Consider the following 72,089-nt stretch of genomic DNA (forward strand, 5'->3'; position numbering starts at 1 on the left):
CTGAAGAGTTCCCTCATTAGAGCAAAGCCTTCTTAGCCGTATGTCTGTTCTATCCAGTATGCCAATTACTTATTGTAAAATATCCCCATTCTATAATTGTACAACGCTGCAGAGTAGGTGGCACTAAACAAGTGCCAATAAGCAAAATGTTTAAGTTTCTAAATCAGAGCGGTCCAAAGAAAGATTGTAGTCAATTGCAGTCAGAAACACATTTCATTAAATTGTTTTATTTAAGAATATCCTACATTGACAAGTCTTGTAAAAAGCATCCAAACACAGAACACATGACTGCAGCAAACAGCATTCTTGTAGTTACTTACAGACCAAAACATCCCCAACACTCTTGGGAAACAGGAGAGTTTCAAAATCACTCTAAAGCGTGCTCACCACCCACCCCCATCAAATGCGGTTTCACATTGACTCACATTTCAATAACAGAAAAAAATGCACACATCATACAGCATTCACAGCAGTATACATTTCAAGGAGAGGGAAAAGATGTTTCAAAAACTAGTTTCAAACAATTCAATTGCTTTAGGCAGAAAAGCCTCAGTCTTCCAAATGAACCAAAGTCTTTTGAATGCAAGAAACATTCGTACGTTACTTGCTCCCACTGCTCTCTTAACACTCTCACCATTGCCACTGGATTGAGAGACACATCTCGCCAAATTTTTAAAAAATATCCATAATGCACCACCAGGTCTCTGCACGCGCTCGTTTTCTCGCTCATTCGCAAGCCTCTCATTCCTTGGAAACACCAATCCCACAGTTCAAACAGCTTTCTGGTTCCACCTCACAGCCGTGCGTTCAAAGCGCTGGTACGACTTCCATCAAATAAAGTAGCGGATAAAAATGGATCACCCACCGTCTTAAGACTCATCGTGTGCAGCTTGAAGACGTCTTGATGGAAAAGCATGTAGGTAAAAGTGATCCAGGGCAGGACACTAACAGCACCACTTAAGTGCATTTTCCAGAGAGACATGGTGAGGAGCAGAGATATCAGTTGAAGCAATGAACACATTGAGGAAAGGAAGACTGTCCTAAACAAAACCTGGGATGCCATTTACATTGATTAAAGAGATGTAAAAAAAAACAAAAACGAGGGCTTATGTAAAACATTGGGTAATGTCAGCTTATGGTTAGTGGTTTCCTTCAACATGCAGAGTTCAGTCAATGAGAGGTTTCAAACACTAAATACAAAACTTATAATCAGGATTCCAAATAATTACAAAAAGAAACATCTTCCAGGACACCCAGCTGAACACTGCATGCTAAAAAAAAACCCTTTCAAATAGAAAACCAAAAGGAAAGGTTCTGTAAATGCATTTTACAATATACTTACCATGACATTGGGAAATGTTTACCAGTCATACAATACATTTTAGCACCTCTTAATCTCTACATGCCCCAACCAGAAGATTTGGATTCCATACTCGAACTAAACCCACCATTAAACCCACTGCCGGACCCAGCATTAGGAGAACCCCAACCAATTGCACCTGAATTTGATCCGTATGAATTGTTTGCAGACCCACCAAAGCTCTGTGGTTGTTCTCTTTGCTGATTGCCTTGGCCCTGCCCACTACCTGGAGGACCAGATTGGTTCTGCTGACTGGCCAACATCCCCATCATCCCCCAGCTACTCTGCAGAGCTGCTTGGGCAGCTGCCATCATTGCTGGGTTAATGCTAAATGCCCCAAAATTCATCCCACCACCCCCACCCATGTTTCCACCTTGGTTATTTCCAAGGGGTCCACCACTGGGCCTTGCACTGGGGTAGCCCTGATTGCCAAATCCTGGCCCAGGAAATCTTCCTCCGCCTCTCTCTAGCTGCCTATTACTGTTGTGCTTGGGTTCTGCGGTAGATACATGTACGCTGACTCCTTTAATTATCAAGTCTTCTCCACAAAGTGATTGAGCAACCTAAAGGAAGAAAACAAAAATGTTTAATACATGGGGCTTTAATATCCCTTAGAATAGAATTTGTTTTCTTAAAGTGCTGGGGAAGAACAGTGGTACATAGACAGGAGGAGGATCGTATTGACACATTTGACCAATTACAGTCCAATACAGCTTCTATTGCCTGCACAGCAAGGGGGCACAGAAAGATGAGAACAAGTCTTATAAAGTACTAAAAGCTCATTAATTACTGCCCCCTACTAAAATGAAAAATGTGTTTGCAGAAGTCAATTATAGCATTAACAAAACAAAAAGGTGCCAAGTAAAAATATACCACACACCCCGAGGTGGGGACAACACACAACACTGAAGCTACAATTTACTTCATATACTACTGCCTGCATCCAATCAATCTCTTACCTGATCATCAGCAAATGTAACAAACGCAAATGCTCTGAAGGGCTTGGGAATAAAGACATCCACCACTTCACCATACTGGGTAAAGAACTGACGCAGCTCATCGGCACTCATATCCTCTGTGCAACGTCCAACGAACACCTTCCGGCTCCGCATGGGTTCATCAGGACTCTGCTATTGTGAAACAAAGGGGAAAAAATTCCTTAGATTTTTTTGAATGATAGCGGAGTAAAAATAGAAGCTGGATTACCTATTGTACTTTGTAACATTAATACAAGTTTAGATCTTGGTAAAATGTACACTGGACTAAATCAGTGAGAAGTGTTCTGTTCAATAATATGCATAAACTGTAAACTGCAGAAAAACCGCCAGTTTTTGTGCTTTTAAGGGTCACAAGAGTCAGCAAAAGAAATCCAGTTTAACTGCAGGAAGAAGCCATGGATTTTCAGCAAAGATTTTAGGCAACATGGAAAACATTTTAAAGGGATTCTTTCCATGACCCGTTATTAGCACTGATTGACATTGGTAACATATTCTGGGTGCAGTTTGTGTAGTTATACAAGCCTCTTTATTAGCCAAAATAGTCCTACTCTTCATCAAGCAGCAGGAGAGACTTATTAACAAGCAAAGGACAAAGTCATAAGCATATCGCCAGTGCCGATGAGGGAGACAATTTAACAGCGCTCATAGGACACTCCACATTTGGCAAGTACAGCTATGAAACAGACAGGTTAGTAGTACCTTTGAGTTTGGCAATTTGCAGTCACACCATCGACCATCAATCATATGACGCTGAGACATTACTTTCACTTGTGTTTCATATTCTGTAAATCTGACGAAGCCAAAACCTTTTGAATGTCCAGTCTTGGTATCTTTTTTTACCTTCAAAAACATAATGATAGAGTAAGTCTAGAGATCCAAGTATTGAGAATCTGTGTAGAATCATAAAATGTATTGTAATAAGATATAACCTGGACCATGATGACTTCACCGAATGTGCTGAAATAGTCTTTCAGATCCTGTTCTGTAGTTTTCCATGGCAATCCCAAAACAATTAAATCTGATGTTTTTGTAACCGCACGTTTGATCTTCACAGCAGAAGATGCATCTGCTTCGTCCATTTTTCTCTTGTTATCTGAAGACAAAGGGGGTTTAATAGCAAGCAGCTTAAATATGCAAAACAAGCAACTATAACGTTGTTTATGGGGCATTAAATTGATTATAAAGAATAACTATTATACTATATGCACCAAAACCAACTTAATGAAGCAGAGTTTTGGTGTATTGATCATGTCCATGCAGTCTCACTTCTATGCCATTTAGGTTTTAACTCACTATTTATGCAGCCCTATCCACACCCACCTGCTAGTGACTTAAAAAATGCTAACATGTAAGCTTCCTTTATTGCACCACCTGTTTAATTCAGAATTTCTTATTACCGGATTTCTAAATAGCCGTGTGTGATTAAAGTTTAATTTACAGAGCAGGAGATAGAAACATTTAAAGTAAGTTAACATCTGATTAAAAATAACATTTTATGAAGGCTGTGGTGTGAATCACAGCCAGGGGAGATGTGGCTATGGCTACATGGACAGAAACAAGAGTGATTTAACTCAATGGAAGAGAATTGAGCAGCGAGACTGTACACCCAAACTGCTCCAGTTGTTTTGATGCCTATAATATCTTTAAGTGACAGATTGCAGGGTTTAGAAAACAAAAAAAGGAATATATATTTGTTCTGCTGCCCCAAAGAAGTGACATTAGGTTTCTTCTAAATGCCACAGGATAGCTGGGAAAGCACACTATGAACTTAGTGCCACTGTAGACACTATTAATTTCACATTTAATGTATTATAGTACCTGGAGTCATTGGACCATCCCTCCAGTGTTAAACCATTTTCAGGCAGTTGAATAGTGAATGAGGTTCCCTAGCTACCTGTACCCCACCTCCACTGGAGGCATGACAAACTTAGATATTATACAGTTCTAGTCATAAAGATTCACACTTGCAATGGCACCGGTAGGGTAAATGTGATCAGCCACTCAGCAAATTACTTTGCTCACTGCTGCTCAGACTAATACCTCCTCAATAACACAAGTAGCACAGAGGAGATAGGTAGCTGGGAACTCTTGTTTAGCATTAAAAAGTAAATGTTTAACGCTGGATTGAAAGACAGCACAATAATCTAGACAATATATCCACTTCATCAATATGAAGCAGTTGTGGTGCATACAGTGCCCCAGTAAAGGAGCACTACAAATATTTCAGCCTAGTGCTTCACAACTAAAACCTAGCCTCTACGTGAAGAGAATATCCTATATACCGACAAATGCCAGTTATCCTTCCAAATTAAAATGGAATTTGAGTTACACACAAAAGAATGTTTAACAAATGGTCCGAACACCCTGAGGCAAAAGCACTCACCTTTAGGATAATTGACAACATATATTAGGTTGCCCCAGCCACTCTCAGGGGCATGAAGGATGCCTTCCACTAGCCGAACACCACGCATACACTGATTCACTGGGTTTCTGTACCTCAGACCACAGGCCCCAGGAAACTGGGCAGTAACTGTGGAAAGGAGGACAGTTCCATCATCTTCCGATGGTATTTCCATTGGCTCTTCATTCTCATCCTCCGCAACCCTGATATATTCCATCTCCATGGCTGCACACTGAAATTAGAAGCCAGGTTAGAGCAGGAGCAAACATCACACAAATTTCAATTCTATGTTGCTTACACAAAACAGAACTGTAGCATTTTACACCACTTCAACTTCCTGATACCAGGAGAGCTCACCATAAAAAAAATAAAGTAAAACCTTAAATTTCAGCTGTAAATGTACTTACTGCAATTAACAATGGATCAGTAATGTCAAAGTAGATTATTTTTTATTATTCCTTGCCCCCAAAACCTCTTGCCAAAAAGAAAAAAAAAAAAATTGTAATTCGACTTAAAGCTTAAATTTACAATTCCAAGGCAATTCAGGCTTGGACCCAGCACTGGATAATTTAAGATACCGGGCTAAATCTCAGAATTATTCACACTTGCCTGAGTGATGGAACAGAAGCTTGTAAATGAAGAGTACTACAGAACTGGATCCAGGTGTGAAATGAGGTTCCCAGTGATGGGCTATATTGGGTATTTCGGGTACGGCCCAGTAATAGGCAATATTGGGTAGTTCAGGCCTGGTGCAGTGATGGACGAGGGCCCAGTAATAGGCAATATTGGGTATTTCTGGCCTGGTGCAGTGATGGACAATGAGGGCCCAGTAATAGGCAATATCGGGTATTTCAGGCCTGGTGCAGTGATGGACAATGAGGGCCCAGTAATAGGCAATATTCGGTAGTTCAGGCCTGGTGCAGTGATGGACAATGAGGGTCCAGTAATAGGCAATATTGGGTATCTCAGGCCTGGTGCAGTGATGGACAATGAGGGCCCAGTAATAGGCAATATTGGGTATTTCAGGCCTGGTGCAGTGATGGACAATGAGGGCCCAGTAATAGGCAATATTGGGTATTTCTGGCCTGGTGCAGTGATGGACAATGAGGGCCCAGTAATAGGCAATATTGGGTATTTCAGGCCTGGTGCAGTGATGGACAATGAGGGCCCAGTAATAGGCAATATTGGGTATTTCTGGCCTGGTGCAGTGATTGGTAATATTGGACAATTCAGGCCCAGTGACATACAACGAGGGCGCAGTAGTGGGTAATTCAGGTACCCGGTAACGGGTAATTCATACAGTGAGGCCCGGTATTTATTAATCGAGGCCGGTATTAGACAGTGCGGCCTACTAGGCCCGGTATCAGTAATTGAGGCCCGATGTTAATGGCGGCCCGGTAAGTGATAGTGAGGCCTACTAAGCCAGGTATTAATTCAGGCCCGGTTTTAATGGCGGCCCGGTATCAGTAATGCGAGGGCCCGGTATCAGTAATGGCGGCCCGGTATTAATGTGAGGCCTACTAGGCCCGGACACGCGGTCTGGCAGTGATCTCCCGCCGCAGTCACTCACCTCTTGTTCGGGTAGGTTATCGATGAAATCCACGGTGGAGCAGTTCGGTGACCGAAGCGGGGGGAGCTGGGAGAATTCTGGTTCCGTTTGGGCCGCTGGTTCTGTCCGCGCTGAGACCTGCCGCTCCCGCTCTCTGCACTTCACAAAATGGCGGCCGCTTCTTCCTCTCAGCGACTCATCAAGGCCTGGGCGATACCACTACAGCCGGGGGAGGGGGGAGAACGCGATAATGGCCGCCAGAACCCGGGGTTCTGCTCACTGGGAATCACCGAGATGGTCTAATAATAAACCTGCCTCACATTCACACAGAACGTGTGGAACCCACAGCACTGCGAGCGCAATACTGAGTAATGGGACAGGCGAAACCATAAACCGCCCCCCTCGGCGCGGAGATGGTAGCGGCCGGGTCTGAGCATGCGCAGAGAGCTGAGCACGTGGTTCGCTCACACAAAGGCCGCGCAGGCCTCATTCACAGTCACCAAGTCGGCCCCCGGGGGCCTAAATCACCCACAATGCTCAGTGCTACACAATCCCTGCTCTATGGGCCCCTGCCATTCTAAACCAGAGTCCAAATAAATATTTATTACCACAATAAATAAAATATCCTGCTTTATATATAAATATCCTGCTTTATATTATTACCACAATAAATAAAATATCCTGCTTTATATTATTACCACAATAAATAAAATATCCTGCTTTATATATAAATATCCTGCTTTATATTATTACCACAATATATAAATATCCTGCTTTATATTATTACCACAATATGCAGCTTCCTGGTTTATGTTATTTCCTAATATACAGCTTCCTGGTTTATGTTATTTCCTAATATACAGCTTCCTGGTTTATGTTATTTCCTAATATACAGCTTCCTGGTTAATGTTATTTCCTAATATACAGCATCCTGGTTTATGTTATTTCCTAATATGCAGCTTCCTGGTTAATGTTATTTCCTAATATACAGCTTCCTGGTTTATGTTATTTCCTAATATACAGCTTCCTGGTTAATGTTATTTCCTAATATACAGCTTCCTGGTTTATGTTATTTCCTATTATACAGCTTCCTGGTTTATGTTATTTCCCCCAATATGCAGCTTCCTGGTTTATGTTATTTCCTAATATACAGCTTCCTGGTTTATGTTATTTCCTAATATGCAGCTTCCTGGTTAATGTTATTTCCTAATATACAGCATCCTGGTTTATGTTATTTCCTAATATGCAGCTTCCTGGTTAATGTTATTTCCTAATATACAGCTTCCTGGTTTATGTTATTTCCTAATATACAGCTTCCTGGTTAATGTTATTTCCTAATATACAGCTTCCTGGTTTATGTTATTTCCTAATATGCAGCTTCCTGGTTAATGTTATTTCCTAATATACAGCATCCTGGTTTATGTTATTTCCTAATATGCAGCTTCCTGGTTTATGTTATTTCCTAATATGCAGCTTCCTGGTTAATGTTATTGCCTAATATGCAGCTTCCTGGTTTATGTTATTACCACAATATGCAGCTTCCTGGTTAATGTTATTTCCTAATATACAGCATCCTGGTTTATGTTATTTCCTAATATACAGCTTCCTGGTTAATGTTATTTCCTAATATACAGCTTCCTGGTTTATGTTATTTCCTAATATGCAGCTTCCTGGTTAATGTTATTTCCTAATATACAGCTTCCTGGTTTATGTTATTTCCTAATATACAGCTTCCTGGTTAATGTTATTTCCTAATATACAGCTTCCTGGTTTATGTTATTTCCTAATATACAGCTTCCTGGTTAATGTTATTTCCTAATATGCAGCTTCCTGGTTAATGTTATTTCCTAATATACAGCATCCTGGTTAATGTTATTTCCTAATATGCAGCTTCCTGGTTAATGTTATTTCCTAATATACAGCATCCTGGTTTATGTTATTTCCTAATATGCAGCTTCCTGGTTTATGTTATTTCCTAATATGCAGCTTCCTGGTTAATGTTATTTCCTAATATACAGCTTCCTGGTTAATGTTATTTCCTAATATACAGCTTCCTGGTTTATGTTATTTCCTAATATACAGCTTCCTGGTTAATGTTATTTCCTAATATACAGCTTCCTGGTTAATGTTATTTCCTAATATGCAGCTTCCTGGTTAATGTTATTTCCTAATATACAGCTTCCTGGTTTATGTTATTTCCTAATATACAGCTTCCTGGTTTATGTTATTTCCTAATATACAGCTTCCTGGTTAATGTTATTTCCTAATATACAGCTTCCTGGTTTATGTTATTTCCCCCAATATGCAGCTTCCTGGTTTATGTTATTACCACAATATGCAGCTTCCTGGTTAATGTTATTTCCTAATATACAGCATCCTGGTTTATGTTATTTCCTAATATACAGCTTCCTGGTTTATGTTATTTCCTAATATACAGCTTCCTGGTTAATGTTATTGCCTAATATGCAGCTTCCTGGTTTATGTTATTACCACAATATGCAGCTTCCTGGTTTATGTTATTTCCCCAATATACAGCTTCCTGGTTTATGTTATTTCCCCCAATATGCAGCTTCCTGGTTTATGTTATTTTCCCCAATATACAGCTTCCTGGTTAATGTTATTTCCTAATATACAGCTTCCTGGTTTATGTTATTACCACAATATGCAGCTTCCTGGTTTATGTTATTTCCCCCAATATGCAGCTTCCTGGTTTATGTTATTACCACAATATGCAGCTTCCTGGTTTATGTTATTTTCCCCAATATACAGCTTCCTGGTTTATGTTATTTTCCCCAATATACAGCTTCCTGGTTTATGTTATTTCCCCCAATATGCAGCTTCCTGGTTTATGTTATTACCACAATATGCAGCTTCCTGGTTTATGTTATTTTCCCCAATATACAGCTTCCTGGTTTATGTTATTTCCCCCAATATGCAGCTTCCTGGTTTATGTTATTACCACAATATGCAGCTTCCTGGTTTATGTTATTTTCCCCAATATACAGCTTCCTGGTTTATGTTATTTCCCCCAATATGCAGCTTCCTGGTTTATGTTATTTTCCCCAATATACAGCTTCCTGGTTTATGTTATTTTCCCCAATATGCAGCTTCCTGGTTTATGTTATTTTCCCCAATATACAGCTTCCTGGTTTATGTTATTTCCCCCAATATGCAGCTTCCTGGTTTATGTTATTTCCCCCAATATACAGCTTCCTGGTTAATGTTATTTCCTAATATACAGCTTCCTGGTTTATGTTATTACCACAATATGCAGCTTCCTGGTTTATGTTATTTCCCCCAATATGCAGCTTCCTGGTTTATGTTATTACCACAATATGCAGCTTCCTGGTTTATGTTATTTTCCCCAATATACAGCTTCCTGGTTTATGTTATTTCCCCCAATATGCAGCTTCCTGGTTTATGTTATTACCACAATATGCAGCTTCCTGGTTTATGTTATTTTCCCCAATATACAGCTTCCTGGTTTATGTTATTTCCCCCAATATGCAGCTTCCTGGTTTATGTTATTACCACAATATGCAGCTTCCTGGTTTATGTTATTTTCCCCAATATACAGCTTCCTGGTTTATGTTATTTCCCCCAATATGCAGCTTCCTGGTTTATGTTATTTTCCCCAATATACAGCTTCCTGGTTTATGTTATTTCCCCCAATATGCAGCTTCCTGGTTTATGTTATTTTCCCCAATATACAGCTTCCTGGTTTATGTTATTTCCCCCAATATGCAGCTTCCTGGTTTATGTTATTTCCCCCAATATACAGCTTCCTGGTTAATGTTATTTCCTAATATACAGCTTCCTGGTTTATGTTATTACCACAATATGCAGCTTCCTGGTTTATGTTATTTCCCCCAATATGCAGCTTCCTGGTTTATGTTATTACCACAATATGCAGCTTCCTGGTTTATGTTATTTTCCCCAATATACAGCTTCCTGGTTTATGTTATTTCCCCCAATATGCAGCTTCCTGGTTTATGTTATTACCACAATATGCAGCTTCCTGGTTTATGTTATTTTCCCCAATATACAGCTTCCTGGTTTATGTTATTTCCCCCAATATGCAGCTTCCTGGTTTATGTTATTACCACAATATGCAGCTTCCTGGTTTATGTTATTTTCCCCAATATACAGCTTCCTGGTTTATGTTATTTCCCCCAATATGCAGCTTCCTGGTTTATGTTATTTTCCCCAATATACAGCTTCCTGGTTTATGTTATTTCCCCCAATATGCAGCTTCCTGGTTTATGTTATTACCACAATATGCAGCTTCCTGGTTTATGTTATTTTCCCCAATATACAGCTTCCTGGTTTATGTTATTTCCCCCAATATGCAGCTTCCTGGTTTATGTTATTTTCCCCAATATACAGCTTCCTGGTTTATGTTATTTTCCCCAATATGCAGCTTCCTGGTTTATGTTATTTTCCCCAATATACAGCTTCCTGGTTTATGTTATTTCCCCCAATATGCAGCTTCCTGGTTTATGTTATTTCCCCCAATATACAGCTTCCTGGTTAATGTTATTTCCTAATATACAGCTTCCTGGTTTATGTTATTACCACAATATGCAGCTTCCTGGTTTATGTTATTTCCCCCAATATGCAGCTTCCTGGTTTATGTTATTACCACAATATGCAGCTTCCTGGTTTATGTTATTTTCCCCAATATACAGCTTCCTGGTTTATGTTATTTCCCCCAATATGCAGCTTCCTGGTTTATGTTATTACCACAATATGCAGCTTCCTGGTTTATGTTATTTTCCCCAATATACAGCTTCCTGGTTTATGTTATTTCCCCCAATATGCAGCTTCCTGGTTTATGTTATTACCACAATATGCAGCTTCCTGGTTTATGTTATTTTCCCCAATATACAGCTTCCTGGTTTATGTTATTTCCCCCAATATGCAGCTTCCTGGTTTATGTTATTTTCCCCAATATACAGCTTCCTGGTTTATGTTATTTCCCCCAATATGCAGCTTCCTGGTTTATGTTATTTTCCCCAATATACAGCTTCCTGGTTTATGTTATTTCCCCCAATATGCAGCTTCCTGGTTTATGTTATTTCCCCCAATATACAGCTTCCTGGTTAATGTTATTTCCTAATATACAGCTTCCTGGTTTATGTTATTACCACAATATGCAGCTTCCTGGTTTATGTTATTTCCCCCAATATGCAGCTTCCTGGTTTATGTTATTACCACAATATGCAGCTTCCTGGTTTATGTTATTTTCCCCAATATACAGCTTCCTGGTTTATGTTATTTCCCCCAATATGCAGCTTCCTGGTTTATGTTATTACCACAATATGCAGCTTCCTGGTTTATGTTATTTTCCCCAATATGCAGCTTCCTGGTTTATGTTATTACCACAATATGCAGCTTCCTGGTTTATGTTATTTTCCCCAATATGCAGCTTCCTGGTTTATGTTATTTTCCCCAATATACAGCTTCCTGGTTTATGTTATTTCCCCCAATATGCAGCTTCCTGGTTTATGTTATTACCACAATATGCAGCTTCCTGGTTTATGTTATTTTCCCCAATATACAGCTTCCTGGTTTATGTTATTTCCCCCAATATGCAGCTTCCTGGTTTATGTTATTACCACAATATGCAGCTTCCTGGTTTATGTTATTTTCCCTCTCCTGGGTAATACATGTCCCATTTTACTGAGATTAGTGGGAGTTACACTCCAGGAAGGCACTGTATTCATCTAATGTTTTTCTCAGCCTGACAAAGGCCCTGTCGTGGGCCGAAACGTTGTTTGTGATTCTGCTTCAATAAATCTGCCCAGTGGATTGAACTTGAGTACATGGACCATCATTACTTTTTTGCAAATTGTTTTATCTACGGCAGGGTTCTCCAAACGTTGCTCAACTATGACTACCTTGGGATGGGGTGGGAGGAATAAGAACTGAAGATGCAGTCAGAACACAAATAGCAGCATTATAAGGGCAAGGTGCAAACGTGACCACAAACTCTTCAATATGCAAAGTCGTGCACCGTGCAGTATAGCACTATATGTGCTGCTGACCTTAAACATGCCACTGTAGTACCTATACTAAAATAAACATCCCTCGACCCATCCACCCTCTCTAACTACCGTCCCATATCCTTGCTCCCTTTTTCCTCAAAGCTTCTGGAAAGACTTGTCTTTACCCATGTGTCTCATTTCCTCAATTCCAACTCTCTCCTTGACCCCCTTCAATCCGGCTTCCGCCCTTTCCACTCTACAGAGACTGCCCTTATCAAAGTTACTAACGACCTAATCGCAGCTAAATCCAAAGGCCACTACTCCATACTAATTCTTCTTGACCTCTCAGCGGCCTTTGACACCGTTGATCAGTGGCGTACACACAACCCATGGGGCCCCGGTGCGAAAACTGATCCGTGGGCCCCCCCCCCGCGCTTGCGCTTACTCTGCGCGGGCTGGGGCCGCAACACATGGCGGCGGGCACCTGGTCGCAGGGCTGCGACCACGTTATGTACGCCAGTGCATGCATAAACACATACACTTAAAGGACCACTACAGACACCCAGATCACATCAGCTCAATTAAGTGGTCTGGGTGCCAGGTCTCTCTAGTTTTAACCCTGCAGCTGAAAACATAGCAGTTTCAGAGAAACTGCTATGTTTCACTGAGGGTTAATCCATCTCTAGTGGCTGTCTCATTGACAGCCGCTAGAGGATTTTCTGCGTTTCTCACTGTGAAAATCACAGTGAGAAGACGCTGAACGTCCATAGGAAAGCATTGAGTAATGCTTTCCTATGGGCGGTTTGAATGCGCGCGTGGCTCTTGCCACGCATGCGCATTCGGAGCTGAGAAGCGGATCGGGGCGGAGAGATCCCCAGCGCCAAGGGAGTCCGGCGCTGGAGAAAGGTAAGTGCTTAAGACACACACGCACACATTAACTGACAGACACACACTCAGTGACAAACATACATACACACTCACTAACAGACGCACACAGACACACACTCTAACACTAACACGCACACTCCAACACACACACTAACACACACACACTCTAATACTAACACACACACACTCTAACACTAACACGCACACACACTAACACACACACACTCTAATACTAACACACACACACTCTAACACTAAGACAAACACTCTAACACACGCTCACACACACACTAACACAAACACACACACACACTCACTAACATACACTCACACACACACACTCACTAACATACACTCACACACACACTAACACACACTCACTAACACACACTCACTAACATACACTCACACACACACTAACACACACACACACACTCACTAACACACACTCACTAACATACACTCACACTAACATACACTCTCACACACACACACACACACACACACACTCTCACACACACACACACTAACATACACTCACACACACACACTCACACACTAACTAACATACACTAACACACTCACACACACACTAACACACACTCACACTAACACACACTCACACTAACATACACTCACACTAACATACACTCACACTAACACACACACACACTAACACACACACACTAACGAACATACACTAACACACTCACTAGCACACACTCACTAACATACACTCACACACACACTAACATACACTAACACTCGCACACACTCACACTAACATACACTCACACTAACATACACTCACACTAACACACACACACACTAACACACACTCACACACACACACTAACGAACATACACTAACACACTCGCGTACTGATGCCGGAGCCGGAAGATGACGTCATCTTCCGGCTCCGGTTTCAGTGCGTTGCGCGAGGGAGCTGAAGAGGGAGCACTCATGGGGAGAGTGCTCCCTCGCGCGCCCGCCAGCCTGACTGCCCGCCGGGTGTAAGCAGGGCCAGCCTCGGGGGGCCCGGAGGTGGCCGGCTACTGGGCCCCCCAGGAGAAGAGGCTGGCCCAGTGAGTACATACCTGGGTCGCAGGGCGGCCGGGCCCCCTGGTGGGCCGGGCCCGGTCGCAGCCGCGACCCCTGCGACCCCGGTATGTACGCCACTGCCGTTGATCATGCTCTCCTTCTTCAAACTCTTCAATCGCTTGGTCTCTGTGACTCTGTCCTCTCGTGGTTTTCCTCTTATCTCTCCCAACGCTCATTCAGTGTCTCATTTTTTAATGATACCTCCTCCCCTTGCCCTGTTTCGGTTGGAGTCCCCCAAGGCTCCGTCCTTGGTCCCCTTCTATTTTCTCTTTATACTGCCTCTCTTGGCAAACTTATTAACTCTTTTGGATTCCACTACCACCTGTACGCTGATGACACCCAGCTATATCTCTCATCCCTGGACCTCTCCCCTGCCGTCCTGCAACGTGTCACTGCTTGCCTTTCTTCCATCTCTGACTGGATGTCCTCCCGCTTTCTGAAACTCAATCTCTCAAAAACTGAGCTCCTTGTCTTTCCTCCTCCTAATACTGATCCTCCTCTTTCGCTCTCCCTTCAAGTTTGTGGTACCAACATCAGTCCATCCTTGCAAGCGCGCTGTTTTGGCGTCATACTTGACTCTGGTCTCACCTTTGAGCCTCACATCCATCATGTTGCCAAATCCTGTAGATTCCATCTTAAAAACATAGCCCGCATCCGCCACTTTCTTGCACCAGATACTACCAAGGAGTTTGTCCATGCTCTAGTAATTTCCCGCATGGATTATTGTAACCCTTTCCTGATTGGTCTTCCCAAAAGCCGTACTGAACCCCTACAGTCCGTAATGAACGCTGCTGCTAGACTGATTTTCCTCTCTAGTCGTTTCTCTCACACCTCACCCCTCTGCCAGTCCTTACATTGGCTTCCTGTATGCTAGAGGAGTCAATGCAAGGTACTAATTCACACCTATAAAGCACTGAACAACTCTAGCCCCTCTTATATCTCCTCACAGATCCATAGGTATGTCCCTTCTCGGTCTCTCCGCTCTGCCCGTGACCACCTCCTGTCCGTTGTCCGCACTCGTACGGCCAACTCGCGCTTGCAGGACTTCTCGCGGGCGGCTCCCTTCCTATGGAATAGCCTGCCTACCGCCATCAGACTCTCCCCTAGTCTTGCATCTTTTAAGAAGTGCCTTAAAACCCATCTCTTTAGGAAAGCTTATGGCCTCCAAGACTAACCCCTACCTCACATACCTGTCTCTTGCCCTCTCCTAAAGGGCAGCCCACCTTATTTGATTGCAAATTCCTGTCCTAATGTGTTTTACACCCCACCTCCTATAGAATGTAAGCACGTTTGAGCAGGGTCCTCTTCAACCTATTGTTCCTGTAAGTTTATTTGTAATTGTCCTATTTATAGTTAAATCCTCTCTCATAATATTGTAAAGCGCTACGGAATCTGTTGGCGCTATATAAATGGCAATAATAATAATGTCAAAAACATGTTTTCTGGGCTAACAGAATTCAGGCATCACTGGACTAACATATGTACGCAAATGTTTATTACGCCTCGTCTCAAGATTTATATTCTATGATTACCACCTGTTTAGAAAAGAAGAAGCCACCTAAATGGATAAAGGGACACTCCAACAATTATAGCAACTCCCTTGCAAGAAGGCCCCCCCCCCATCCATGGGCGTCCGCAGGAATTTGTCTGGGGGGGGGGGGGCATAATTGTAATGACATCTATGCTTGGTCCCTTTTTGACAGTGTCATGAAAGGGAAGGGACATAGTGATTATCACATAAAGCCAGGGTGAATAGCGTTTTCACAACTATGGTGTCAGGAATACATATTTGCATTCCTGACACTATAGTGTTCCTTTAAGCAAACTAAATGAACATTCTGGTCACCATAACAACTTCATCTAAATGAAAATGCTATGATGCCAGGAAGCCCCTGGGTGCTCCCTTTCCTTTAAGGGGTTAAACTGCTCTCAAATGGTTTAACCCCAAAGGCTTCCTCCAGCTCCAGATCTCCAGGTCGCTCAGTGGTATTCGGCTTCTGAAACGGAGCGTTAGGAAGTGCAGATTGACGTCAGGCATGGGTGCTGCAGATTGGCTAGAATGGTCAGCTGACGCTCTAAGCAAATCGCTAGTTCCCGATTCATAAAAATGTTTTCCTTTTTTATGAATGGGGAGCTACTGATTGGCTTAGAGTGCCAGCTGACCCTCTAGCCAATCAGCGGCACCCCTGCCCAGCGGCACTTTGTGCTTCCTGACACTCAGTAAATAAAAGTGAACACATTAACACTGATATGTTTTTTACCTGGGGAGATGAGAAGGTCCAAAGTTTCCCTGCCAGGCCCAGGTACCAAAACCTTATGATGTGGTGTCCAGAATGAAGTGCTCCAATCTCATTTTCTTCTCCTTCATTTGACACAGTCTTCTTTTTCTTCTGAGGCTCCTTCTGCTCCTTTACCTTTCTGCTTATTTTGCGCCCTTCTGATCCCTTCCTTCTCCTTGCAGACCTTTCCTTCTCCTTGCTGCCTCTTCCTACTCCTTGCTGACCCCTCTTGCAGACCCTTCCTGCTTTTTGCAGACAATTCCTGCTTCTTTCTGCCCCTTCCAGCCTCTTGCTGACCCTTTCTGTTCCATCTCCTACTTTACCTTTGTGCTGCTTCTGATTCTTTCTGCCTCTTCCTGCTCCTTTCTGCCCCTTCCTGCTTTTTGCTGCCCCATCTTGCTCCTTGCTGCCCCTTCCTGCTTCTTGCTGCCTCTCCCTACTCCTTGCTGACCCCTCTTGCTCCTTGCAGACCCTTCCTGCTCCTTGCTGCCTCTTCCTGCTTCTTGCTGCCTCTCCCTACTCCTTGCTGACCCCTCTTGCTCCTTGCAGACCCTTCCTGCTCCTTGCTGCCTCTTCCTACTCCTCGCTGACCCCTCTTGCTCCTTGCAGACCCTTCCTGCTCCTTGCTGCCTCTTCCTACTCCTTGCAGACCCTTCCTGCTCCTTGCAGACCCTTCCTGCTTCTTGCTGCCTCTTCCTACTCCTTGCTGACCCCTCTTGCTCCTTGCAGACCCTTCCTGCTCCTTGCTGCCTCTTCCTGCTTCTTGCTGCCTCTTCCTACTCCTTGCTGACCCCTCTTGCTCCTTGCAGACCCTTCCTCCTCCTTGCTGCCTCTTCCTACTCCTTGCTGACCCCTCTTGCTTCTTGCAGACCCCTCCTGCCCCTTGCTCAGGGGTCAAGTCCTGGGGAAAAAAGTGTGGGAACTCACCCAAGATTCCGCCTCCCCCCCCCCTAAAAAAAAAAAATTACACTCCTATGCATATAGTGCAGTGCAGGATGTGTATAATGAATGTAGTGTGTTTGTAGTGAGTGCAGTATGTATAATGAATGTAGTGTGTTTGTAGTGAGTGCAGTGTGTATAATAAATTTAGTGTGTTTGTAGTGAGTGCAGTGTGTATAATGAATGTAGTGTGTTTGTAGTGAGTGCAGAGTGTGTATAATGAATGTAGTGTGTTTGTTGTGAGTGCAGTGTGTGTATAATGAATGTAGTGTGTTTGTAGTAAGTGTAGAGTGTGTATAATGAATGTAGTGTGTTTGTAGTAAGTGTAGAGTGTGTATAATGAATGTAGTGTGTTTGTAGTGAGTGCGGATTGTGTATAATAAATGTAGTGTGTTTGTGGTGAGAGCAGAGTGTGTATAATGAAGTGTTTGTAGTGAGTGCAGTGTGTATAATAAATGTAGTGTGTTTGTAGTGAGTGCAGAATGTGTATAATGAATGTATTGTGTGTGTAGTGAGTGCAGTGTGTATAATGAATATAGTGTGTAGTGAGTGCAAAGTGTGTATAGTGAATGTAGTGTGTTTGTAGTGAGTGCAGAGTGTGTATAATGAATGTAGTGTGTTTGTAGTGAGTGCAGAGTGTGTATAATGAATGTAGTGTGTTTGTAGTGAGTGCAGAGTGTGTATAATGAATGCAGTGTGTTTGTAGTGAGTGCAGAGTGTGTATAATGAATGTAGTGTGTTTGTAGTGAGTGCAAAGTGTGTATAATGAATGTAGTGTGTGTAGTGAATGCAGTGTGTATAATGAATGTAGTGTGTAGTGAGTGCAAAGTGTGTATAGTGAATGTAGTGTGTTTGTAGTGAGTGCAAAGTGTGTATAGTGAATGTAGTGTGTTTGTAGTGAGTGCAGAGTATGTATAATGAATGTAGTGTGTTTGTAGTGAGTGCAGAGTGTGTATAATGAATGCAGTGTGTTTGTAGTGAGTGCAGAGTGTGTATAATGAATGTAGTGTGTTTGTAGTGAGTGCATAGTGTTTTTAATGAATGCAGTGTGTTTCTAGTGAGTACAGAGTGTGTATAATGAATGCAGTGTGTTTGTAGTGAGTGTAGAGTGTTTTTTTAGTGAGTGCAGTGTGAATAATAAATGTAGTGTGTTTGTAGTGAGTGCAGAGTGTGTATAATGAATGCAGTGTATTTGTAGTGAGTGCAAAGTGTGTATAATGAATGCAGTGTGTTTGTAGTGAGTGCAGAGTGTGTATAATGAATGTAGTGTGTGTAGTGAATGTAGTGTGTATAATGAATGTAGTGTGTAGTGAGTGCAAAGTGTGTATAGTGAATGTAGTGTGTTTGTAGTGAGTGCAGAGTGTGTATAATGAATGTAGTGTGTTTGTAGTGAGTGCAGAGTGTGTATAATGAATGTAGTGTGTTTGTAGTGAGTGCAGAGTGTGTATAATGAATGTAGTGTGTTTGTAGTGAGTGCATAGTGTGTTTAATGAATGCAGTGTGTTTCTAGTGAGTACAGAGTGTGTATAATGAATGCAGTGTGTTTGTAGTGAGTGTAGAGTGTTTTTTAGTGAGTGCAGTGTGAATAATAAATGTAGTGTGTTTGTAGTGAGTGCAGAGTGTGTATAATGAATGCAGTGTATTTGTAGTGAGTGCAAAGTGTGTATAATGAATGCAGTGTGTTTGTAGTGAGTGCAGAGTGTGTATAATGAATGCAGTGTATGTAGTGTGTTTGTAGTGAATGCAGAGTGTGTATAGTGAATGCAGAGTGTGTATAGTGAATGTAGTGTGTAGTGAATGCAGAGTGTGTATAATGAATGCAGTGTATGTAGTTTGTTTGTAGCGAATGCAGAGTGTGTATAGTGAATGTAGTGTGCAGTGAGTGCAGAGTGTGTATAATGAATGCAGAGTCTATATAATGAATGCAGAGTGTGTATAGTGAATGTAGTGTGTTTGTAGTGAGTGCAGAGTGTGTATAATGAATGCAGTGTGTATAATGAATGCAGTGTATGTAGTGTGTGTGTATAATGAATGCAGAGTGTGTATAGTGAATGTAGTGTGTGTAGTGAGTGCAGTGTGTACAGTGAATTTAGTGTGTTTGTAATGAGTGTATATAATGAATGTAGTGTGTTTGTAGTAAGTGCAGATTGTGTATAATGGATGCAGTGTGTGTGTGCTGGATTATGTGTGTGTGTGTGTGTGCTGGATGATTGTGTGTGTGTGCTGGATGAAGTGTGTGTTGGTGTGTGTGTGTGCTTAATGAAGTGTGTGTGTGTGTGAGCTGGATGAAGTGTGTGTGTGTGTGCACTGGATGATGTGTGTGTGTGTGTGCGCTGGATGATGTGTGTGTGTGCTGGATGAAGTGTGTGTGTGCTGGATGAAGTTTGTGTGTGCTGGATGAAGTGTGTGTGTGCTGGATGAAGTGTGTGTGTGTGCTGGATGAAGTGTGTGTGTGCTGGATGATGTATGTGTGTGTGTGTGTGTGTGTGTGTGTGGGCTATGATGTGTGTGTGTGCTGGATGATGTGTGTGTGTGTGTGTGTGCTGGATGATGTGTGTGTGTGTGTGTGTGTGCTGAATGATGTGTGTGTGTGCGCTGGATGATGTGTGTGTGTGTGTGTGTGCTGGATGATGTGTGTGTGTGCTGGATTATGTGTGTGTGTGTGCTGGATGATGTGTGTGTGTGCTGGATGATGTGTGTGTGCTGGATGATGTGTGTGTGTGTGCTGGATGATGTGTGTGTGTGCTGGATTATGTGTGTGTGCTGGATTATGTGTGTGTGTGTGCTGGATGATGTGTGTGTGTACTGGATTATGTGTGTGTGTGCTGGATGATGTGTGTGTGTGCTGGATTATGTGTGTGTGTGTGCTGGATTATGTGTGTGCTGGATTATGTGTGTGTGTGTGCTGGATGATGCGTGTGTGTGCTGGATTATGTGTGTGTGTGTGCTGGATTATGTGTGTGTGTGTGTGTGTGCTGGATTATTTGTGTGTGTGCTGGATTATGTGTGTGTGTGTGCTGGATTATGTGTGTGTGTGCTGGATTATGTGTGTGTGTGCTGGATTATGTGTGTGCTGGATTATGTGTGTGTGTGTGCTGGATTATGTGTGTGTGTGTGCTGGATTATGTGTGTGTGTGTGCTGGATTATGTGTGTGTGTGCTGGATTATGTGTGTGTGTGTGTGTGCTGGATTATGTGTGTGTGTGCTGGATTATGTGTGTGTGTGTGCTGGATTATGTGTGTGTGTGCTGGATTATGTGTGTGTGTGCTGGATTATGTGTGTGTGTGTGCTGGATTATGTGTGTGTGTGTGTGTACTGGATTATGTGTGTGTGTGTGCTGGATGATGGGGGGGGGGGGGATGCATTTGCTTTTTAACCTTTGTTTTTATGTTTTTTTTTACTTTACTCCCCCCTCCCTGCTTCTTACCTTGTCAGGGAGGGGGGAGATGGCCTGGTGGTCCGGTGGAGGGTAGCAGCCGCTGCACACAGGGGCCATCACACGCGGCGTTCTTCTCTAGCTCTCTCAGCTTCAACTCTCGCGAGACTCGCCTGTGCGGAGCGTTGCCATGGTAACCCGTGGCAACGCTCTCACAGCCGCGGGTCTCGCGAGAGTTAGAGCTGGAGAAGAACACCGCGTGTGATGGCCCCTGTGTGCAGTTAGCAGGGCAGGTCCTGCAGGACTGGGAACGGCGTTCCTGCTTTGGAAAAAGTGCAGGAACGCCGTTCCCATGCGTTCCTGCAGGACCCGAGCCCTGCCCTTGCTGCTCTTTGCTGCCCCTTCCTGCTCCTTGCTGCCCCCTCTTGCGCCTCACTGCCTCTTCCTGCTTCTTGCTGCCTCTTCCTGCTCCTTGCAGACCCTTCCTGCTCCTTGCTGCCTCTTCCTAATCCTTGCTGCCCTTTCCTGCCTCTTCCTACTCCTTGCTGACCCCTCTTGCTCCTTGAAGACCCTTCCTGCTCCTTGCTGCCCCTTTCTGCTAATTTCTGCTCCTTCTACTTTACCCTTCCTGCTCCTTGCTGCCTCTTCCTACTCCTTGCTGACCCCTCTTGCAGACCATTCCTGCTTCTTGCAGACCATTCCTGCTTCTTGCTGCCCCCTCCTGCCCTTTGCAGAACCTTTCTGCTCATTTCTGCTCCTTCTACTTTACCCTCCTCTATGCTGTCTCCCCCACTCCCCCCATCCCTCACTTACCTGATCTGTAGGCTGCCTCTGTGCTGCTCCCCTGTGGGCCCCACCCCCTCCTCCCTTCAAATAACTGCTGTGATCACCAGAAATTGCTGCAGCTATGAACCCTCACCATCAGCGACTAATGTCAGAACACAAAGCTGTAGCCTGTATGTCCTCCTCTGCTCATCCAAATAATGGAGCGATATAGACAAGGTATACAAGCCTTCACCTTACTGTGGAAGAGACTGAACCAAAATCATGCGCATGCACATTACTTTGACTGAATCAGATTATTATTATTTCTATAGTGCCAGCAAATTCCGTAGCGCTGTACAATGGGTCAGATAACTCCTTTCACAAAACAGGACACAAAGCAATCACAATTCATTTAATCCTATGCCAAATGTTTTCTGGTCTTGGCCGAAGCCCGGCATAAACTGAAAAGCATGGACATTTGCAGCAAGTGCAAGAACCTCAAAAGATGAATATGATTTAAAATATAAATTTAAAAAATGTATAGGGGTGGGGGGGGGGGGGGGGGGGGGGAGAGGGGGGTATCACACCACTGAGGTCCTGAGGTAAATTTAGCAGTTACAATAAGGCACAGGCGAATGGTTTACCTACATGGAATAACCTACCATGTGGGATTAATGTGATCGAAACGTTATAGGCTGTGATTTTAGAGTAGCCAGACTTGTTGAGCTAGCTATTTTTTTTATGTCTTAAATAGAACATAAAAAGCCATGTGTGCAATTCAGAAAATATAAATATATTATAAATATAGCATACACATCCGAAAATCAAGCTGATACTGGTTGCTATGGTACTGCTATAAAACACATCCCAAAACATAGTGTTTGTGTACAGAAAGTGTCACTGTGTACAAACCCCACAGGGCTCCAATACTGAGTTACAATGCTGCAGCTACTGGCCCTGTTTATTCCTGTGTGATAACAAATAGAATAGGGTTATTGGGGACTCATTAGCGTGATCAGTCCTTTGATACGTTAAACGTTTAACTCCTTGCAGTAACTTGGCTACACTGTGATTCTGTGAAAACCACATGGATTAAATCACAGTATCTTCCTTTTCAGAAGTTAACCCCCAGGGATTTCCACTGAACTTGCAAAATGTGTATAATACTGACACCTCTCCTTATAGTCCCGGGTTTAATTCACACCAAGATGGGGGAGGTAGGGGTATTTAAACCATGTGCAGTGAAAGCTTTAGACACATATACAGTAGAGCTGCACAATGACATCCTTCCATACTGGCTGGTAAGTTAATTATTGGGACCAACATGGCAAAAATGTGTATACTCCCAGGAATGAAATGTCCATCTGATGAATAGTATAGAATGGGATTTTGGAACAGAACACGTTTGAGGTGAACAGTAGACCGATGGGGCCAGTTCTATTTGTAGTATTTTCATTTCACCATGAATGGAGATATATTTCCATATAGTGCTCATGTTTCTAGATAGTCCCCAATGTAACGGAAACGTACTCATTGTAAATGATGTAACACGAATAATCAAAAACATCACTTTCCCCCATTATTAGTGCTTTCCCATTACAATTTCATTCACATTTAAACTTTAAATCCCAATTGACTGAAAGGCCGGAATAATTGCATCTCATTTTCCTCCAGCTGTGCGATTGTTTTGAGGGAGGATAAACACAATGTACACTTTGTTATTTAATAACAATAGGATTTATTCTTAAATCTAGTGGCGTGTCCTTCAATACACTGAAAAGCAGAAGGTTTCACTACTTTACATCAATACAAAACAATTTATGTTAAATATGGAAACTATATCTTGGGGAAGTGGACTTATCAGCAGACACGCCCCAGTTTTACTTTAAAGAAAATGAAATGGGATCTTTACATTGTGAAAAGCCACGTCACAATATTCACCCCAGATATTATTGCTATTTTTCTGGCATATCAATAAAGACAGCAAAGTCATGTGATGACATATTTCTGAATGTGGGCCTTATTGTTTCTAAACCTTCCCATTTTAGGACCATGTGCTTTCTGTGTATCCTGTATGGCACTTCATCACGTTCCTTCCCATTAAATGTTCACACACGCAGACTGGACGCAATCAGTGAGAACTCAGCAGGTACGTTTTTTTACTACATATATTATGGTTCCTGTATTAGTAATGGCTGGACACACAGTGGTTATGGTTCCTGTATTAGTAATGACTGGACACACAGTGGTTATGGTTCCTGTATTAGTAATGACTGGACACACAGTGGTTATGGTTCCTGTATTAGTAATGACTGGACACACAGTGGTTATGGTCCCTGTATTAGTAATGGCTGGACACACAGTGGTTATGGTTCCTGTATTAGTAATGACTGGACACACAGTGGTTATGGTTCCTGTATTAGTAATGACTGGACACACAGTGGTTATGGTTCCTGTATTAGTAATGACTGGACACACAGTGGTTATGGTTCCTGTATTAGTAATGACTGGACACACAGTGGTTATGGTCCCTGTATTAGTAATGACTGGACACACAGTGGTTATGGTCCCTGTATTAGTAATGACTGGACACACAGTGGTTATGGTTCCTGTATTAGTAATGACTGGACACACAGTGGTTATGGTCCTTGTATTAGTAATGACTGGACGCACAGTGGTTATGGTCCCTGTATTAGTAATGACGGGACACACAGTGGTTATGGTCCATGTGTTAGTAATGACTGGACACACAGTGGTTATGGTCCCTGTATTAGTAATGGCTGGACACACAGTGGTTATGGTCCCTGTATTAGTAATGACTGGACACACAGTGGTTATGGTTCCTGTATTAGTAATGACTGGACACACAGTGGTTATGGTCCTTGTATTAGTAATGAATGGACGCACAGTGGTTATGGTCCCTGTATTAGTAATGACGGGACACACAGTGGTTATGGTCCATGTGTTAGTAATGACTGGACACACAGTGGTTATGGTCCCTGTATTAGTAATGGCTGGACACACAGTGGTTATGGTCCCTGTATTAGTAATGACTGGACACACCGTGGTTATGGTTCCTGTATTAGTAATGACTGGACACACAGTGGTTATGGTCCCTGTGTTAGTAATGACTGGACCCACAGTGGTTATGGTCCCAGTAATGACTGGACACACAGTGGTTATGGTCCCAGTAATGACTGGACACACAGTGGTTATGGTCCCAGTAATGACTGGACACACAGTGGTTATGGTTCCTGTATTAGTAATTACTAGACACACAGTGGTTATGGTTCCTGTATTAGTAATGACTGGACACACAGTGGTTATGGTCCCTGTATTAGTAATGGCTGGACACACAGTGGTTATGGTTCCTGTATTAGTAATGGCTGGACACACAGTGGATATGGTTCCTGTATTAGTAATGACTGGACACACAGTGGTTATGGTCCCTGTGTTAGTAATGACTGGACACACAGTGGTTATGGTCCCTGTATTAGTAATGACTGGACACACAGTGGTTATGGTTCCTGTATTAGTAATGACTGGACACACAGTGGTTATGGTTCCTGTATTAGTAATGACTGGACACACAGTGGTTATGGTCCCTGTATTAGTAATGACTGGACACACAGTGGTTATGGTCCCTGTATTAGTAATGGCTGGACCCACAGTGGTTATGGTCCATGTGTTAGTAATGACTGGACACACAGTGGTTATGGTCCCTGTATTAGTAATGGCTGGACACACAGTGGTTATGGTCCCTGTATTAGTAATGACTGGACACACAGTGGTTATGGTTCCTGTATTAGTAATGACTGGACACACAGTGGTTATGGTTCCTGTATTAGTAATGACTGGACACACAGTTGTTATGGTCCCTGTATTAGTAATGACTGGACACACAGTGGTTATGGTCCCAGTAATGACTGGACACACAGTGGTTATGGTCCCAGTAATGACTGGACACACAGTGGTTATGGTCCCAGTAATGACTGTACACACAGTGGTTATGGTTCCTGTATTAGTAATGACTGGACACACAGTGGTTATGGTTCCTGTATTAGTAATGACTGGACACACAGTGGTTATGGTTCCTGTATTAGTAATGACTGGACACACAGTGGTTATGGTTCCTGTATTAGTAATGACTGGACACACAGTGGTTATGGTTCCTGTATTAGTAATGACTGGACACACAGTGGTTATGGTCCCTGTATTAGTAATGACTGGACACACAGTGGTTATGGTTCCTGTATTAGTAATGACTGGACACACAGTGGTTATGGTTCCTGTATTAGTAATGACTGGACACACAGTGGTTATGGTCCTTGTATTAGTAATGACTGGACGCACAGTGGTTATGGTCCCTGTATTAGTAATGACGGGACACACAGTGGTTATGGTCCATGTGTTAGTAATGACTGGACACACAGTGGTTATGGTCCCTGTATTAGTAATGGCTGGACACACAGTGGCTATGGTCCCTGTATTAGTAATGACTGGACACACAGTGGTTATGGTTCCTGTATTAGTAATGACTGGACACACAGTGGTTATGGTTCCTGTATTAGTAATGACTGGACACACAGTTGTTATGGTCCCTGTATTAGTAATGACTGGACACACAGTGGTTATGGTCCCTGTATTAGTAATGGCTGGACACACAGTGGTTATGGTTCCTGTATTAGTAATGACTGGACACACAGTGGTTATGGTCCCTGTATTAGTAATGACTGGACACACAGTGGTTATGGTCCCTGTATTAGTAATGACTGGACACACAGTGGTTATGGTCCCTGTATTAGTAATGACTAGACACACAGTGGTTATGGTTCCTGTATTAGTAATGACTGGACACACAGTGGTTATGGTTCCTGTATTAGTAATGACTGGACACACAGTGGTTATGGTTCCTGTATTAGTAATGGCTGGACGCACAGTGGTTATGGTTCCTGTATTAGTAATGACTGGACGCACAGTGGTTACGGTCCCTGTATTAGTAATGACTGGACACACAGTGGTTACGGTCCCTGTATTAGTAATGACTGGACACACAGTGGTTATGGTCCCTGTATTAGTAATGACTGGACACACAGTGGTTATGGTCCCAGTAATGACTGGACACACAGTGGTTATGGTTCCTGTATTAGTAATTACTAGACACACAGTGGTTATGGTCCCTGTATTAGTAATGACTGGACACACAGTGGTTATGGTTCCTGTATTAGTAATGACTGGACACACAGTGGTTATGGTTCCTGTATTAGTAATGACTGGACACACAATGGTTATGGTTCCTGTATTAGTAATGACTGGACACACAGTGGTTATGGTCTTAGTATTAGTAATGACTGGACACACAGTGGTTATGGTTCCTGTATTAGTAATGACTGGACACACAGTGGTTATGGTTCCTGTATTAGTAGTGACTGGACACACAGTGGTTATGGTCCCAGTGATGACTGGACACACAGTGGTTATGGTTCCTGTATTAATAATGACTGGACACACAGTGGTTATGGTTCCTGTATTAGTAATGACTGGACACACAGTGGTTATGGTTCCTGTATTAGTAATGACTGGACACACAGTGGTTATGGTCCCAGTAATGACTGGACACACAGTGGTTATGGTCCCAGTAATGACTGGACACACAATGGTTATGGTTCCTGTATTAGTAATGACTGGATACACAGTGGTTATGGTCCCTGTATTAGTAATGACTGGACACACAGTGGCTATGGTCCATGTATTAGTAATGACTGGACACACAGTGGTTATGGTCCCTGTATTAGTAATGACTGGACACACAATGGTTATGGTTCCTGTATTAGTAATGACTGGACACACAGTGGTTATGGTTCCTGTATTAGTAATGACTGGACACACAGTGATTATGGTCCCTGTATTAGTAATGACTGGACACACAGTGGTTATGGTTCCTGTATTAGTAATGACTGGACACACAGTAATGGGAGATGGAGATTTAAAGGGACAGGCACACAGTAACGGGAGATGGAGATTTAAAGGGACAGGCACACAGTAATGGGAGATGGAGATTTAAAGGGACAGGCACACAGTAACGGGAGATGGAGATTTAAAGGGACAGGCACACAGTAATGGGAGATGGAGATTTAAAGGGACAGGCACACTATAATGGGAGATGGAGATTTAAAAGAGACAGGCACACTATAATGGGATTCCCAGAAAATACAAAAGTGCTTTGTGCTCAATGCGCTTATGAATACAATAAAGTGCAACAAAGTGTATGTTTTATTTTAAGCAGCTAAACCACAATATAGGTACTCTGCACCCTATTTTAATAGAAAGAAAATGGTGACTATCTGTTCTAATAAGAACTAATAGTGCCAAGTGGTGAGCGCTAAACTAAGTATTAAAACTTACCCTGAAAGGTTTAGGCTATACAGTCAAGATGAAAATAACGGGAATTCCAATCACAGAGGCTTGGAAGTGTGATGGTAAAATCAGATGTTCCTTCTTAGATGGATGGGATATCCTCATATATAAAGAGACAAAAAATGGGGTAAGGGGAATACAGCCAATCCTGGTGCATTAACTCTTAAAACGCCTGAGTAAATAGAAACACACAGTGGCCTCTCACCTTGTTATGTGCCCTAGACCTGGAACCTAGTATAACAGCACATGTATCATTAAAGGAGAGACAGCCCTTCTTTAACAGCAGCAGTGTTTAATACTCCACAGGACAACGTTTCCAGATGAAATGCAATTTATTAAACAAACAAATTAAGATAAATGGCATAAGGATAAACTGAAAAACGCATCTACTTAATGTGGAGTCCGAGATGCGTTTCGCCGGTCCAGTTCAACTTTATCAATCGGTATACTGAGTGCTGCTGCTTCTGGGGTTAAATATCCCACCAAGTCTCTTGATTGGTTAACAACGGACGTGATATTACCACTCGCGAGCGTTGTTTAAGGGGTGTGTATAACGCTCCAGCTGGTAATCTGACCCGTCTTCGTGTAGTCTGATTTACGATATTCCGTGGTCAGACTGCACTTTTGGTTCATACGGCCGCTACCCTAAGTGATCCCAATGGCGGGATAGTGTATGATGAAAGTCCGTCGCCTCACTTCCTGTTCGCGATGTAATTGTAGTCTTCATGTCCATTTACCAGTTCTTTATCACAACGTCCATTATTAATATTGCCATTCAAGTCCCAATATATATGTACTAACGTACTCATCATAACCAAGAGAAGAAAAACAGAACAAGGAAAAAACATAAGGTTAATGAGCAATTAGTCAAACCAAAATTAAAAATGAAAGTCCAAGTAGCATGGAATATGAAATGGATAAGAAAAATGTAAAACTCCGAAAAATAGAAAAAATAGGATAATATAAAATATTACAAAATATTTAGAGGTTTTTATGGACTTAACATTATATGACTAAAAACTAATAAAAACACATAAAAGAAAATAAATGGCAAATAGTATAAAAATTGTAAAGAAATGTTTATCAATAAATATAATTATAAAAATATAACTATTAAAATTATGTGGTTAAAAAAAATGTCAAAGTTCAAAATCCTCGTTAATTTTATAATATTTTATATTCTAGTTATTTGATTATTCTGTCTCTCTGTTATCCTGACCTTGGCTTGTATGTGACTACGATTTCTCTCTTAGGCCTGGTAATATGTCTGCTTGGTTTAGTCAGCCACTGTCGTCCTAGCTCTGCTGGTTAGACTATAGGTCAGTGACATCATGATAGGGCCATGGACCTGCAGGTTTGGGAACACAAAAACCAATAACAGTCCCTCTGTAAATCTTAATAAAAACTCAATAGTGGGGGCAGGGCCAGACTGCCGAGCTGAATGGTCGCACTGAGCAAGAGCACACTACAACCCTCACAACCCAACAATCAATTGCTTAAAATAGAGATATTAAGGTTGGGGAGGATTGGTGACACCTGGAGTTACAACCGGCAGGGTTTTTTACGTCACCAGGCAACCGGAACCCAACAACGACTTGCGGCCTGTTAGTGGTCGTGAGCATGGGAGAGGCGTCCGATTTCCCTGCTAGCTGCCCGAACTGCTGCAGTGGTTGGGAGCCCCATTTACCCCTCCCCCCAGTCGGTGGGGATTATCCTGGCATAAGCACACAGGCTCTACCTTCAAGTAATACGAGGTACCAAGCAACCCACCCACTCCTGTGGCCTGCACCCAGCAATGATGGTGAAGCCAAGATGGCAGCGGATGAACCTGACAAAGCAGCACAAGGCCTGCCGGAGACACTCAAGGATAGCTTGGATACTCTGTGCTGTAAGTGCAGAGACTACGGTCCCATCTGCACAGATGTGGGGCTTAACATCTCCCCTTGGTGGGTTAGGCTGCCGCTGGAGAGAGGGTGTAACAAGCTCCTCTCTCTGGACGGTAAACTGCCGCTGGGGAGGGGGGTTAGCAGGCTCCTCTCCCTGCCACTCTCTCTGCTGGTGGAAAGGGAGACCAGCTGTCTCCCCTTTCATTCTCTTGTCCTGCTGCTGGGGTGCGAGACTGACTGTCTCTGCTCCCTGCAGGACACACTGCCGCTGGGGAGGAAGGACGGCACCTTCAGCTCCCTGTAACACACACTGCCGCTGGGTAGGACGGACGACACCATCAGCTCCCTGGGGTACACACTGCCGCTGGGGAGGAAGGACGGCACCTTCCGCTCCCTGGGGTACACACTGCCGCTGGGGAGGAAGGACGGCACCTTCCGCTCCCTGGGGTACACACTGCCGCTGGGGAGGAAGGACGGCACCATCAGCTCCCTGGGTTACACACTGCCGCTGGGGAGGATGGACGACACCATCAGCTCCCTGGGGTACACACTGCCGCTGAGGAGGAAGGACTGCACCTTCTGCTCCCTGGGACACACATTGCCGCTGGGGAGGAAGGACGACACCATCAGCTCCCTGGGGTACACACTGCCGCTGGGGAGGGAGGACGCTGCTCTCCTCTCCCTTCACTTCACACTGCCTTCCTGGCATATCACTTTGCTGCTGGGGGTCCTCACAGGACCAGTCTAGGAGATCTGCTACCTCGGGTACCGCTGGTTGCTGTTGGGAAGGAGGACCGGTTGTCTCTTCCCGGGCCTCATTGATGAGTCGCAGGTAATCCCCCTCCAGGTTCCATTCCTTGGCGACCAAATACTGTAGGTCTGCATCGAGGTCAATAGCGCTAGGGAGACCCAGCATGTCCTCTCGGTCGTAGTACAGGTCCCAAAAACGAGAGTCGGTCACTTTCCCAAAGTCCTCATCGTCAAGGTTATCCCAAAATCGGCCAAGGTCAGTGTAATCTCCGCCTTCTGGGAACTCATACTCTGCCATCTCGGGGACACACTGAGCTGCGTACCATTGTATCGCCTGGTATGCGTCGTCTAGCGCCAGTTCTGCATATACTAGAATCTCGAGTCTAGTCACCCACTTTTCTGTGGTCTGTTTTCTCAGGAGGGGCATCCGCTCTGCCATTCTAGCCAGAATTCGCTGCCTTCTGCTGCGGCGCCGATCCCCTCGTGAATACTGCACTTCTTCTAGGGCTTCGTCCCACAATCTGCCTCTGGCCATATCTCTGTACCTCAACATGTCCTCCTCTGGGACTGCTCCAGACCCCAGGCGTACGTAACTGTACACTGTATCTTGAAGCTTCTCCTCCATTTTTCCGAATTCCTTCGTAGATAGGGTCGCTGTACGGGTACTAGCGTTGCCCTCAATTTGTACTCCAGGAATTGATGTTGCCTGTAGCTGTCCCTCTGGTTGTAGGAACGATCCCGCCGCTTGCCACCAATTGTTGCGGACCGTTTCAGCATAAAAGGGAATAAAATCCGTTTAGGCGATAATCCCCTTTTTGAGAGACAGGCACAGCTACTGCAGAACACCAAACTCCCGAACTGGATACAAGATAACACTCCGAACTGGAACAGCTGAACAAGAAAAGCATATAATCCGCTTACACTCCTGGCAGTCAGCTTACAATCCAATTCCCCCCAAGAACGAGACGACACTTCATTTTGAGGGTTAAACAGGAACTGAGGACTGGCTCATCCAGCCTGGCTTTTATTTCCAACTCACACATACAGGCCACACCCAGGGGGAGGCATAAAAGAACCAATGACATAGATGTTACCTCCCACACATCCCCTCCCCTTAGTGTGACACATAATCCCATTATGCATACAGTTTAAAATATACTTTTACACAACTTTCCTAACTCTAAAACCATACATCACATTCACATAAAAATACATATCCACAATCAATCCATTCAGGGGAACAACATATTAAAAAATGGATCAGACCAGGGGTTCAAAAGTTAGTAAAGTATCTTTTAAAACCCCTAGCTTCCCAGCTCAGACTGTTTTTTACAGAGCCTTCTCTGTGCTGGAGAAGTAATCTAATTATCTCCAGCACAGAGACAGACTCCATTAACCACATGGTTACAGAAAGACATAAAACACTTTAAAATACAGAAAGTTACTTTTTAACCATAACACACAGACATTTCACATATCCCCAGATAGCTGGGATCTGAGCGCACAAAACTACCGAATAGCGCGCAGATCCTATTCACACAGTACAATTACCATGGAGCTAAAGTCTTTCCCATAGTCTTTCATTATATGAATTGGCTCCATGGTATAGCTATCTGGGGTATCACATTCACATAAAGTCTGGTCCAAAGGCAGCAGGCGGGCAACCAGGCTTCTCCAGTTCACAGTGGCGAAGTTGGTTTCGCCACAGTGATGCATACTTTTAAAGTTATGAATAATGTGGAAAAACTGTATTTCTCTGCCTGTGATAATTACATTACCCATTGTGTAAGGTAATTGTATCACAGGCAGAGGGAGGATTTTGTGTGGGAGTGTCTGAGTGTATTGTACGTGTTTATTGGTTGTTTTCCAAAACCCTGTGGGTGGTACTAATGTGTATATAAGAACAATAAACCCACCGCTCTGGCTGTTCACTGCTTGACCCTCAACACGGAGCTTTGTCTCGTTCTTGGGAGGATTTACTGTATGCTGTTCCAGTTTGACTGCTAGGAGTGTAAACCTATTCGTATGTTTTTTCCTATTCGGCTGTTTACAGCATTCGTATGGTTCCGGTTCAGCTGTTTACGGCATTCATATGCTTCTCCGGTTCGGTGTATTGGTGTCTACAGTAGCTGCTTGTATATCTGGAAGGGAATATCTCCTAAACGGCTTTTAACCCCTTTTTATGCCTGGGGGTGCCGTTACATACGGGTATTGGGTGAAGCGTAGCCATGTCTGGGTGGGAGGGGTGTGTAATGGATTTAGCTACTTATGGCAGCTTGTTCCCACATATCCCTTACTGCCTGAGAACGACCGCCGAGGTCCCTTTATTCCATCCTGTAGAAGCCTGTTTTACTTCAGTTAAGCATGTATCTTTACCTTATTTTTTTTTGCTTATAAAGGCATCTTTTCCTATGTCAGGGTACGCACTCTAAGCAAGCCCCCACTGATACACTTAGCCTCCCTGCATTTTACAGCACTGTTATACAAATGCCCAACAAGTTAGGCATGTAATAGGCATCTGTGAAGTTTAATTACACGTAAGATATGTTTGCTCTATGTATGGCTACCACGAGCCTGGGCTCAGTCAATTTTAAGCAATGCATGGTGTCTGCTTATTTTCCTCCGTGGGAGAAAGGAAATAGGTGGCCACTTAGTGGATCATGGTAAGCTGTTTTGCTGAGTTTTACCTGCAATGCCACACTTGCAACCTCTGAGACTAACGCCTGTATAATGTACAACGTAACTTGCATTTACCTACAGCTTTGAGCTTTACCTAGCGACCCATGATTTTACAAAAACACTAAACTGAATAGTGCTTATTTAATGGTGTTTGTATCATGTTCACGTGTCTTCCTGTTTGTTGACAGATAATGTTCATTGCCTTCTGGATTACATGGAGCTGTGGGTTCCAAGGAGACAGATGGACGGATTGTTTTTGTGGTTATCACAAATTATGCGCTTTCCAGGTAACACAATGCCGTTGGCGTTGGGAGGAAATAATTAGATGTTTAGGGTGTTAATTCATGTGGTATTTTATGATTCATGAGATAAAATGGTGCCGTAATTTAAGGGATTATTTACTAATCTGGTTATCATCATGTGGTTTAATTCCGCATGAGGTTAAAATGAAAGCTCCCCACTCAAAGGACATAACACTCGGGTTTAGAAAACTTCCAGTAATAATACATTAATAAAATGAATTAATTTTATGACTCTGCTGAAAAATATGGGTGAAAATACTGTTTTGTAGCATGTGATATATTAAAGCGAATCATAGAGTTACTCTAAGCACCATGGCCATTTCAATTATTTGAAGTGGTCATCGTGCACACAGAGATTAAGCCCTTCACTGCCAAAGGAGTAACTTTACCTCTTGCGGTGTCATTAGCCTGGCCCATTAGACTGGCTAATGGGAATTCTGTGCAAAATTGGAGTCCGGTGCCAGCAAACACAGCATGCTGGCACAAGAGAGCCAATGGCGGCACTGCGCCCCCCTCCATACCTCCCTGTCCAACGAGGTGGAGTGATGTCAACCAAAGAAGATTAGGTGGGCTGAGGGAGAACTTGGCTTTAGCAAAGGAAAAGAGAGGTTTAAAGGACCACTATAGTGCCAGGAAAACATACTAGTTTTCCTGGCACTATAGTGCCCTGAGGGTGCCCCCACCCTGAGGGTCCCACTCCTGCCGGGCTGGATGGAGAGGAAAGGGTTATACTTACCTCTTTCTCCAGCGCCGGGCGGGGGACTCTCCTCCTCCACCTCCTCTCCTTCTCTTCGGCTGAATGCACATGCGCGGCAAGAGCCGCGCGCGCATTCAGCCAGTCTCATAGGAAAGCATTTATAATGCTTTCCTATGGACGTTGGCGTCTTCTCACTGTGCCATTAGATGCTGGATTAACCCATTTATAAACATAGCAGTTTTCTCTGAAGCTGCTATGTTTATAGAAAAAAGGGTTAACCCTAGATGGACCAGGCACCCAGATCACTTCATTAAGCTGAAGTGGTCTGGGTGCTTATAGTGGTCCTTTAAGGCTTTTTTCTATTTTTTTTTCTTTGGTATGGAAAGGGTTGTACAACAGTGAAGACACCACTATTTGGTTGGAGCAACCCTTTAACTGTTTGTTTTTATTTATGTCCCGGAGAAGATGTATGACAGGAATAATGAATACCAGTATGGGGAATGCAAAGTAAATGTCAGATTTCAGACCAAAACAGTCAAACTGAGTTTTCCAATTTGTTTATTGTATGAATGCAACGTCCAGGGACAAACAGTTAGATGACAGTAGAAGCAGCGGTAATCAATAATAATTGTTGTGAGCACATTTTTAGATCCAGCATTTGACACAATACCTCCTCAGCATAATTACAAGGTCGCCATATTGGTGTCCATCATTTTAACAGCCTCCGTAACTTATTGCAGGTGCCCTGAACCCTAATGTGTCTCTCCCTTAATCCTAACAGGGTTATTCACTAAAGTAAGAATTCGAAATGAAGGCCCAAAGTAGAATAGCTTAAAGCACTAACTTTTCGCTAGTTTGTGCTTTTTTCCATTAATATTATTATTGGCATTTCCATAGCGCCAACACATTCCATAGCACTTTACTATATAATAGGAAATTCACTTTAAATGATCCCTTTAGTAATTATGTGAGTAACGCCCAGCATTACTGTGAGCGAAAAAGCAGTATTTCGGTGAACCCTTTCTCCTTGTTTTTTTTATTTTATTATAATAATTTTTATATTTCGGCTATTTGGTAGCAATCGTTCTCCTACCTATCTTGGACCGTGTGAGATAGGGAATGGTGAATGGTTGTCATGGTGGTGATGGATAACATCTCTTCTACTTGTCTTACAGTCAGCCTTAGTTCCCTGGATCGCTCAAACCACTTGCTGTCCCGCTGCAGATACTTCTTGAACAGCGATTCCGATGGGAATTTTCTTTTTAGAGTTCACTACTCTGGCTGCAAAGTACGAAGAGAGGTGAGAGTCAAGACCTCCGAAAATGGAAAATGCTATTATCACACTCCGGTATTTAAATTGGCTCAGATATGTCTTATCAGGCTCTAATAAAGCAGGTTTGTCTAGCTTGTGGTCTGGTGTACTCACCACTGCCCAATAAATCCAGTCTATTGCCCTGAATAATGACTTGATAGACCTTCTGGGGCAGCATAGTTGGTCAATATAGTCTCCTTCTCATAGTGTTCTCTTATGGACATGTTAGATCTCCATTTCCTGTCGATATTTGGTGTAGAACCTGGTCAGTGTTTCATTCCTGGACAGACATGACTTTCTCGTGCTGTGGGATACTGCTTGAACATTACAGACTAGTTGTATGTGGAATTCATGTGGTGCAGGAGGAAAATCAGTTCATCTATCAAGTTTAGATCCCGGGCAAGCTTTCTTGATTTATTAATTGATTTCATACCAGAATATGTGAGTGGCACTTTTCATGCCTTGCCCATTAACATTACAGAAAATATAATGGATATTGTGAAGTTCAAACCTCACTTAGTCATTGGTTTGAAACAGGCTGTGGAATTGGCCTCAAAAATTTAGATTTACAGTCAGTATTTTCAATACACAATATTACATATATGGATTTAGTCTATATAATCAATGCAGTAAGCTGTTTCAGTGCCAGACGCTTGTAATAAAATGCTTAGAGAAAACAACAGACGGAGAACCCAGCCCATAGGGGGTAGGCGATCTTTGGCACTCCAGATGTTTTGGAGTACATCTTCCATGATGCTTTGTCAGTATTTGGGCTGTAAGAGCATTATGGGGGGTGTGGTCCACAACATCTGGAGTGCCGAAGGTTGCCTACCCCTGGTATATTGGGTTCGCTATAATATATTTATGTTCAGTTTTCATGTGGCTACGAGGACAATACTGAATCCTGTTTGTCATATCTCCGAGATTAGAATGAATTTTACGTGCTGGAAATTCACGTAGTAAAGAAGACATCGATGGGTAATGGGCAAAGTGATCTCTACAGAATGAAATGTCCAGCGATGACGGCAGCTTTGGGGAGAGAGACTGTACGCTGTGAGCCGCACTTTGTGCAGGTATGTTCTCATGTGCTCTGCCCCACGGCCTTAGTGCCCTGAGATTACTCTTTGCAGCACAGGAACATCTAACATGTGATTGGGGACATTTCTTTAGCGACACCAGGGACGCCTTTAAACCTGGCCCAGTTGAGAGGTATACCCCCCCAGATAGTTTCCTTTTTTATTATGGGCGTAAGAGGTCTTCTGAACTATATCTCCCTCCTCTCCAAGTGATGAGTCACTGTATCCAGAATTTTGAGTGCATGTATCACTCTAAGGAATGTGGATAGTTTCCTAATTCTAAACATCAGCACTGGAGCAGAGGGTACTTTAAAGATTTACTCTGACCTTTTTCCACAGTTTGCCTTTTTAGGCTTATGGTTCCTTATTGGGCATTACTAATAGACCCGCACCCTTGAAAACTAAAAATTAAAACTTACCTGTAAACCAAAAGTTTGTGATTGGACCGTTTGGCCAGTTCAGAGCGCATGCGCACGCTCTGAGCTGGAGTGGGAAGGGGAGAGGGATTTGGGGAGAGGGATTTGGGGAGGGAGGATGATAATTTTAATAAAAAAAACTAAAACAAACAAAATACAAGCAGCAAAGAGAGCACACAGTGGGTAGGAGGGAGGGGAGAGCGGGCTGCCCATGCATGAAAGGGAGAAGATTATTATATTTGTAACCAGCATGCTGTGTGCGCCGACAGACGTAAAATATGCCCAGAATTGACATTACAAAATTAGAAAAAGGAACCATACTCAGTTCACTTAAGACAGGGTGCTTAGCTGAACCAAAGGCCAGCACAAGCCCAGAAGATAGTATGTCTGATAGACAGGCACCAGAGGAGGTGTTAACACTAGCAGGTAATTATTGCAGTTTATAAAAACTGCACTGTGGCGGAACCCGCCTCGCCACTGGGCATTGGAGAGGCCTGGCTGCCCGCCTCCTACCTGCTGACTATGGCCCCTGGTAAATTTGTACCTTTGAATGCAATATTCGGGCATGTGGTATTTTATATTGCTGCTACTGGCCCTTTAAGGGCCATCCGTGGACATATTATGACTTTTAGGAATAATGCCCCTTTAAGACTGTGTAGCAGATTGCATTCAGGCTGTCTTTAATATTATGTGTTCGGTAAACTGTGTTATGTGTATGCAGCATTCGCCTGATTGTTCGGTATAATCACTCCATTCATTATATTGAGTGAAACTACCGAATAACCAGACCAGCCAGGATTAAAGTGTGCCTCCAATTACCATTTGCAACAATGTTGCAAACGGGTAATTGGCAATGTGTGTAATGTATTCTTTGTCCTCTGGGTGGCCGCCATTCGGGAAACGAACACGTGGCGGCGTCCATCTTAAACTCCCGAACAGCGTTGTTTTGCCGTTGAGTGTCTGGAACTAAAATCGGACACTCGACTAGGCAAACACCGCTGAGACCTCCAGACTTCCATGGATTCGTGCCGAAACTACCGAACGGGCCGCCGTTCGGTAGAAAGAACCCCACGAACAAGGGAATTCATTCAAACCCTCCCCAGGCTCTATAACCCAGGCAATTCGTGTGTTTTCATTCCCTTTTCTGTGACCGACTGCAGGGCCAAAGTACATGGAACTATTTTCGGATACTTTTGCCATGTGGTCGGTCAATACTTTAACCCTCCATAATTCCCGAACCCTTGTCCGATCTGGGTGAATTTTGGATATGTGTCTCACCCAGATCAGGGCTACCAGGGCTAAATGTAACATTTAAAGGGGTAACCCTATGTTTAGGGGTACATCCAGAAACCCAGGGAATTTGTGTCTGGAATAATGGGATTATGTGTCACACTAAGAGGAGGAGATGTGTGGGAGGTAACTGGTACATTATTGGCTGTGGTACTAATTGTTGTGGATCCTTCCCTTGCATGGGAGAATGTCTTAAAAGGAGGTTGTGTGAATAAATCTGCAGTTCCTGCTTAACCCTCAAAGTGAAGTGTCGTCTCATTATTGGGGGAGGATTTATTGTATGCTGTTAGGAGTGGAAACCTATTCGCATGGTTTGTCCTATTCGGCTGTATACAGCATTCATATGCTTGAGAGAATTTATATGTTTCTCCGGTTCGGTGGTTGTGGTGTCTGCTGCAGTGCTTGGAGTCCTCAGGAAACGCTAGGAGCATCCTTTAATGGAGGTACCCAGTCGGGGTGCCCGTCGATCCGTTACATGCACTAATTACAAGCTCAGGGTTAAAGGGACACTCCAGGCACCCAGACCACTATTGCCCACAGGAGTGGTCTGGGTGCCAACTCCCACCACCCTTAACCTTGCAAGTGTAGCTATTGCAGTTTTTATAAATAATAATTACCTTGCAGGGTTAAATCCTCCTCTAGTGGCTGTCTATCAGGGACTTTAGTGTTCTTAGAACACGAAAAGTGTTTTAAAGTATGCTGGACGTCCTTGCGCTATGCATTTAATAATGCTTTCCTATGGGGAGGTCTAGTGCACATTAGGTCTCCCCTGCCGGCTGACGTCGAGGGGCAGGTGCGTTGGTAGAGTCTGACGAAGGTCATCGGCGCTGGATTCAGGTAAGTCACTGAAAGGGTTTTAACCCCTTCAGCAACATGGGACGGGGGTGGGAGGAAAATGGATATGTTTTCCTGGCACGAGAGAGTCACTTTAAGAATTATGGATGTTTGCACCCAGACCACTTCAATGAGCTAAAGTGGTCTGGGTGCCTACAGTGTCCCTTTAACCGTGCTATATCTCAAACCATAACCATATCTGTACCATAACAACAACATTAAACATGTATCAATCATGGGGTTGTTTGATGCACCATTACCAATGCAAATAGAGCTGCTTGTGACATGCAGGAGGGGCTACCTGTGGCAACAGACAAACAATATATAATATAACAGTAAAATAATCTCCAGCTCTGCAGAATTGGAATTATTTCCAAACAGAATAATTTAGGGCTGATTATGGCTGCGTTTCTTGGTTTTTCAATGTTTTTTTTCCTTCCTGGTTTTGCAGGTGTCGCGTCCAATGCCTCTGGGGAACTCCAACAATGATCAGGTGAATACAATTCAACACGTTCTTCTCCGAAGGGTTATTCATTAACATGTGAATTTTCAGGAATTCAAAGAGGATTTTAAGTTTTACACCACACTAGATGAATTTAAAACATATCTGACTTGGCATTGATTCCAGTTTACTTAGACTGAAATTTTAAATGTTTTTGAGAAGTCACACAATACTCCTGGAACATTGTGAGTGGTGTCCTGTTCTGACATTATATTAAAACTGACACAGCTATTTCTTAAACCAGAAATTGTGGAGAATTGACACGAAGTTACACGTTTTAGGCCACCACAGCTGTACTGCAATTTAAACAGTTTTGGAGGCATTTTCCAATTGAGAATATTGTACATTTAGACCTGACCTTTATCTCTCTGTTCAGAGCCATTGGTTTCTGGTGTTTCGTGGTGACTTTGTGGTCTCAACAGATGACTCTAGTTTAATCGGCATTGAGGTGAAAATTAGTAACTCCAGCATTACCATCAGAGGACAGAGAGAACCATTGTTAAACTCCGTAGAGGTAAATTACAATGCTTTTGTTTTATCTTATATCACAGTATGAATGATAACATAATACAAATATATCCGGGTCCAATACAAACTATTATTCACAAACAGGACTTTACATAGGACCCGAGGTCATGCGTTTAGACTGGAAGAAAGAAGATTTAGTCTAAGGCAAAGGAAAGGTTTTTTACCATAAGAAATAATCTCTGCCTGAAGAAGTGGTTTTATCAGAGTCTGTGCAGATGTATAAACAGCAACTAGATGCATACTTGCAAAAACAGAATATCATTTTTAATGTAGGGTAATAGCTTCTTGATCCAAGGATAAATCTGACTGCCATTCTGGGGTCAAGAAGGAATTAATTTTCCCTAGTTTGTTGCAAAATTGGAAGCGCTTCAAACTGGTTTTTTTTTGCCTTCTTTTGGATCAACAGCAAAAAACAGGTGTGAGGAAGGCTGAACTTGATGGACGCAAGTCTCTTTCCAGCTATGTAACTATGTAACTATGTAACTATGTGACTATGTTTTAAACCATCACTATAATGTAAAACCACGTTTTTATTCTAAAAACGTTTAAAGCATGCGCAATACTTATTTATAATAATTCATAATAATAAAGTAGATCATTAAAACTTGGGGGGCAGTGAATATTTTGCAGAGAATACACTAGAGTGGAAATAGACTGGATGGTATTCAATGTTTACTTTATCTTTTTATTCCCAGTACATGGAAAGACAGACAGATATGCTCCCGCTATGGTTGGCTCACGGATTTTATGCTTATTCGTTAGAAGCGTCTTGTCCGCTTGGTGAGATTACGCATGTGTTACCATTCCGTGAGGTTTACTTGTTCAAAAGTCAATTGTGGTCAATTCACAACTAGATTGGAAATCTTTTTGCAAAACATAATTTCTAGGAAAAATTCTCCAAACTGGAATTTTAGTAGAAATGTTTGTAAATTAATACAATTTACTTTTTTTGTAAACATAGAAATTAGAAATTAGAAACAATTAGAAACCAAATCACAGCAAATTGTATTTATTTATTGATAGTGAGGAATTTTCTCCGTCAGTTATTTCCCCTTGCCGTGATCTTTTGCATCAATTTGCAATTCTCTATATTTATCCTCGACCCCAAACCATATGGTGAGGAGCCCAATGAACGAGACAAGACAATGTAAGGTTCAAGGTGACTTCTGACGTTTAATGGGCTGTGTAACAGGTTATATACAGCAGGAAACAGGGGTGGTTGTTACAAGCATTATCCAATCCTAACAAGATCATCTATCTTATCTTAACATCTTAACCTATAGCAAGCTTGCAGGTGTATCTTCATGTTAAACAGACTGAACATCCTGTCATCTGTAGCTTGAGCCTTGGGTCAGTATAGGCAAAGTGTATTATTCCCAACATTCATCATGAGAAATGAGCTGCAAATTGACAAAGTATAATTTGAAAAGAAATGCCAGACACATGTTAAACTGATAAATCGTAGCAGGGGTTAATTTACTAAGCACCAGATTTTAGTGAAGTGAAAACAGAATTGCTAAATTTATGCCCAAATAACTGAATTTAGAACATTTTCCTAAATCAACAGCGTTTTTAATTCAATAAGCTCACGGGCACTAACTAGGCACTTTGTATTAAAAAAGCTTCAACAGCTACATCTCAGCACATGATGGGCAGAATCCTTTTTGTATTGGTTTGTGTATATTGTATGTTCTACCCTAATTGTACAGCGCTGCGGAATATGTTGGCGCCTTATAAATACCAGTAATAAATATTATTCAAAGTTTAATAAATAAACCTGATCTGTTTCCAAACCTATGGCACCTCGAGATAGAATTCTTTACTTCCCTGTTTCCTCCAGTGACCCGGCACCCCGGAGTATTGGTGACATTGAGTATACCGAAGCAACGTGTCGGACTGGTGAAAAGAGGCTCTTACAACACCGAAACCTTGACTCTGCGGAACATTGTGGTGGGACAGTCGGCCAGTGCCACCGTGACTGAGAACAAATACTTTGTCATGATCAACATTCCATCTGTGGAGGTCCTGCAAACCCAGGTAACAATGGCAAGCAAAAATGTCTCTGGTATGGAATGAGACAGTAAATGTGGCGCCTTTGATGTGCGTTAACTTTCTGTCATGCGGGTTAACAGTGCAGCCAGGTGTTTTATCCTTCTCCAATAACACGTATGGCTCGTTTCCATGTTTGTCTCAGTCATTATAGACACTGTTTCGTCCATTAACAAATCGATTTATCTGAATCAAAAGCTTTGTGATCAATACCCGAATGAATCGATTTGTCAATTGATTTGTCAGATTATCCTTTCATTCGTTTGTGTGTTAAAAGGCTTTAGATTTGGACAAATTGATTCGTTTATGGATTAATCACATTTATGCACATACTGTATTTATAATTTAGTGGCCGGTGGGAAACCATTAAAATGGCTGCCGAATGTTTGAAAGGGTTTCTATGTTTGATGGAAACAATGTGTCTCTCTCCTACATTCTATAATGTCCCTTGCATTTTCTACCCATCTACATAACTCCCACCCTGTCCTTCTCCCCACCTCCCTTATGAGCAAGTACTTGTTACTCTTGTAGTGAGGCTGGGGGGAATGGCCTGAAGCCTGCTCTGCTGGTGTGTATTCAGATACCTGAAGAGATCTGGGAATAAAAGGCGCCACATATGAAGCTTTACCCCCTAAAGCCACCCCATGACAACGCCTGGGAGAGTTTCTATGGCAATCTTTATAAACATTATAGCGTTGCCATATCAAATGTACCAAAACACTATAACCACCACCATGTTTAGTGTCTTGTAAAACTTTCCAGGACAATGTTATTGGGAAGATTAATTTCTTGATGTGGATCGGATTTCCTAAACAGTAAACGCCAAGTAGTGGTTGCTATTCAGGAGGAGGTAGGCGTGAATGTTGCCGGAGTGAACCAACCAAAATTGCCGTTTTTTTTAATGTTAACGGCTGTTGGTATTAATTATGCTTGATGGCTACTTTTTAGCAACAAGCCCTGAAACGAGCCCCATGTATGAATCTAATATCTGAGAAACAGCCAGTGTATTCTTCACCTTGCCATCTAGCATCTATAAAACATTTTGCTATTTGTGCTCACTGCTCAGCTTTCCAGTTGTAAAAATACATTTTATAGCAAAATATTTTTGACCCATGGACTTGTTGTAAAATATTCAACGTTGAGTTATGCGAGCTATAAAACATTGCTTCATTTAATGGAACGTTTCCCATTGTTGTGCTCTCTGATTTCGCTCTCTATAAATAAACGTTGTCCTTTCATTGTAAGGAATGTCGCACAAGCGTAGGAAATATCCTCGGCGTGCAGCTGTATTACAACATCGATTTGGTGTTGGAGTTTGTAGAAATGGCGTATCCAATGAACTGGACGATGGAAAATTATTATGAATGTACAGGTGAGACACAAAGCATCAGGTATTTCATTATTGGTAATATTCAGCGTTCTATATGGATTACAATCAGAAACAGATTCAATAGATCGGGAAGCTGATGTATGGGGATAGGCACGTGACTTCATATTGTCAAACTTCAACCCTACTGCAGGAACGGCAAAAAAAACTTCTGTTAACAAGATCTCTGCAGGCCACAGAGGAATAAATTCTGGTAATATAAAAAAATATAAAAAAAAATAGAATAGGGTCTGAAGTGTGCCTCTATTATTATTATTATTATTATTATTATTATTGGCATTTATATAGCGCCAACATATGCCGTAGCGCTAGCTGCATTGCCTTAGAAATAGAACTCATGTTAAAGGGTTACTCCAAGCACCATGACTCCTTCAGCGTTTCATTATGAAACACTACATATTTGGTGTTTAACCCCTGCTGCTGGAGGCGTAAGAGTTCTGAGCTGGATGACGTCAGTTCTGTGTATATTCCTATGAACAGAATGTCAGAATGGATGAGATTGATCAGCTGATGCTTTTAGACAACGAATGAGCAGCACAATTGCAGGTCAAACCACCGTAAAAAGGTTTTCCCCATTACCAGGGAATGACACCACGGTACTCCTACCACCATAACTACTGCAGCAGGCTGTTTTGCTTGTAATAGAAGCACTCCCAGGGTTTCTTGAGAAAAGCTAAACCTTGACAAACCATTTGCTACCATTAGTAATTTAATGGTTGGTATTAACACAGACCATACGTTATCTGTTTTGTTTATTTGCAGTGGTTTCCCCGCAAGCAGCCCGACCAGAAATAATACAACAATCAGCCTTTCCTGCTGCCACAAATGAGTTAGTGATATCAGGAAACCTGTCAGTCAACGGATCGATCATTGCACAAGCGATGGATGGAAAATCTGAGAAAACTCCAGAGCCTGATGCACTGATGTCCAGAAACACCACAAACGAGTCGACAAAGCCACAAGTTACTGCTCCGGGACACAGAGGAGTATCTGAAGAAGACTTGGATGCAGTGAGTGGGTCAGGGTACTATGCAGATATTGAAAGTCATCCTCAACAAAGTCCCTTCAAGGTCAGGACTATGCCGTCCTCTGTCGTCAAACTGACCGAGGACAATCCTATACCAGAAAACTATTCAGATTTAACTCATATGAACAGCACAAACAAGACTTTATATTTGTTGGCAACTAGACAGACAAAATTATTTAATATCTATAAACCTAATCTGCCTGAAAACAAAGATATGAATGCATCAAATCACAGGTTTAGGTCAAATGAAACCAATGAAACAGGCCATCATTTACCAGAACATGAACTTACAGAATATAATGCCCCATATTCAGATTCCATAAACTCAGATACAGAGTTGTTGTCTCGGTCGTCACTATGGGCTGCAGATAACATGACTGCAGTGGACTCTACTCCCGTTGACACAAAGACTGCTCTTCCATTTGAGACATCAGAAGGTCATATGCCATTTGTGTCCAAAAATGTGACATCAAACACAAAACAGGCCGAACAGAATCAGAAGCCGATTAAAGTAGCACAGGAGCCATCCGTGCCCACTGGCCAACAACGAATCAGATCAATAATGAGCCCAGAAAGCTTGCAACACAAAAACCTCATGATGTCCTCAATGCATTCTGAATCACAACGTTCTAGTAAAATATCCTCCGACGTTGAAAGTGAGTTGGTTCCCGGTTGGCACACAATGATGCCACACCTGTATGAACGTCAGTTTGAGGAGATTGTTGACACCCAAGCAGGTGAATTAGAGACTATTGCTGCGAGTGAGCTCTTACTGCTTTCAGATAGCTAGAAGGAAGGGGAAGCAATCACTCACAAAAACCACCAGAGTTCAACACATTTGGTAAAAGGAAAATCAACAGAATTTTAATGTCAAGAGAAACTAGGACATTTGACATTTTCTTTGATGGGTTTCACTCTGCTTACCACTAATTAATAATCATTTCAATAAATCGCTTAGTTACTGGATGTGTTAAATGTATGCCACTGCCCCTAAATGCTCATTATCTTTGAGATGCTTGTATTGTTATGTCCAGTAAAGTTTGTTTGTTTTTAATATTGTATCCTTTGTTGTTTCACATTGCACATTCCGATTTGGGTTCTGGATAACAGTACTGACACACACACTAAAATAATGAGTAATCACAACGACTTTTCTGCCTTATTTGCAATGCTTCCGTTTTGTTTCCCCGAGTGTGATGCACAGCAAAGGTTTCTAGAAATCGTAGGTCAGGTTTCTAAAACGTGGAGCAGTGAACCCCAATTCCTCCTGTGCTGTGCCCAAAAAGTATGTACTGTGCAGGACTGCATAGGATGGACTCAGCACTGCCTTAAGGGTTCAAGGTACAAGATGTCTGTCTGAGATCACTGCGGAAGCTGCAAAACGGGAGATTTACAACGAATGCAGGAAATTCAAATCTATTCCAATTTAATTATTTTTAAATAGTTTTTACAGCTTTTTAATGCATTAACTATAGAAATTCACTAAAAATTAATGGATCTACTATGGCCTGCAGCACTCCCTTCAGAACGTTAAATTATCATTTGATCAAATTATGCATCGGGATAAAATGCAGCAAATCTCTGACAGAGTTATTTACTGAAGGGATAGTTTAACCCCTTAAGGTGTGACATGTCATGATTCCCTTTTATTCCAGAAGTTTGGTCCTTAAGGGGTTAAAGAGAATACAAAGGGAATTTCAAATATAAGTTCAGAATAAGTGAAAACACAGCTTTCAGAGAATTTTTACAGTTTGATGATTTCTCAATTTACTGAATAACTGTAAGTAAGTGAGTCTTACCTTTCAAATGTGCCATTTTTCTTCATTCGGAACATTGTCAAAAAAACTGAAGCCACTTAATGATTTGTGGGAAACTGAGAAAACCCAACCTGACGAGATTCCTTCCTGATTTAATATCCGCTTTATGTACTATAGTGATAAGTCAATGTGAATTAAAAGTGCATTTCAAATGTAAGGCTATAGTAACTGAATGGAAAGCATAGCTGAATTTATCCAGCTCGACTATTTTAACCTTAAAGGACCACTCTAGTGCCAGGAAAGCATACTCGTTTTCCTGGCACTAGAGTGCCCTGAGGGTGCCCCCACCCTCAGGGACCCCCTCCCGCCCGGCTCTGGAAAGGGGAAAGGGGTAAAAACTTACCTTTTTCCAGCGCTGGGCGGGGAGCTCTCCTCCTCCTCTCCGCCTCCGTTCCTCCCCATCGGCTGAATGCGCACGCGCGGCAAGAGCTGCGCGCGCATTCAGCCGGTCACATAGGAAAGCATTCATAATGCTTTCCTATGGACGCTTGCGTGCTCTCACTGTGATTTTCACAGTGAGAATCACGCAAGCGCCTCTAGCGGCTGTCAGTGAGACAGCCACTAGAGGAAATAGGGGAAGGCTTAACTAATTGATAAACATAGCAGTTTCTCTGAAACTGCTATGTTTATAAAAAAATTAGTTAACCCTAGCTGGACCTGGCACCCAGACCACTTCATTAAGCTGAAGTGGTCTGGGTGCCTAGAGTGGTCCTTTAAATTTGAAATTTACTTTGAATTCACCCTGAATTCTCATTTCAGTTGCCTTCACTGTAAATATGAAATGCGACCAGCAGAGGGCAGTGTTGTCTCACAATTTCCCATATACTGTCCAGCTAGTAATGACTGCTAGTACCCAAGATTAAATCAGCTCCATTTCATTGAAATGTCGCGTACAGTTACCGGAAGATGGATCTGATACAAACTTCCTGTTGGGCTTATCCTGGCATTCTGGTGTCACTTCTCTTGGAATTGCTCCCTTAACGGAAACATTGAGAATCTCCTAAAACGCGTCTATACCTTTTTTCAAGTGATGTTTGATGGATGCCTCCCCAAAGTCCTGTTTTGGGGTCTTGTCCCTGTGCCCTGCTTTAGTTCCCTGGTGTCCCGCATCCATGGACATCGGGGAACTGAGCAGTGAGACTGCAGGGGCATGATTTATACACCACAACTACTTCATTCATCTAAAGTTGTTTTGGTGACTAGTGTCCCTTTAATGCTAGAAGGTTTTAATTTACATGTTTATTAAAGATTTGGCAATTTACATAATAATCCAGTTGAGTCTTGGTACAGCGAGGCACACATTGCATCAGAGGAGGAGAACACATATCCTGACAGGTGCAAAGGGTGAAACAATGACAGACAGGGAGCTAAGAATCCAGAATATTATTTATTTATAAAATATTTTACCAGGAAAGATACATTGAGATTTCTCTTGTTTTCAAGTATGTCCTGGGTCCACATTGCTTTGTTACAATTAGGGTTCAATAAAATACATATGAGGAGTCCATCAGCTGAGGAGAATGGGGTGCTGTGGATTTTTACATTTAAATGTATTTTGCAGACCGTACAAACATACTTTTGTTAACTGTAGGAAATTAAAATAAAATAAAAATTATGGGTAGTGGTGGTTCCCCCAAGACCCCTCGAACATACCAAGAATACCCACCTTACAGCGTGGGGTTCAACACATTGTCATTACATTTTATTAGCGGGCATCCAAGAATCGTATTTTATTTTACGTTTTGTTTTTGCTTTTATTGATTATTCACTCACAAATAGCGTTGGGGTTTGCCAAATAAAATCATTACTTTTTTATGAAAATTAATTAGGAAACAAATTTAAAAAAGTAAAACAGCTTCTCATCAACTTTGAGAACTGGGTGGAGGTGTTAATGTGGGTAATAATTGTCCCTGCGTTAGGGTGGAGACACCTGGCACACAGCTTGCCCACACCTATGGTACTGAGCTAATTAGACAGCCTGTCTATATAGAGAGCGAGGGAATCGATGGCTGATTCATGCTAAACGCTGGCTGAGCATTCTGAGATTCACATGGATTTGCATGGATTATGAGATCATTATTATATTTCACGGATAGCCATCATTGAGCCACGATGCTGACAATAAGGGGAGAAGCTAGTAGCAATGTTAGCCTTTCTTTAAATGCCCCATGGAACCCTGGAAACCGAAGAATAAAATACGATTTCTGTTTCATTTTTAAACACTTACAGAGATATTTAGAAAAGTGGGATTTCATGGTAAAATGGATTGCAAGTTTTAAGCTAAATTTACTGGATTGCAAAAATAAAAAATCAGCAAATTATCTTTGCAATGGATTTGTGCAAAACGTGTAGTTTAGTTTAGTGATGGGGTAAGGACACATCTGACCAGAGGCAGTATCTGCAGAGAACTTAGAGGTGCAGCCCCTTTCGATATTTAGATCCAACACGTTCAGCTGGAGGGGCAGAGCCGGTCCTGCTTTCATGCCAAATTTCATTTAATGAATGGGTGCAAATTTCATTTGCAATGGTTAAAATCCTGTGTACGTGATTGCGGAGTGTGACTGCATATCCTGGCAAATGTATGTACACGTTTGGTGGCATGAAGGGGTTAAATAGCTGGATAATACGTAAGTGATCAATATAACTCTGGTAACTATTAACATCTGTGGGAGAATAGACCAGCGATATGGTTACTGATTGTAACAGAATCTATCCCACTACGAGGAAGGTGAAACATTTTTATATGAAGTTCCATCTTACGGCCATTACTTTGCGTGCCACGAATCCAGTTAGAAAATGATTTGACATAAAACAAATGAACTGCACCTGTCAATTCCTTGCACCACGATTACTGCAATTACCGTAGTTGTTATGGTGCTTGGAGTGTCCCTTTAAATCTCAGCTGCATTTCAGACTGGTTAATGTTAATTGTTATTCATATGTATACAGATAATTGTACTTTATAACATCAGTGTGGTATTACTTTTGACACACAGATAAACATGTTTATACCTATGTCTTTATAATAATACATAGTAATGTGTTGATATAAAGGAAGGTTTTGTTAGACTTATAAGCTGCATTAATATTTCTAACTCTATCTGTATTCAATTTTCAAATTTGATATCCTGTTGTAAATTAGATATTTAATACACTCTCAATTCTATTCTATTTTATGTTATTCTGCTCTTCCGTATGGGATCTTTCCAATGATACCGAAGACCGGACGAAGTGGAACGCATGTGCGTTCCAGTGACACACATCCGCTCAGCCGAAGGCAACGCGGGTATTTCCGGGTCGGTGGAACGCACGTGCGTTCCACGAACGTGAGCCGGAACTCCATATATGGAGTGTATGAACGGACTAAGAATCAGCTGTTTACAATCGAGTAATTGGATTAAAATGCCGGCGGGAAGATTTAAAAGGGAATTGGAAGCCCCAGAAGGTTTGAAGCACTCCACTACTCCTGAGGAAGTCTGGTGATCCGGACGAAACGCGTAGAGACTGACAGTGATTGCTATTTGCTATTTTATTATTTTATTATTGTACATGTGTTATGCTTGCCTGAAATCTCACCAAGGACGTTTGGCTCCATTTTGATGGGAAAAACAGATTTGTGCTGATGGGCCTTTTTACAATTGTTACACTGTAAGTGCAACCATTAAAACTGTTATTTTATTTTTTAACAACGCTATACTATGTCAATTTTTATTTTTTTACATGTCCAAACTACTATTCTGACCCTGAGGGATCCAAGAAAATTCATCTAATTTATGTGCCTGAAAAACACATATATCTTGTGAGTGTGACACAAACATAAGGGGCATTTGTGTTTTTACGTTAATCCCCTATGAGCGTATTTTTTCTTTTATCTTTATATGTCTAGGTACATTCTATTTTGTGGTTAATGTTACCACCATGATGTTGTTTCATGTCAATGGCGATGTAGCCAACCTCATTAAGAAAATTCCATCCATGCAATGAGATCACCGCACTCACGGCTACACGTCTTACCGAGTAAAACAAGCCTTGCCAGGAGTTTTCAAACAGGCGACGGGAAGCCATGTTTTGACATAATTATCAGCCCTGTGATTACTTTTGAGAGCATCCCTTTTATTGTCAGGACCAGAATACATTTGTAAATCACTACCTATTCAATGGTTTCCAATCGTACAAGACAACAACAAAAAGAATTGCAACAGAATTGCAAACCAAAGACAACTGTTTGATGTGACATCACAGTCTCTAATGACATTCTTACCGTTTCAATAATTAAGTGGAACTTCTGGGAGGTTTAAGTCCTTACAGAGCTTTCCTTATGCATTGTGTTCCTTTTCCCCCCTTTCTTTCATTTGAATGTTTTTACATAATTCATGTCATCCATTTGCCTGAAGCTGAAATAATATTTATCTATAGTGATCTCTTGGGTCCTGAGATATTTACCTATTTATGCGATGTGTTGCTGTATGTTCGCAGAGAATTCTGATTGCCCTGAAAGTTTGTATTCACAGATTAGCTGACTGGCTGTTAAAGATCCATAAATCTGTTCGCCGATCGGACATGTGTCTCTGGGACCATATCAGCATTCGACAGAATAAAACACAGCCCATGTTCAGCGCTATCTGTCAAAGCAAATAGTATTTTACCAATGTACAAATATGTTTGTAACACAGTGGTGGCCTTGTACTGCATTTTTTCCTATGTTCCCCGTAACATTGCGGTCTTGGTGTCCCCTTTAAGATATATTTGGTTTGATTTCCCCTTAATTATCATATGCTTTCTCAGTGCCCCCTTCCCCTCCCTCCCCACTAGTAGAGAGAAAACAGAGATTTAGGGAGACCCACAATGGGTCCGTATTCTTTGGATTATATCAGTCTACCCACTACAGCATTCAACAGAGAGAGTCTACAGCTACGTCTTCCTGGGGAGAGAAGTCCAATCCAATAAAGCTAGATAATAGCCTCTGCTCACCAACCAGAGTGCCTCCAGGTCTCGGTAGACAAAGAACATCAGAATAGTAAGAACACAGAGGAACGGACAGGGCACATACGGCTGGTTTCCAGAACCACTCTTTTCCAATAAACCTGCCTGAAACCCGCCTTATGTGCCCAGTACGTGGAAAGAGTCTACAAACAGTCCTCTGGTCCTCAGAGACACAATCACTAGAGGGATTCCACTTGTTGTAGTGGTTATGGTAGTTGGAGTGTTCCTTTAAAGATAATCACTCAGATGACCAGATAAGTGACCAGATAACGGACCAGATAACGGACCAGATAAGTGAACATGGCTTTTTGTTTTTTCATAGAAAATAGTCATAGTTTTTTTAATGGCTCAGACTTGTATTTTGTGAGTAATTTAGAAGTTTATTCATTAGAGGCTAATGAATATGACATCAGCGTAATTGCAAAATGTAGATCGAACATTTTATGCGAGAAAAAATTACTCTATTCAGCTTGGAAAATTCTTTAAACTTGGCTTTTTTTAACCTAATTTTAGTACATAATTCACATGGATAGTCTATTCTCCGAGTGATTCATTAGGCATATTGCACGGAATTTCTAATTTAAGAACAAAACAACATTTATTTTTTTGAAATGTCGGTAAATGAAGAAGAAAAGAAAATTTTGACCCGAAAGGGTTACTTGAGGATTTTCTTTAAGTTGTGCTCTGGATGTTTCTTGAGTTCCAATAAAGTCCAGATGATTAAACACCGACAATCATTCAATGTCAACAGAAAGTGCAATATTAACGTCTAATTTGAGTTTAATGTTCTGTGTTTTTAGTTTTTGATCGGGATAATAATTTGAATTCATTCTTCTTAATTCTTTGTGTGTGTGTTTTTCCTGCAATTTATCATTATGATCTATTTATTATAATATCCAGACAGGGGCCTATAAAACGGAATTAAAATTTTCTAACCCGAGCATAAAGTGGACGTGATTTTTATGATACCAATATGGCAATTTCTAGGACACACAATCCAGCCATTTCAAATATTAAAAAGGAGAAAAATCCCAGGTCTGTGCTGAAAAGGCGCTCCTGCTAATTGTGTCTTATTAGAGTTCCTAAGATGTTTTCATAATTTTTAATTTCTTAAATAATGAGACGAGTGATTGCTGGGGACACAGGAGGGCACTAAGGGTGATGAGAGTCTAAAGGATGCTGATAAAGCATTACTGGGGAAAACAGAGGAACCGATATTTAAAGAAAACTTCTCCCCTTCCCCTCACCCCCTAATTACGCCATGACTTGTGTTTAAGACAATGGACTGGATCAAGCACTGCTGGGGGACATTGAAGCTCCCAGGAAAGATTGTTGCTCTTTAATGATCACAACCTCTGGGCAAAAACATATGCACACTATAAAAAGATGAACAATCTTTATTAGAAAACCCAAAATAAAAGTAATCCATAAATTTACTCAAAAGCAAAATGTATTCACAGTAGACATGTGCAATTCCGAATGTAAATTCGGACAAATTTTGGGCAATTCGGATACTTCCGAATGTCCGATAGCTGAATTGCCGAAGTTCCGAAATTGCCGAATTTCCGAAGTGTCAAAGTTCGGAAGTGCCAAAGTGCCGAAGTTCCGAAGTTGCCAAAGTTCCGAAGTGTCGAAATGCCGAAGCACAGTATTGTTGAAGTACTAATATATAGTTACAAGTTTAAATAAAAAGTATACAAACATAACCAGGATTCAGCTGTAAGCATCTGCAACACTTACAACAATTAGGTAACACACATTCATATAAAATGGAATGACAGGAATAAATAAGTAGATAACTCCCTAATTCCTACGGCATTAGGGAGCTATCTACTAAAAGGCTGAAATACCTAAATTGGTCTTTCAGCCACATTTACTAATACTAAGTAAAAATTACTTAGTATTAGTAAATTATGCCCCTACGCGCTATACCGCGAGTAGGTGCATGTCTATTAAACAGTGAGCAGCCTGAGCGGCGGGTGGGGGCCCTTAATAAACCCCCCCCCCAAGTGACTAGGGGTCCCCAAACCCCTAGTCACCCCCCTCCTAAAAAACATTAACCCCCTACCTATCCCCCTCACCCTAAAAATAGTGAGGGGGGGGGCAATAAATAGGTACCTGTAAATAAAAGAAAATAAAACTTACCATTTGATGTATTTTTTCTTCTAAAATGTTCTTTTTTCAGCCCCCAAAAAAACAAAAAACAAACCCAAGCGCAAAAAAATAATCCATCTTCACCCATGGAGGGCTCCGCGCAGACTGAGCTCTGCAGGGCGGGGGAAGGCTTATAAAGCCTTGCCCTGCCCTGCAATTAGGCTCAGAGCACTCTGATTGGTGGGTTTAAGCCATTCAATCAGAGTGCTCTGACAGGTAAATGAAGGGACTGACAGGTAAGTCTCTACATTTACCTGTCACAGCACTCTGATTGGTTAGCTTGAAATCCAACCAGTGCTCTGTGTCATTTTACACAGCGTGGGAAAGTTCTTTGGAATTTTCCCAAGCTGTGTAATTTGACTTATAACTCTCTGATTGGTTACTTTCAGGGGGGTTAGGTAGGGGTTTCATTTTTTTTTTAGGAGGGGGGTGACTAGGGATTTGGGGACCCCTAGTCACCTGGGGGGTTAAATTTTTATTTAGGGTCCCCACCACACTCTCAGGTGTTCACTGGTTAATAGACATACCCCTACTCTCGGTATAGTGAGTAGGGGCAAAATTTACTAATACTAAGTAATTTTTACTTATTGTTAGTAAATTTGGCTGAAAGACCAATTTAGGTCTTTCAGCCTTTTAGTAGATAGCTCCCTGATACCGTGGGAATTAGGGAGTTATCTGCTAAGCGGCTGCAAGAAAAGTCCCGAAATTCTGAAATTCCAAAATGCCAAAGTTCCGAAGTGTTGAAGTGCCGAACCAAACCGAAGTGCCAAAGTCCCGAAGTCCCGAATTGCCGAAGTCCCGAATTGCCGAAGTCCCGAATTTCGGAATGCCGAACCAAACCGAAAGTTTTCCCCATGCACATCCCTAATTCACAGCGGGTATATTACATTAGCAACATTCAGCAAACATGTAATCACCGTACCTATCAATATTCCAGGTTTAAACATAATGTAGACAATACTAACAAAAAACAACTCAAGTAAATAGGATCACATACCAGATAATGGACATACAGTGTTATGATAAAGGATCTTGTTACCAAAATAATAATTGCCTTTCTCAAGAAAGGATAATCAAACTGGCCTGGTAACCCCTCTATCAGGGTCGTCTTTAATGCGGGGCAAATGGGGCAGCTGCCCAGGGCCCAGTTACTTGTGGGGGCCACAAAGCAGCTGCCCCATGGGCCCACTGAGATTTACCGGAGGGATGTGGCACTTGGGGCGGGGCCAGGCCGTGTAGCTAAAATGCAGAAAATATTATTAGAGGTATTATTAAGAGATCACTTCCTCCCTGCAAACGGGGCCCCACATGGAGGAGGAGAGGGACTGAGGAAGCCTGGAGTCTCAGACTCCCATCAGCCTCGGTCAGCCAGCTCTAATTGGACCCCAGGGAAACCAGCCTTCTTTACTCAAAAAGTAAGGAAACAGGAGGGTGGCTAACATATGTAAATTGATCATTATATATGAGTGTATAGCTGGGTCTGAGTATATATGAGGCTGTGCATACCTTGTGTGCACCTTGTGCAGCTCTTAACCATGCCTTTCCCTTTGTATTTGATCAAAAACCCATCTTTACTCTTGTATGCCTCTTCCGAAACACTGTGGAATTACAACATGTATTCCTAACGCTATAGCGTTCTCCTCACCATTTAGATATGTGAACCCTTCCTGCAAGAGTAAATCGTTTCTTTTACTAACTTAATATCCTACAGAGTCTCAGGCTTTGGGGTGCCTGTCCCACCTTTATTGGAAAACATTGGGAAGCTAGTGCAAATGTGGGGCAAATCATTCAGTGTCTCCAAGCAGAGAGTGGAGATATACTCCGAGCAGCATGCAGTCCGCTGCCAGAGAGGAAGGGGTTTTACACTCAGTATCAATCACCTCCAATCACTTGTGCCACCATGTCAGAATGGACAGAAGAATATAACAGCCCTTCACCGGGACCACATTATCATGCGGGCGTTCGTGGAGGGTGTCAGAGAAACAAGGGTAGGTAGTTATAAAAGCAAAATTTAAACCAGGAATGTTCTTATGGACTACAATAAACCACGAGAGGGACTATAGCCACCACTGAACTGGACATCAATTGGATTCAGTATCAAATCGGCTCCACCAACACATTTACGTGAGCACTTTCTACAGGATTTACGCCAGATTCTCGTTGTCAAAATTTCCCATAAAGCTAATCATGCTACCTTCATGAGACCGAACAGTGAGTGGATAGTAACTGGTACAGTATTCGATACGTTTTAGTATCAAGGATTTTGTGACTATTTGGTCAAATGCAGTATATGCGATAGATAATTAATGACCAATTGCAATATAAAAAACAGTTATTGCATAATCAACTTTAGTATAAAAAATGTGGTCAAGGATGAAATATCACCATTACTCTTTTAAAGAAAAAAGGGGTTAAGCATGTCATAATAAACTATACATCCCACAAATGCTAAAGTGGTCTGTAAGATTTTAATTATTAATCCTCATTATAGATTCCTCATGTATCGTTATCCCTAAGAACTATTAAGAAATACATTTCTTTGTGATCCCGACTAATGCTCTGGTTTAATGGAGGCCTACGTCTAATATATTACTTGACAACAAGCAATGCTTCTGACATTTGTATGAGCGGCTTGGATGGGGAAGATTTAGGATGTAGGACATTGAGTATTTGTACTGAAGGGAGACAATGAATGAGATCGGTCTGATGTGAGAAAGATAATGGTCAGGAAAATGTTTAAAGACCTAAAAATACAGAGACCTCTGGGAGCAGGCTAGCAGAGATACATTAGTTCATTATTGTTAAACATTACATTACATGTACAGATGATGGACCTTTCACCTTAACCCCTCTTTTACCCAAACCAAGATAACATAGCCTTCAGCGAGAGTGGTCTATATCTCAGTTTGCCCTTTTTTTTTACACATTAATATCATTGCTTGTTCATATTAAAAGCAACGTTCTAAAGCGGTACCCACTCCGCGGAGTGTTTGTTGAGTAAGGGATTTTCTTTAAAAAGATCATAAACTGTCCTTTCTCTGCATGTCCTACCGGTAATTTATTTTTCCTCTAAACACAGGGGTAACTGAGTTCTGCTAGTTTATAATATTCGACCTTTTGCCATCAACTTATCTTCACAAAACAAACCATGTGTCTTTGTGTTTTTAAATATATAAGCTTCAACTATCCTTCAAATTAGTCCAGTCCAGTCCCTTAACCCCTTAAGGACCAAACTTCTGGAATAAAAGGGAATCATGACATGTCACACATGTCATGTGTCCTTAAGGGGTTAAAGGAATTCTAAAGGCGTCAAAACAACTTTAGCTTCAACAAGCCGTTTTAGTGTACAGATCATGCCCCTGCAGTCTCACAGCTCAATTCTCTGCCATATAGAAAACAAATCATTCTTGCTTCTGCTTATTCAGCCCTGACTTTAAACATCCTAGGTGAAAAAAATTGTTTAATTTTCAATCAAATGTTAACTAGCTCCTGCTCTATATATTGTACTTTAATCACACATAGGATGCTCCTGCAGTGTCTGTCAGGCTCTTAACAGAGCAGGAGATAAGAAATTCTAAATTAAACAGAATGTGCGATAAAGGAAGTTTAAACATTACATGACTTTTTACAGGAAGTGTTTGGGAACGCTGTGTAAGTCACATGGAGGGAGGTGTGACTAGGGCTGCATAAACAAAGCAATTTATCTCTTAAATGGCAGAGATTTGAGCAGTGAGACTGCAGGGGCATGATCTATACACCAACACTGCTTCATTAGGCTAACGTTGTGACTATAGTATCACTTTATAAATTATATCTAAATACAAGCTAAGAACAAATTCTACTCAGCTTTATTCAGCACCTAGATCAGACCAACCACATTGGTAAGTGTAATCCACTGGCCACCATTCCGGACGGAGGGATTTGTTACTGGTCATCGGAGTTAAAGTCACTCTGACTGACAATCTTGACAAGAACAGTGTATTGTTTAATTCTCCTTGGAGTTATTTCTCTCAGTTCTCAGCTGACAATCCCGATGACAATTTAGCAGAGCGTTCTTTCCCAAGCACTGCTTTATGGTTACAAATGATCATGTTGGTTTTCATTTAGGAACGAGAGACAATGAAACATTTATTTACTATCCTTTCCGGCCGGTGCCCAGTACTTATTATAACGATGCACGTAAAAATGTTACTGTTTATATGTGTCCCATTTATCATGTGATTATAAACATTGGCCGTACTCTTTCAATACATACAGTGTTACTCCTGAGCGCTGTATCAGAATCAATTAAGTATATATGGGTTTAATTAGATATAATAATGTTTAGTTCAGGTTTATAAAAATATTCATAAATACATCACGCTTGCGTCCCATTAAACTTAGATATTTATGTTTTTCTTAAACTGTACTGGAAAGAACCCAATCATATTAATATTCTAGAAGACTTAACGTCCTATTATGTACAGGATTTATACAGGTTCTTCTGGACGGAACTTTTGTAGAGATGAGTGAAGAAGGTTCTGCAATATTCAGCAGAGTTCAAACAACTGGGGTAGACATCTGGTTATAGAAAAATCTGCTGAAATTAGTCACCATTGCAATCAATGTGGCTACATGTCCCTTACAATGACAAGAGATTTAGGAACAGAGGGGATTAGGGGAAAGGTAAGTTGTTTTCCATAAAACGCAGGAATGTTTGAATATCAATGATGGAAAATAATGTCACATTGCCCAAGCTTGACAAAGCCCTATTGCTAGGTCAGAACGTTGCTGTGCATTTTGTTGCAATAAATCTGCCTGCGGCTTCCACATTTGGAGTGCCTGTGAATTTTTCTTATTGCCCAAGTCAGTCTACAGCGGCATAGGGACTATGTGTATCAAGCACTGTATGAGGACATCCACCATTTATTCAATGCTTCCCATAGAGAGACATTTGCTTCAATGTTACCTCTGAGAATCATTTGATTGGCGCATCATGGCGATTGCCGCGCATGTGCGTTAAGTGCGAGAAGCCTTTGAGTGGACAAGCCGGATAACATCAGCGGAGGCAGATCGTGCTGCAGAGAAGATACTGCTGGATTACAGGTAAGTAAAAGATTAGGTTACTAAAAATGGGCCCTGGAATCTAAAAGACTATGTAACAATTTCGGTAAAAACAAAGTGTAACGGGGCGCTATATTGTATTCCTTTAACCAGAAATATATGAAAAGGCAGACGTTCCTGTTTTGGGCTCTTGCGCAGAAAATGTTCAGTGTTTAAAAGGCTAAATTGGAGTTAAGGCTGTAAGTCAGCATCCATTTCACTGTAATATGTTTCAATAAAAAGAGAAGAAAATGATCAACAGACGCTTTTCCAACTTTCTATGGAGTAAACGCACACAGGGGTAATTCGATAAAGGCTCCCACTGAGTGTAAAGTCAGTGGGAGCGTGCAAACAGCAACATTACAGCTGCCTTCCTGCACATTATTTATTTACTCCGACAAGCCGCTGAGCCATCTGAGTAGGTGTGTAGATCATATTTAGAAATAATTGAGAGTTTGTGTTATAAATTCACAATATAATAAGAATCCCTGGCTTGGTAAGAAAATATACCCTTAGCAGGCTGGGCATGGAATATGTGTTCGATGTGCGCAAGACGTGGGCCACGCTTAACGCAAAGCTAATACACCCCTCCTCTACGTCACATTGATATACTATTAAATGGATATTTTGCAAGTAAAGTTTAACTGGAATACATAGTTAAAAATGTGTTTCTTTCACAAAATAATTAAATGTTTGTTTTTACTTTTATTAAATAAAAAAAACTAAGACTTCATGTGTTTCCTAATGAAGGAGACTGTGCATACCATTGGTGTTATTTACTAAGTTACATAATTCTCACATTTCAGTCTTTGGCATCTAGATAGATGGATCGACAGATAGGAAAATTCTTACCCATACTCATTGGAATTTTCTTTTCTCTGCCATTTTCATGGCAGGGACCCTAATGGGTTAAACCCCACTCAGACGCTGAATGGCAAAAAAAAGAAAAGAAAATTCTGGTAAGTATGGGTAAAAATGTTCCTGTTTCTTGGCCAAAATGGCAGCATCACTAATGGGGAGTCCCCAAGAAAAGGGAGACATATATGTACTGCACAGATTGGGTTCTTTGAAGAGTTATGAAGCGGAAAAGGAGGATAGGCCCCCGGACCCAAACTTGGAACCTTTATCCTGAGCAATGTATGGGCAGTAATTCTTGTGGAAGTAGAATCTGAAGTCCAGGTAGCAGCTCTGCACATTGTTTTTGCATGGGAACAGATACACAAGTTGCCTGAGATGTGTCCATCGCCCGGGTACAGTGAGGTCTGATAAATGAGGGAATCTCCAATCCTTATCCGAAGAGAGATTTCTCAATAGCCAGCAACAGCTTTTCAATAATTCAAACTCAACTATATATGTTATTCTGAATAAACTCAAATGCAGAATGTGATAGTATATGAAGCTTTCTAGATCTCACAGCACAGTGAAAGAAAACTCAGACCTATATCTGGGTTCTATCAAAGAAGACACATATGAATTAGCAGCACAGCCTTTAGCCAAAAGAGTAAATATTATCTAAACTTGATAATAGTATATGACCTCCAAACAAAAGACCACAACTTCCAGACACCGAACTGATACATTCCTGGGAACTGATAATGTCGATGGATCTGGGGGTTCAGTCCCTGCCACAAATTTCACTGCTAGTATATCAAGGTAGGAGAGATGATAAGGGAAAAAACCCAGAGCCCAACATCACACTATACATATTCCCAAATACATGGGTCACCTGAAAAAAACAAACATTGAGTAACCTGAAAGCTCAGGGCCTTTTAAACTGGACCCCAAAGGACATGACTAAATTCGAACTCTTATGCTCAGGAGACAAACTGCCTCTCAAACTGACCTCTGTATGCTACAAACTATTACAGACTTAGGTACACCCACAACTGCTATACTTTACCAGACTCTGGACAGACCACTTGGACACCGACCTTGGTGGGAATGAGTGGACGGCTATCTTTAAAACGATCTTTCACTCCCACTCCAGTATCCCTTTGCAGGAAATTAACTATAGGTTCATTTCAAAATGGTACATTACTCCAGTGGATGTACATAGATATGACCCCACCACAACCTCCAACTGTTGGAGATGTGGAATGGATAAAGGGACCTTCCAACACACATGGTGGACATGCAGATCAGTATCGAACTTCTGGAAAGAGGTATGGAACACTGTAAATTTGGTGACGAAAGTGAATATACCCCATAACCCTGAGGCACTTCTCTTTTTCCATTTCCCACTGCCGCAAGACGACTCAAGCATTCCCTCATATACTTCATGCAGACAGCAGCCAAGTCAATCATAGTGAGTCATTGGAAGTCGACGACACTACCCTTTAGGAAAGATTGGTACACGAAAATCGAATACTTCCATACGATGGAGAAACTTAGATGGGGGTCTCTAGACAAGTACCATAGAGACACAGCCATATGGCAACCATGGACAAACTTCATAAAAGGGACGCTAGGTCCTCCTGGGGCTCAGGCACACTGATAGGGACCGAGGGCTCCCACTAGGCTGACCCTGGCCGCACTCCACCTGATAAAGATACATGCCCGATAGAACAGCACTACTAGCTGACACTACACCACAGGACCAGACAGCTGGGGCACGGGCGAGAGACTGAGCGTGAAGTTATAACTTTGGTCAATTTTGAGTTATTTAAGTAGTTTAGAATTTTAGTTATGTTTCTTTTATCTTGTCACAGTCACAATGTCACACAGGACCTCATGGCTGAGATACTACGCTGCGCAGACTACACTAGTGTTTTTTGGCAAGGGTTGAGTAGCACACCACACACGAAGACAAGGTATGAGCAACATGAGAAGGGCCTGTTATCTGTCATAGAGGGTATGATGTACTCTAATGCCCACGATATAGGTCGCCCTATGCCCCGAAGTTCGGTAGCAGCGTATACATCTCCAGCGAGGTGTGTTGTTTAATACTAATACTTAGGCCCTGACATTATTGTTACTGAAAACATGAAAGATTATGTACTAATATGGTGATATGTATTAATATGTTGTTGAATATTTAAACGGTACGTAAAAACCGAAACAAAACTAAAAAATAAAATAAATAATAATTAAAAAAAATAGTATTGATACTACAAGCCAAAATCACATGTTTTGAGTGGACGGTACTTCACTCAAACAGTAAGAGGAATAAGCTGTTCTCATAGTTGATTTTCGTGCATGTAACTTGGCGTTTGGTTAACTCATTGTTTAATGAATCGTGGATCGTTTTGCCAAGTCGAAATGCTGACAACTTCAGTGTTTGCTGCGCTCTTTGAAGTGGATTCTTGCCGAAGTCAGATGCTCATAGTACCTGCCTTGGCACTCACCAAAAATATTGGGGCATATTCTCTAAGCCTGAAATTGACTAGAGAATTGCACATTTTAGATCAAAATCAGAGAACAGGAAAAAATTGGAGAATTTGGAGATGAATGGGATTTTTCCAATTTGTTTTTTAAATCTCCATTTTCTATTCCCAATTCTTTACAATTCCAGGATTAGCCCATCATTCCCTGTCCGATCTCCAGATAGTCCATTCTAATTCGCAGTTAGTCCCGTGCATGGCGGGATTCATTGACTAATATCATACATTTTACTTCCCTCGTACTTAATTAACGGTATACGTATATTAATTCAGCTATCAGCAGCTTTGAAAGGAATCGAAACAAATAAGTGATTCTGGTTATTAGCAGCCATTACTGCTGTCAAAGAGTTGCAGCTTGGGGGGGGGGGGGGGGGGTAGTTCCCCTGTTCGGCACATGTTCGCTGGAAGGAGTTTGGAAACAGGAAATCGAGGAGATTGGGCCAAATCATTTTATTAATGTGGTTTTTCTAATTCTTTGGAATACATTTCAGAAGATTTCACAGTTTGAGTTGTACAAAGAAAGGTTTCCTTTTATGTTTGTGTTTTAAGGCAAAAAGCATTGATTGGAAGCAGATGGGCTTCCCATTTCCCAGTTGTGGCACGTGTGAGGGATGGCGGAAAAGAGAAAAACTGCGGAAAAACAGTAGCGAGATTAACATGTGCTCCCTACAGCAGCGCTGGGATCTGGAGATATACAGCAAGGTTAATAGAGGACACATTTATTTAATCATAGACTCAGAGAGGATATAAGAGGGGCAAACATTACTGCTAATATATGTGTCTATTATCTGTCCGTCTATCTATTATCTATCTATCTATTATCTATCTTTCTATCTTTCTATCTATCTATCTATCTATCTATTAACTGTCTGTCAATCCGTCTATCTATTATCTATCTATCTATTATCTATCTATCTATCTATCTATCTATCTGTCTATCTGTCTATCTGTCTATCTATCTGTCTATCTATCTATCTATCTGTCTGTCTATCTATCTATCTATCTATCTGTCTTTCTATCTATCTATCTATCTGTCTATCTGTTTGTCTATCTGTCTATCTATCTATCTATCTATCTATCTGTCTATCTATTATCTATCAGTCTATCTATCCATCTGTCTGTATATCTGTCTAACTATTATCTATCTTTCTATCTACCTGTATATCCGTCTAACTATTATCTATCTGTCTATCTATCATTTATCTATTTGTCTGTCCATTATCTGTCTCTCTATTTATCTATCTGTCTATCATTTATCTATCTGTAGACCCCCATTGGTCCACCATGGCTTATAGCCCCCCTGCCTTGAAGAAAGCCAAGCAGGTGGGGGCTACACAGAGCACACCCACACACACACATTATATACGGCCACCACACACTCACCACATACAGCCAACACACACCACACATTACATACAGCCAGCAGACATCACATACAGCCAACACACACCACACATTACATACAGCCAGCAGATATCACATACAGCCAACACACACCACACATTACATACAGCCAGCAGACATCACATACAGCCAACACACACCACACATTACATACAGCCAGCAGATATCACATACAGCCAGCACACACCACACATTACATACAGCCAGCAGACATCACATACAGCCAACACACACCACACATTACATACAGCCAGCAGATATCACATTCAGCCAACACACACCACACATTACATACAGCCAGCAGACATCACATACAGCCCACACACACCACACATTACATACAGCCAGCAGATATCACATACAGCCAACACACACCACACATTACATACAGCCAGCAGATATCACATACAGCCAACACACACCACACATTACATACAGCCAGCAGACATCACATACAGCCAACACACACCACACATTACATACAGACAGCAGATATCACATACAGCCAACACACACCACACATTACATACAGCCAGCAGACACCACATACAGCCAACACACACCACACATTACATACAGCCAGCAGACACCACATACAGCCAACACACACCACACATTACATACAGCCAGCAGATATCACATACAGCCAACACACACCACACATTATATACAGCCAGCAGACATCACATACAGCCAACACACACCACACATTACATACAGCCAGCAGACATCACATACAGCCAACACACACCACACATTACATACAGCCAGCAGATATCACATACAGCCAACACACACCACACATTACATACAGCCAGCAGACATCACATACAGCCAACACACACCACACATTACATACAGCCAGCAGACATCACATACAGCCAACACACACCACACATTACATACAGCCAGCAGACACCACATACAGCCAACACACACACCACACATTACATACAGCCAGCAGATATCACATACAGCCAACACACACACCACACATTACATACAGCCAGCAGATATCACATACAGCCAACACACACCACACATTACATACAGCCAGCAGATATCACATAGAGCCAGCACACACCACACATTACATACAGCCAGCAGATATCACATACAGCCAACACACACCACACATTACATACAGCCAGCAGACATCACATACAGCCAACACACACCACACATTACATACAGCCAGCAGATATCACATACAGCCAACACACACCACACATTACATACAGCCAGCAGACATCACATACAGCCAACACACACCACACATTACATACAGCCAGCAGACATCACATACAGCCAACACACACCACACATTACATACAGCCAGCAGACACCACATACAGCCAACACACACACCACACATTACATACAGCCAGCAGATATCACATACAGCCAACACACACCACACATTACATACAGCCAGCAGATATCACATACAGCCAGCACACACATCACATTAGCTTGAAGTTGTCAGCTGATTTTTGGGTGTCAGATGTTTGGACAGGTGCAGCAAATGGCGCAATTTCAGTGCTTGCCATAGGCACTATCTTCAGCAGACGCACCTCTGCCTGTCAATCATCTGTCCGTCAAATTGTTCCCCCGCTGCTGGTTAGTACAGTGGTGGCATGTCAATTGGAAATATTCACTAACGTAGAATTGTTGTGAAATTAATTGTATTGTTCGGCAATTGTATAATTTAGGCAAAAAATGCTGAATTAAACAATTCTGCAACTCCACGATGGTCACAGCTCGGCTATTTTAGCCTGCATGTGCTTGACTTTTTAAGCCTGAATGTGCTCGCCTATTTTAGCACAGCTCGGCTATTTAGGGTAAAAGTATGATTGATTTTGCTCTTGTCAATATAAAGAATAATATAATAATAATAGTATGATTGATTTGAAGTGATCATGGTGCCTGGAGTCTGTATGAAGTGTTTCCAGAGGTGTTACTTCATCACTGGCATTGTCACTGGGATGTCAGACGTTGGAAACTCGGCGCACGGCATTGGTGGGTGTATTAACCAAACGCTAGAGTTATCAAGCAGGAAACAGTCTCAAGTAAACACAAGATAAGACATGTTTATAAAAGCACAGAGGTTTTATCGCGTCCACATTAAGCAATGGAAACAAATAACTCTTGACTTTCCATGCATATCGAGCAAAATCGAAGCAGATTAAGGATGTTCGATCATTAAAACAACTGCAGCCAACAGCTGACAATTCACTCATTTCTCCACCAGGTGTCCCTGTTTCACCAGGCAAACAGAGAGCTGCCATTAAAGGGACACTTATTTATAACTTCATTTACTAGTGATCTCATCTTTACATTGTGCTTCTGGAGAAATGGACCAGCATGCAACTGTAGAAAGATTATCAGAGATGATAAAATAAATATTGTATCCTAAATTGCATTTTCAGTTCAGAATTAACCATTTATACATGCATGCATTTTAATCAGGCAGTATTTCTCCATGAAAGCTGTTAAATGAGTTCAATAATAACGAAATACAAAGAACACACAGACAGACAATGCGGGCACATGTGGCTAGCATGTATCTACAAATGGAGACAAAAGTGAAACTTATCATTAATGTATACGGTGCTTGCCATGACAGTCGAGCCATGTTTCAATAAATGCCTTTGCCAGCCTTTCTAGCAGCACAATGCCTAAAGGAAGACTCCAATCACCATAACCACTACATCAAGCTAGATTGTGATGGGATAATGAAGAGATTATGGAGAGGTTGGATGATGGATGATGTGGTCTACATGATGCATTGTGGAGAGATAAGGATATTGCGACACAGTGAGGTGTTCAGTTTCCTGCAAATAGACAAGTTCAGACTATGTGACTATAAATTCACAACTTTTCCCGAACAGACATGACCCCCAACAGGGCCAGGCTGGGACCAAAAAAAGGGCCTGGTATTTCAAAGAACATCCAAGCTTCAAGAAATTGTGTTTATGGCTGAGAGAATTAGAATCTGACTTTAAAGAAATACATTTACAGAGTTTAGCTCCAGGAGAATTAGGGTTGGAGATGTTGGAAATAAGAATTTGAGTTAATTTTACTGAGTTTACGTTTAGGAATAATCTTCTACTCTGTCGATCGAAAAGAGGCCTTTATTTCATAAACTCTCCAAATGATTTATCTACAAAAATTCCCATAGAATTTAATTTAATTTGACTTTTTTTTCCTAACATTACTGAATCATTTGGAAATCTTATAAAATTGAGGTTTTAATGAAACAATACTTTCTGATTACTTTAGAACGTCTACCTGCTAGTGAGAGAGACATTTCTTATTCACAAAACATAAAATAATTAAATTATAGAATTTGCTTCCTCAATAACCAGGCACTTAATTAATACCAAGTCCAGCTAATTATAATCTATCTGAGCTCACATAATGGCATACTTGATGCAATGACTCTCTCCTTTTGCTTTTTCAGTTTCAGTTCAATGATTTGTTGATGAAAAAGTGTTGATGACATCAGACCATGATGTCACCATGATGTCACTAGTCGTGTGAATAGACACAGGCCAGAGCGTGCAGTGCATAGACCGTTCATCCTTCCTTACTCCAATGGAAACAACTGACAGTGAAAGGATTTAATGTCACATTCATGCACCTCCAGTCTTTTTCAACGGGTGCTCGTCAGAGATCGATCAAAAGTATTCTGAGCCCTCAGGGAATTGACCAGTGAAAGATGGTGACGGGGGGGTGCAGAAACTATTAACACTTGCAGACTAAATACTTACTGAACTGGAGTTCACACTTTAGTGAATATCCCTCTTATTCTCAGCTTACAGAGATATCCGTGCCAACTCACCAACTCACCCCCCTGGATCTCCTGTGTAAATTCTATAGTTTGATACAGGTGCAGATTTATAGCAACAAAACCCTACGTGTTGAAATCATTTACCTATGAATTACACTGGCTCACTGCTCCCATTGTCGTATCAGTAATGCCTTTGCATTGTTAGTAAGTGTACAATGTGCGACACTTACTACTAACACAAGCAATACGAGCAATAACAGGATTCCCTGTGACGTCATCCACACAAGACACCAAGCTGTCACATGGAAGCACGCATGTGTTTGACATCTGCTTTGGCCTGTGCTTGGGTTGAAAGGGTTAATGAGATATCTGACATGATAAAGTGCACGCTGAAACATCATCCATAAATTGGTCGTAAAAAGTGGCGTGCTGTGAAGCGTTATATTGACCACTGCCGTATATATCGCTGCATGGCAATTCAGAAAGGTCTTAGAATTTTGTCCTATAAAATATATGGCATGTTGCCTTCCTTGATAAATTAGAAGTTATCAAAATACAAGTTTTATGTTGGAAAAAAATGCTTTAAAATCAACAAAACTGGTGAAATGTGTAGATTTTACAATATGAAATTCAGTGACCAGAGATTAATTTAAATTTCATATTCCATACACAGATACACATACATATATATATACACAGACACACACACACGCGCGCGCACAGATACACATACATACACACATACAGATACACATACATACACACACACACAGACACACATACATACACACATATACACTTACATATACATACACACACACACACACAGACACACATACATACACACAGATACACCTACATATATATATATATACACAGACACACACACACACGCGCGCACACAGATACACATACATACACACACACACAGACACACATACATACACACACACAGACACACATACACACACACAAATGCACACACGCGCATAGACACACAAACACACAAACACACAAACACACACACACACACACATATACATACACACATTTTAATGCATGTTTGTGGAAGATTTGGTCAGACTGTACTGGGGATTAAAATGCCAGAAGGTTCCCCCGTTTACTCTCTGTACAAAATTCCATCCACAAAAGATTTTACCCCCTCTCTGCTGAACTTTATTTTGCACCCAAAATCAAAGAATGTGATACCAGGTCATTCCCCCTCAACTTCTCAGCTCAGAGTAAAACGTAGCTTGATTTAAAGTAACAACGTTTCTTGATGTAGGCTGGCTAGTGACATAGCTTAGAAGCCACAGACTTGTATCGCTGAGACAAAGTATTTATTGTATTGTATCACGAAAGAAGACATGTATGATATCTACCTCATATCTATCTCAATCACACTGGCTAGTGGAGAAAATGAAAGGTGGATGCCCAGAACAGACCACTGAATTTCAAAGATTACATTTTGGAGATTTGGGATGCCCAAAAGGTAAAACCAGATACTCGGATGTTTTAAAGCTACAACCTCCATGATGCTTTGGTATTCTAAAGGCTGGCAAAGCATCATGGGAGTTTTCGTTTTCTGGGGATCCTTGTTCTACGACATACCCAAATCTATACACATGTGCGATAGATGTTTTAATGAGTTAAACTCAGCTGATTCACAGGTTGTCTCATGGAATGCAATGTGAGAGCCTGTACGAGTTAGTTCAAACTTACTGGGCATCACGTCATTTTAAGGGTATAATATAAATTGTAGAACAAAGGCGTGCTGTGCACTCCAGACGTCTTTAGTCGATTTGGGTTAAATTCATAAGCTTAGATCTTGCATTTATTGCCTCTTTCCCTCTTCTCGGATCTGAGAAACAGCTCCTCGTTTAATGGCGGCAGGCCACGGTAGCATTAGCTCTGCGACACGTACTCGGTGATATAAACATTCATTGTATTTATCTTCATTAAGCTCGAGCTGAAAAAAAGATTACTACTGTGATTTTATTACAGAGCAAAATTGCAACTTTTTTTTTTAGAATGCTCCCATTTTTCATATAGACGCTGCTTATAATTTTAAAAGACGCTTGCGACTTTGCTAGTGATTGAACAACAAATCAACAATAAAATAACACCAAAAATACATAAAAAGCACATCTGAGGACAAAAGGAGAAACCGGCGGCATACTACCGGCGGCAGGGCCTCTTACTAGCAACGCTCAGGTAAACACTCTATACATGTGCATAATATAAGGAGAAATCTGACAAGCATGCTACCGGCGACATACTACCAGCGGCATACTACCGGCGGCAGGGCCTCTTACTAGCAATGCTCAGGTAAACACTCTATACATGTGCATAATATAAGGAGAAATCTGACAAGCATGCTACCGGCGACATACTACCGGCGGCATACTACCAACAGCATACTACCGGCGACATACTACCCGCGGCATACTACCAGCAGCCTGGCCTCTTATCACCAACGCTCAGGTAAACACTCTATACATGTGCATAATATAAGGAGAAATCTGACAAGCATGCTACCGGCGACATACTACCAGCGGCATACTACCAGCGGCATACTACCGGCGACATACTACCGGCGACATACTACCGGCGACATACTACCGGCGGCATACTACCAGCGGCATACTACTCAGGTAAACACTCGATACATGTGCATAATATAAGGGAAAATCTTAATTCACTTCTTCAATAGGTATATGGTTAAAGTGAAGCACAGAACGTGGCTGATTATCCATTTTTGTCCGTGCTGTTTAAAACTAAAATTTGCGTGAATGGTAAATATTAAAAAGCATTCGCTCCATTCTAATGGCAGTCACTGATAAATGTATAGATCGACAGATATATTTCTCTCCATTCAGTGAGCTGTACGTCGTTATACTGAGCTGTGTGTCAGTAAGTATGGCAGTACGCGCTGTAACAAGGTATGATACCATAAGCTGCGCAAGTAAAGTGATATGTTTCTGTGGCACTGCTGTCTCACCGCTACAAATCAGGGATGAAGCAGACCGTCTGCTGCAACTGGAGAGGATAGACCTTGTGAAATCACAGTTCTCAAATGCAGCACATTCACACACTTAACTGTCTACACACAGCACATTCACACACTTTACTGTCTACACACAGCACATTCACACACTTTACTGTCTACACACAGGACATTCACACACTTTACAGTCTATACACAGTGCAGTGTTTTTGTCCATTTGTGGTGGTACGAATCTGTATGCCTGCCTAGTAGGTTAATATAAAAACTAAAAAACACCTTATATTTTAAGAGCCGTGTCTTCAATCTAACATTAATCAGTACTCTGTTATGTCTGTTTGATCAGGGCGTCTATGGTCTAAGTGACATGCTGGGCAGTAATTAGATGGAGGGCACCCCCAGTGAAGGATTATTCAACTCCCCAGACACCTTACAGCCCTGGGAGATTAGATAGTCAGAGTAACTCGTTTTAGACATTCACCGACTGGCACTGAAAGAGCCACTAGGCACGCATGGTCTTCACAAATCCATGAATATTGCATGGCACTTGGCAGCGCCTAGAATCCTGTCTCCCCAAACTCTCACTTCTCCAGCCACATTAGCCAATTTTTTATTTATTTTTTGCGTTGTGTTTTTTTACACCATCATTCAAACCACCTACTGCAGTGCAGTTGCCTGGGGATAAAATCAAACTGGAGCCGGTAGCATTGTTCTGTAACCACTAGATTGACAGTAGCAGGAAAATTATGGGAGCAAAACCAAGTGGTCAATGAGATCCAGATGTGATTATTGTGTTGCGGAGGCTTCCTTCCTATTAGAAGGATATAAGTTACGAGTTCCAACCAAACACAGATACAAGTAACAAATCCAAGGTTATTGCCTAAGTGGAACTAGAAGTATAACAGGCCTTGGTAGCAAAATGTATACAATTTCTCAGTTTATTTTAGTTTAATATTTCCGATTCCATTGTCAGTTCTCTGCGTCTCCCACTTTAGTGCAAAACAAACCTCAAATGGAATTTTACAAATAAACGTTACTCCTGTGTGGATCTCCAGAGGTTAATCAATCAATCAACCAATCATGCAGGATATGGCATCTAATGTAAGAACTCTTGCACAATAACCGTGAGAGATACATTCTATACATATTATAGGATCTAATTTATTATATAGAGAATAGACAGAGAAGGGTTATTCTCCCCTATTTGCATGGCGATGTATCCATAGGTTTGGTCAATTTAACCTATCAAGTTGTATGGTAATTAAATGGTTAACATATTCTATGCACCGAGTTATGGCCCCCTGAAGCTGCTTATAAGTATTTAGCAACAAAAAATATTCCTAGAGTTTGATCTGAACATTAGCTACTCAATATAAAGCAGAGTTATACGTGTATTTATCATTACATGGTGGTGGTGGTGGGGGAGCGGGGATTCACTATAGCTTTTTCAAGGTATAATAGCTGTTTTAGGGGGGGACTTATAATAGCTATTTAAATGTGGGGGAGGGGATTTATAATAGCTGTTTTAGTGGGAGGGGAATTCTAATAGCTTCTCCAAGGTGGGGGGTTATAATAGCTGTTTTGGGGCGAAGGGACTTATAACAGCTGCTCCAAGTGGGGGGAAGGGGGGCTATAATAGGTGTTTTAAGGTAGTGGAGGGGATTCAATATAGCAGT

At 41.7% G+C, this 72,089-nt stretch overlaps 1 protein-coding gene across 2 annotated transcripts; it reads right to left on the minus strand.

Annotated features, from left to right (window-relative positions):
* Positions 1-211: 211 nt before the first annotated feature.
* TARDBP (TAR DNA binding protein) lies at positions 212-6,481 on the minus strand. 2 transcript variants are annotated; one of them, XM_063436878.1, is made up of 6 exons: positions 6,330-6,481; positions 4,742-4,991; positions 3,288-3,451; positions 3,058-3,198; positions 2,320-2,487; positions 212-1,923 (listed from the first exon to the last, which is right to left on the minus strand). In XM_063436878.1, exons 2-6 carry the CDS (start codon positions 4,980-4,982, stop codon positions 1,399-1,401), a joined length of 1,239 nt encoding a protein of 412 aa, XP_063292948.1. In that variant the 5' UTR covers positions 4,983-4,991; positions 6,330-6,481; the 3' UTR covers positions 212-1,398. The 2 variants fall into 2 exon arrangements, with proteins under 2 accessions (XP_063292948.1, XP_063292947.1); XM_063436877.1 differs by having other exon boundaries at positions 2,320-2,490.
* Positions 6,482-72,089: the final 65,608 nt, after the last annotated feature.

Source organism: Pelobates fuscus, chromosome 11 (assembly GCF_036172605.1).
Source record: "Pelobates fuscus isolate aPelFus1 chromosome 11, aPelFus1.pri, whole genome shotgun sequence".
Taxonomy (NCBI): domain Eukaryota; kingdom Metazoa; phylum Chordata; class Amphibia; order Anura; family Pelobatidae; genus Pelobates; species Pelobates fuscus.

Coding starts and splice junctions, on each gene's coding strand:
- TARDBP (XM_063436877.1), bottom strand. CDS start 4,982: ATGGAGATGGAATATATCAGGGTTGCGGAGGATGAGAATGAAGAGCCA. Junction 3,199..3,287: donor GTGAAGTCATCATGGTCCAG/GTTATATCTTAT, acceptor ATGTTTTTGAAG/GTAAAAAAAGATACCAAGAC. Junction 2,491..3,057: donor GCAAATTGCCAAACTCAAAG/GTACTACTAACC, acceptor GTTTCACAATAG/CAGAGTCCTGATGAACCCAT.